Source organism: Budorcas taxicolor, chromosome 15 (assembly GCF_023091745.1).
Source record: "Budorcas taxicolor isolate Tak-1 chromosome 15, Takin1.1, whole genome shotgun sequence".
NCBI classification, from domain to species: Eukaryota; Metazoa; Chordata; class Mammalia; order Artiodactyla; family Bovidae; genus Budorcas; species Budorcas taxicolor.
Window position 1 is genome coordinate 67,884,385 of NC_068924.1, and position 72,089 is coordinate 67,956,473.

The following is a 72,089-nucleotide window of genomic DNA, read 5'->3' on the forward strand; positions in this document are numbered from 1 at the left end:
CTCAAGAAGACATTTCTTAAAGTTTTTATTCAATTTTATTTTTTTCTTTTTTCCTCAACAGATTCAAACATTTACTTTTCTATTTAACTTATTAAGAACATTCTAAAAACTTATATGCAGAGTACATCATGAGAAACGCTGGACTGAAAGAAGAACACCCTGGAATCAAGATTGCTGGGAGAAATATCCATAACCTCAGATATGCAGATGACACCACCCTTAGGGCAGAAAGTGAAGAGGAACTAAAAAGCCTCTTGATGAAAGGGAAAGAGGAGAGTGAAAAAGCTGACTTAAAGCTCAACATTCAAAAAACTAACATCATGGCATCTAATCCCAATTCTTCATTGGAAATAGATGGGGAGACAGTGGAAACAGTGTCAGACTTTATTTTGGGGGGCTCCAAAATCACTGCAGATAGTGACTGCAGCCATGAAATTAAAAGACGCTTACTCCTTGGAACGAAAGTTATGACCAACATAGATAGTATATTCAGAAGCAGAGACATTACTTTGCCGACTAAGGTCCATCTAGTCAAGGCTATGGCTTTTCCAGTGGTCATGTATGGATGTGAGAGTTGGACTGTGAAGAAAGCTGAGCAAAGAAGAATTGATGCTTTTGAACTGTGGTGCTGGAGTAGGCTCTTGTGAGTCCCTTGGACTGCACTGAGATCCAACCAGTCCATCCTAAAGGAGACCAGTCCTGGGTGTTCATTGGAAGGACTGATGTTGAAGAAGAAACTCCAATGCTTTGGCCACCTCATGCGAAGAGTTGACTCATTGGAAAAGACCCTGATGCTGGGAGAGATTGTGGTCAGGAAGAGATGGGAATGACAGAGGATGAGATGGCTGGATGGCATCACCAACTTGATGCACATGAGTTTGGGTGAACTCTGGGAGTTGGTGATGGACAGAGAGGCCTGGCGTGCTGCAATTCATGGGGCTGCAAAGAGTCGGACACGACTGAGCAACTGAATTGAATTGAACATAAATTATGCCCCTGGATAATTATTCTCAGCTAAATTATTTGCCAGTTTCATAGCTACACAACCTCTACTGAATTTCAAAATCACCATCATTTTGTTCTATTGATGCTACAAGAGCAAAAGTACAGGAGAGAGAAGGAATATTAACAACAATTCTAAACTAAATGTTAGCTCCACTCTTATCAATACAAATGACTTTTGACATGTCCCACAATTATGACATTATTCAACAGTTTTCATGGATTTCCATTATGCTGTAATCTAGAATATGATTTAGAAAATTACTAATAGAAGATTTTAGGACACATATAACTAATGAGTGAAAAAATAAGCATATAAAAGAGTAATCTTTAAACAGAACATATTTTCAACATTTTATTTTCAGATTAGAATAAAATAAAGATTTCCAGTGAAAGTTTTTTGAGATTTAACCTGAAGTTTTTCAGTTAGATATCTGATAAAAAAAAAGTCTCTGAACATCTTACTATATACTACCCCCCATTGTAGCAATTTTTTAAAATGCTAATATATTATTGTTGAAAGGACTACTTCTTTAAGAATTCTTTAGAGAAAGTTTGCAAGTTTCTTGCCTGCCATATTTGTAAACTGAATTAAATTAACTTTACAACTTTTCGGCACTGGATGACATTTATTCCTACTTGAGATTTGAAATGAGCTCAAGGAATGCCTTCAGATCAAGCTCTGACCATATAAATATAAGCTCTGAGACAAACAAGCAGATTTCCTTCCTGTGTCACAGGATTATATATTTTACCATTGTCAAGCAAAAAGACTTTGTGTATGCCAATAGAATCTCTTTTTGTAATGGTGACCTTATATGCTTTTGACATTCCTTTTCCATTTGATGAAGGGAGGCACTTGAGTCAGCTGTGGGAGAAAAAAACCTCATGAATAAGTAGTTTGACAGAAGAACTTCAGATTTAGCATATTATTCTGTGATAATCAAATTTCCCTGGATCTGCATCATTCTTTGATTTAAAGTAGAGCCTATACACCAGAGAGACTGAACTCTATCATTTTTTCCATATATTCCTTGAATAAAGTGACTATTCACTATCAAATTTAAAATTCTCTCCATTTGTCCATTAATCGATACAGACTCGAGCATCTTATACATCATACTCTGCACTTGGTGTGTTTTCTTTCACCATTATTGGTAATGCTCTTAGCTAACCTGATTTTATAGATGATGACACTCAATCCCATGATGCATTCTTCCTGGGATGCATTCTCTCATTTCCCTTTTGGGAAACTCCCATTTTCCATAACCTCGGTGGAAAACTGAAATTCTTTCCTCTCCTGCTGTATGTAGGCAAACCGTATGAAATCTCTAGGAAATTTCGTGCAAGAACATGGGGAGAATTGACCATCAATTACTGCAATTGTATGCCAGTGTGCAGATTAGATTATCTGACTTTGTTATGATACATGCTACACGAGACTCCCCCATCTCCCTTTTCAGTTCAGTTCAGTTGCTCAGTCGTGCCCGACTCTTTGTGAAGCCATGGACTGCACCATCTCCCTTTTACCTTTCTCCTATTTATACTGTAACTTCTTGGTCTCTTGATTGCTAAAAGAAATTTAATTTCTTAACTTGGAACCAAGTTCCATGGATGAAGCTAAGACTCTGAGAGAGGTATAATTGTTCCTGACATGCACGGCTGGTAAGGGCGGAACAAAACTATGCCGTTAGATTTGTTCTAATACCAAGTCTACTTCTCTTTCCTCTGTACCAAAATTTATTCCTGAGATACCTAGATTTTGTGTAAACATGTTTTCTAATTCAATGACTGCTTAACAGAGAAGAGTATATCTCCTTACAAGAATAGTGAAGCCATAACTTTTTATTCTGATGTTTTCAGAAAGAAAACAAATGAAATTGATTAATATGTCAAGTTTTATTAGTTACTGATTTTTATTTATTAGTCTGAGGACCACAATGGATGATCTTAAGGTCATTAATATATATAAAGCTGAAAGAATGTTTATCACAAAATTAAGTAAAATTTTGGTAATGAATAAATAAATTTTAACCATGTAGAGACCAGCTAGTTGATAACACAGATTAAATTAGATAGTTCTTCTTAACTTGGAGCATTTAACACATACAAAGTGGAACAGTATTTTTATTATTTTATGAAAGAAAATCGGAACACATTTTTTTGTATCCTTGAATTTTGCTTATATCTTTAAAAGACATAAACCAAAATTCCTGAAGGAAATAGTTTGACTTGAACACTTTTACCTTAGAAAACAGAAAGTTTTAGTTTGTTTAAATAGATACATAAATAGAAAAACTTGCAAAGTATACAATTTTAATGGTATAAAATTATATGCAAAATGGCTTTTATTTAGAGTCTTTTTTTTTTTTCTTTCTAGCTGAGGTCAACTTAGTTTGAAATACTTAACTGGCAAACTTCAATAGTTCTAATACTTTAAGTACATACAAATTTTAGCATTATAAATGTATTCTGTTTCCTTTCCACTTAGTATTAATTTGATCTTATCACAAACTCATGCTTCATTAAAGAACTTTGAACTCATTCAAATTCAGCTACATTGTTCATCCACACCGTATTTTTTGATTTAAGTAAATTCCTTTAAGGTAGGGATTTTCAAGTCTTTGATCTTTCACAAAAAGAAACACGGAGGCTTAATCTAGTACACACTTTCTAAGATTTTTGAATGAATAAATGAATTAAAAAAAAGTATATATCAGAGGCTCAAAGATCTGTGAGAATAAATCAGAATTAATCTTTTTAAATGACAATATTCATGATTCCAACTTCTTTTGGAAGTCTAGGCTATATGACTGCAAAGGAAACTCTGCCCTAAATATAGAAGATTTAGAAGTGAATTAAATCTAAGCTGAACACTTAATCTATACACTGAGACAAAGGGTAGGTACTGCTGAATTATTGTAAAAAAAAAAAAAATCCTAAGAGCAAAGTTTATAAATAACTGAATAAAACAAATAAATTGAATAAATAAATCAACTTTTCATTATAAGGTTACATATTTTTCAACCAACATAGTAACTAGTTCGAGTTTTCAGAAACTACTTATATAGTGCTATTATCAGTGAATGTTAGTGACTCATTGAGTCCAACTCTTTGAGATCCCATGGACTGCAGCCCACCAGGCTCCTCTGACTATGGGATTCTCTAGGCAAGAATAGTGGAGTGGGTAGCCATTCTCATCTCCAGGGTATCTTTTCAACCCAGGGGCTGAACCTGGGTCTCCCTCATTACAGGCAGATTCTTTACTATCTGAGCCACTAGCAAAGCCCATTACCAGTAAATATCTTACTTTAATTCCAACAACTTCCAAAAAATTACTTACAGGTTTTATTTATGTCTGAAGTCTACCTTTCTCTGAAGTTCTAATGCCATAAAAAATGACACACTTTCTCAAACATAAATCCATAAATATTTATTGGAACCAATCTGTGCAGAGGATGACTCAGATCATATATCAGTCTAGTCCCTGACCTTGTGGTCAAGAGTAGTTCAATGGGACTTTTTGTGAAGAATATAAGAATTCTAAACAATTATGAATCTCTTCAGAATTTATATTTAATATGTCAAAGTTGGTTTTCACCCCAAGTTAAAGACTATAAAAAAATTATAACTTGTTAGTCAATGACACATTTTAAATAATCTTTGTTTTATAGTGTGATATTCACTTAGTCATGTCAGACTCTTTGCAACCCCATGGACTACAATGCTCCAGACTCCTCTGTCTATGGGATTCTACAGGCAAGAATACTGGAGTAAGTCACCATTTCCTTCTCCAGGGGGGTCTTCTTGACCCAAGGACTGAACCCAAGTCTCCTGCATTGCAGGCAGATTCCTTACTACCTGAGCCACCAGGAAAGCCTACAGGTTCAGATTAAAGTTCAACTGTGCTTCTCTGTGCTAAGTCACTTCACTAGTGTCTAATTCCTCATATTTATCTAAATCATCTGAATTTCTCTAAAGTTGACTTGCCTTTAACATGTAACTCACTTTATCACCATTGAATAGGTCAATGCAGAATAAAATACCAGATCTTCATAAGTTTCACAAAGTTTTCCAAGTCAGTACAAATTATTAGTGCCCATTAATTGTTCTAAAACGTGTTGCTTTTCCCAGGAGGGTGTTTATTTGTAGGTTCAAGAAGTGGCATAGAATGATGTAAGCTGTGAAGCAAAATAGTTCAAAGATGAATATTTGTATTAAGATGGCAACTTCTTCTGGAGGAGTGAACCAGCAATAACCTCTAGTTTGTAAACTGAATCAAGAAACTTCCTTGAATGACAAGGGGCAAAAATTTGCAAACCATTCTAAAATGTTTAATCAAAACATTTGATTCAAGTTGCTCATGCTTATCCTTACATATCTAAACTTCTTCAATGTAGTACAATTCATATGAATGATATGTCCTGTACCCAAACAAGTGCAAATACTTCTGTCTCCTTCCAAAGACCTAGCTAAGACCTCGGGATTAACTATGTGTTGGCTATGCACCACCCATCAACATGTGCCCATCCATGCAACTGATTTTTTCCTTTTAAATCCGAAGAAACACATTCCTCCACAAGATTGAAATTTCTTACTGAACAGACAAGGCAAGGTCCACAATCTGCATCCATTCTTCAATAAATAAGCAATCAGTCATAATGCTTATCACTTCATGATAAAAAGGGAAAAAAATGGAAACAGTAACAGACTTTATTTTCTTGGGTTCCAAAATCACTGCAGATGGTGATTGCAGCCAAGAAATTAAAAGATGCTTGGTCCTTGGAAGAAAAGCTAAGACAAAGCTAGACAGCATATTAAAAAACAGAGACATCACTTTGCTGATAAAGGTACTTATAGTCAAGGCTATGGTTTTTCCAGTAGTCATGTACAGTTATGAGAGATGGACCATAAGGAAGGCAGAGTGCCTAAGAATTGGTGTTTTTAAATTGTGGTGCTGGATGAGACTCTTGAGAGTCCTTTGGAGAGCAAGGAGATCAAACCAGTCCTAAAGGAAATCCTAAAGGAAATCAACACTGAATATTCACGGGAAAGAATGATGCTGAAGCTCAAGCTGGAATACTTTGGCCACCTGATACAAAGGGCTGACTCACTGGAAAAGACCCTGATTCTGGAAAGATTGAGAGCAGAAGAAGAGGGCAACAGATGGTGGGATGATTGGATGGCATCATCAACTCAACGGACATGAGTTTGAGCAATCTCCAGGAGATAGTGAAGGAAAGAGAAGCCCTGGCGTGTTGCAGTCCATGGAGTTGCAAAGAGTCAGACACAACTGAGTAACTGAACAACAACATAATGCTTATATAATCACTGGTTTTAAATTCCAGTTTCAAGTATTAGCTGAAAATTAAATCCCCAAAATTGAAATGAATAGAGATGTGCTCAGTAGCACACAGGAAAGAGAGAGAACAAACATGAACTCTTAAACAGGCATTTTAGCTTATGGAGTTTGGAGCAATGATAATCAGTTTAAATGTTCTTCCCTTTTCTTTCTTTTTCTTTTCTATTACTTGTCTTCCAAGTATTCTAGATTCTTTGTGAAATTTGTCATAGCCACATAACCTTTTGTAACATATTTTGAAGAAATGAGCATGGAAGATATATTGCTGCTTCAGAGCAAAGCATATGGAAATCACTGAAGGAATATGTGGCAAGATGTTGGGGAGGAGAGAGAGAATTAGAGAAAAGACCTATAAAAGCTATTCAGAATAAAATAGGTAATGGCAAATAAAATATATTAACACTTTTCATGAAGGGTTTGAAAATTTTGAGAGAGACTAGATTTAAGTTGCATGAGTATTTAAGCACACAGAGTTCTTAGAATAACATTTGACTCATAAGCAATACCAATGTATGTGTTGACAGTTATTATTAATATTATTATTGCTATTATTATTTTTATTCCTGTATTCACCTAGAATGGTGAATGTGAGCTTTTGCTTTTTTTTTTTTTTGATATTTAGAAAGAGGTATCCCACAAAATCAGAAAACTTAAAAACACATAGATTGCACATATTGTACAGTATCACAGCTTCCCCCTAGCAAGCTGCCAAATTCTCCATTTAAACATACTAAAAATATGTATCTCAATTGGAAATATAACTATTTAAGAAAAATCATCAAGGTTAGAGTTGTAATCATAGCTTTAACCATCATGAGGTCTGTGATCTGTTGAAATAAATTCATAAATAAATAAGTTCTCAGAACCTTTGTTTCTGTCTCATAGGCCTATTATGAAAATTAATTAGATTAAATTCATAAAATCATGTCTATCTTTTTATTCATTAAAAAGTAATTATTTTATGGAGGTGTTATTCTAGGTACAGGAGATAAAGTTATGAAAAAGATAGACATTGTCTGCCCCTGTGGAGTTTCCATTCTTATGTTTAGAAGATAGAGAATAAATAACTAAGCATAAAATAAATAATGCAATTACAAACTGTAGCAATACTAAGAAGAAAATAAACAAATTTAGCTAATAAAGACTGTCACAGAAGGCGTCTCTGAGGAGGTGTCATTTGAGCTGGGAATTAAATCAGGAGTAAATGCTATTCAGGGAGGAAAATAGAAAGTGCAAAGTCTCTGAATGTGGGACACATTTGACATATTGAAAATCAACAGAGAAATAAATATGGCTGAAGGGAAGTGAGTAGCAAAAGAGATTAGATGGGAGATGTAGGCAGAAGTTAGAGCATATATGAGTCTTGTATAGAGTTTGGCATTTATTCTAAGTTTAAAGGGAGCCATTGAGGACTTTCTGTGACAGTGGTGAGTGACATATTTTATTTTCTTTTTAAAAATCACTGGCTACTATGAGGAGAATGCATTGTCAAGAAGCACAGAAGCAAGAAAGTTTCTGCTTAGGAGCCTAGTACTAACCTATGATGGGCTAGCACTAGAGACAGAGAAATGTAAAGGGATATGCTGGAAGTAAACCCAGCAGGGATATATGGGTTGTCCATGAAAGATGAGAAAAAGGAAATAAAGGGGCTCTATATTTTTTTTAATGTAACAGTCTCAGTGGGTAACAGTGTCATTTACAAAGGTGGATAAACCTATAGAAGGAACATGCTTTACTTTATGTATTTCCTTTTAATGGGGATTTGTGGTTTTGAAGACATAGATTATATTTGTGATGCTATACTTCAGAGAGAAGATGCCCATGACACTTTGGACGATCTCCATAAATAATCCACCTGCCAATGCAGGAGACACAAGTTGGATCCCTGGGTCTGGAAGATCCTCTGGAGGAGGAAATGGCCACCTACTCTAGAGTTCTTGATGAAAAATCCCATGGATGGAGGACACTACTGAACACATACAGTAAACTGCTAATATTCTAAACTTACAACTAGATGAGATTGACTGAGGGAACTAAATAGAGGGGAGTGATTCAAACTGAGCTCCAGAACATTCCAAAATTTAGACAAGAACCACAGAAAGGGAGAGGAACAAAGAAATAGAGAAGGAATATCTGGTGAAATAAATAAATAAATCATAAAGTTGTCTCATATCAAAAACCAGAAGACAAAAGTGTATTTAGAAAGTTAGTACAAGATAAATAAAAAGAAAATGCAATGTAGAGATTAAAAGGATAGACTGAAAACCAAATTACTGGACTCTAATCCAATCTCCACCAATCAAATTGATGGTCATGAGAAAGCTACCCATTCTCTTTGTGACACTCAATTTCTTCTTTACTAAAAGGTGATTACAATCTCATTATCCTCAATGTGTTTTGTATTAAATTAACTAATATATTTAGAGCTGTTAGAATATGTTTGGTACATAGGAAATTCTATATAAGAGTATGCTCCTAAGGGGGAGGGGGTGGGAAACTATTTTAAATATTCCTGAAAAGTTGAGTAAAAGGAAAATCTATTAAATTGATTATTGGTTTGTCAATAAAGTAGCTGTTGTTGCATAAATGAGGTGATATTCATTGAATAGTAAGGATGCACATCAAATCGGAGTGGGCTAAAGAGTGATTAAGAGATTATCAATTGAAGAAGCTACACACAGACAATTCTGTTGAGAAGGTGTGTGAGTATGTATATGTAGAAATAAACAACTGGAGAATGGCTGGAAAAGGGTTTAGAGATAGGATTAAAGGAGAATTTTTGTTAGGTGGTAGACATGAAAACAAATTATGAATTCTGGAGAAAGTCTTGAAGAAGAAAACAAAATGCCCATTATAAATAGCAGACCACTGGTAAAGGAGCTAGTTTTCTCATCATTATATTTTATTATCATTAATCACCAAAACATCATTGACAAAGTCAGTATACTTATCAGTGTGAACAGAAGAACTGAATGCATGCCATCTCAAGTTGAATTGGAAGCAATAAATCTGCACCTATAACTGAATTCTTTGAGTAGGTCTAGCTGGTATACACCCACTCCAGTACTCGCTGATAAGTCGCTTCAGTCGTGTCTGACTCTTTGCAAGCCTATGGACTGTAGCCCATCAGGCTCCTCTGTCCATGGGGATTCTCCAGGCAAGAATACTGGAGTGGGTTGCCATGTCCTCCTCCAGGGGTCTTCCTGACCAGGGCACAGAACCTGCATGTCTGCATGTCCTGCATTGACAGGAAGGTAATTTACCACTAGGTCTAGTTTAGGCCTAATAGATCAAAAATAATGGTGCCTGACCTCTGTCTTGTTTTCCACTGATGATTTACATAGTTTCCAATGGCTAATGTTAGGTTGACCAGTAGTCTACCATGCTCCTACCATAGAGAACCTGGAGAGAAAAAAATATAAAACAATAGTTGCTTTGCTAATAGTTTAGGAAAAGACCTTTGCACACTTCCGACTTCCCATGTATGACCTAAATCAAATCACTTATGATTATACAGTGGAGGTGAGAGATAAATTTAAGTGACTAGATCTGATAGACAGAGTGCCTGAAGAACTATGGACTGAGGTTCATGACATTGCACAGGAGACAGGGACTAAGACTATCCCCAAGTAAAAGAAATGCAAGAAAAGCAAAATGGCTGTCTGAGGAGTTACAAATAGCTGTGAAAAGAAGACTCTTGAGATTCTCTTGGACTGCAAGGAGATCCAACCAGTCCATCCTAAAGGAAATCAGTCCTCAATAGTCATTGGAAGGACTGATGCTGAAGCTGAAACTCCAATACTTTGGCCACCTGATGCAAAGAGCTGACTCATTTGAAAAGACCCTGATGCTGGGAAAGATTGAAGGCAGGAGGAGAAGGGGACAAGAAAGGGTGAGATGATTAGATGACATCACCGACTCAATGGGCATGAATTTGGGTAAACTCTGGGAGTTGGTGATGGCCAGGGAGGCCTGGCGTGCTGTGGTCCATGGGGTAGCAAAGAGTCAGACACAACTGAGCCACTGAACTGAACTGAATTCCCTGGCTTCAGTCCTGCATCAATCTTTGAATGCAGCCTAGGATGTAAAAGGTTTAAACTGGACAGGACTGAATCCATTTGGGGGACTTAGAAGAGATACTAAGTCAAAGGGGTTTACATGAAAGTGAAAGTTGCTCGTCATGTCCAACTCTTTGGAACCCCTTGGATTACACAGTTCATGGAATTTTCCTGTCCAGAATACTGGAGTGGGTAGCCTTTCTCTTCTTCAAGGGATCTTTCCAGCTCAGGGATTGTACCCAGGTCTCCCACATGGCAGGCAGATTCTTTACCAGCTGAACCCCAAGGAAAGCCCAGGTTAGGCACGACTGCTGCTGCTGCTGCTAAGTCACTTTAGTCGTGTCCGACTCTGGGCAACCCCATAGATGGCAGCCCAGCAGGCTCCTCCATCCCTGGGATTCTCCAGGCAAGAACACTGGAGTGGGTTGCCATTTCCTTCTCCAATGCATGAAAGTGAAAAGTGAAAGTGAAGTTGCTCAGTCGTGTCCTACCCTCAGCAACCCCATGTAGTCTACCAGGCTCCTCTGTCCATGGGATTTTCCAGGCAAGAGTACTGGAGTGGGGTGCCATTGCCTTCTCCGTTAGGCATGACTAATAGATCACAAATAATGGTGCCAGATCCCTGTCTTGTTTTCCATTGCTCATATACATAGTCTCCAATAATTAATATTATTCTTACTGATAGTAACATGCTTCTACCTTAGAGAACCTGGAGAGAAAAAAAAAAAACAACACAAAACAATAGTTGTCTTTGTTAATATTTCAGGGAAAGACCTTTGTACACGTCTGAGTTCCCTGGCTTGAGTCATGCATCAATCATTAAATGCAGCCTAGGATGTAGACCTAGATAGCATATTCAAAAGCAGAGACATTACTTTGCCAATTAAGGTCCGTCTAGTCAAGGCTATAGTTCTTCCTGTGGTCTTGTATGGATGTGAGAGTTGGATTGTGAAGAAGGCTGAGCACCGAAGAATTGATGCTTTTGAACTGTGGTGTTGGAGAAGACTCTTGAGAGTCCCTTGGACTGCAAGGAGATCCAACCAGTCCATCCTAAAGGAGATCAGTCTGGGTGTTCATTGGAAGGACTGATGCTGAAGCTGAAACTCCAATGCTTTGGCCACCTGATGCAAAGAGCTGACTCATTTGAAAAGACCCTGATGCTGGGAAAGATTGAAGGCAGGAGGAGAAGGGGACAACAGGGGATGAGATGGTTGGAGGGCATCACTGACCCAATGGACATGAGTTTGAGTAAGCTCCGGGAGTTGGTGATGGACAGGGAAGTCTGGTGTGCAGCAGTCCATGGAGTCACAAAGAGTCGGACACAACTGTGTAACTGAACTGAACTGAACTGACTGCTAACCTTTTCAGCCCTTTCTTACAGCGGTTATAGGCCATATCAGCATACTCTGCATTTACTCTATTCCAGTTATAGTTTACTAGGAATTTTGTCCCTTAACTGCAAATCGTCACACATTTGAATTTTGTTTGTTTTTCTTAAACAGTATTTTTTAAAATTTCCTTTATCATTCTCTTTAATTTTGTTACACTATCTTGCTTGTTGCTTCAGTGTCCACTCAGTAATTACTTTCTTTTGCACTCCATCCTAATGAGGTTATATTTATTATGCTCTCCTTGAGCATACTTTTTCTATGGACTTCCAAGAAGAGGTACCAAATCATATCTTATGGTTTTGTGGTCAGTAAACTTCCTGTATCAGAGAAGATGTCTCTCTCCTCAAGATTATGTTTGCATTTGTGCTCCCAAAGGAATTATGCATTGACTATGAAGATCCTGGCTTCTCTGTCAAATGGAAGAAAAACTGCACATCCAGTTTTAAGGAAATCTCTTACAGTAGGAAAACAATTGTCCTTTAATAACGCTTCCTATTTTTCTCATTTTCATATGTTCTGCTGGAACTATAAGTCTTCCCAGGTGGTGCTAGTGGTAAAGAACTTGCCCGCCAATGCAGGTGATTTAAGAGACATGAGTTTGATCCCTGGGTTGGTAGATCCCCTGGAAAGGGCATGGCGACTCACTTCGGTAATTTTGCCTGGAAAATCCCATGGACAGAGAAGCCTGGTGGGTTATGGTCTATAGGATTGCACAGAGTTGGACATTTCTGAAGTGACTTTGCATGCATGCATAGATATAGATATACATTAGATATAGATATAGATATGGATATCGATGACATATATATATAAGGGAATCTGGTGTGCTTTCAAGGCCCAGCCAGAAAATGCTTATCATCTTTTTACTGCATATGCAATGGATTGTTTTATCTCCTGTTTCTTCTGCCATGTTCTGGTTTATCCTTCTTGTAAAAGGAATAATGGTGACTGGAGATGGACATAGGCTTAACATTAAACTTTCAAATTCAAGTCTCTGCCTAGTGATTCAGATGTGTTCCATTGAAAGGTCAAAGCACAATCACTGTAAAATGAAATGCTCAAAAATATATTAAATACATATTTCAAAAAGTACACAAATTGTGTGAAAGATACTCAACCTATTTCTGGGTCATGTTTATACTCTTTCAAAGGCAACTGAAGTCTTATGTTTTTTATATTTATATATTGTGATAATTTCTAACTTGTAATGCAATGATCTTCCCAGGGAACACCTGTCAGAATTATTGAACAGGTCTTTACTGGTTTCTCAATGGAGGGCTTTTTTAAATACGTAAGGCTGGCTGTGATACAATCCCAAGACCAGAAGTTTATTCAAGTAATGAAATACTATACCTCAAAAAGCTCTTTAGACACTTAATGAAAGGAAAGGAAAATAGTATTTTAAATCATTTCTCTGGAAAGGAGGGGAGAGAGAAAGATGAAAAATCACCTGATGATTCCATTTTTCTATGGATCCTGCCAAAGGTACTTCATCTTATCTTCTAAATGTTCCTGCAAAGTTTCTTCTTATTATCACAAGACAATGATTTACATGAAAAAAAAAAAATCATTCAAGCACACTTATTCATTACTTCTCCTTCCTGCCCTCTCTTAGTTCTTGTTAAAGGAACTGTGAGGTTAGAGGATAGCACAGTTTTATTTTAGCTCTCAGGAATTAACAGAATAAGGGCAGGATGATGGGGTAGATCAGCCTCCCAATTCTGAGAACTCAACAACTCAATTCTTCCTTGAAAGACTTTAGACAACATGAGCCCCTCATCAGGAATTCTTCAGACAAGACCTCCCTGTCCCAGACCCAAAGCTCTGTCCATGTGACGGAGTCCTTTTGATTGAAGCGAAGCAGTTCTCTTTAGGGGGCTTTTATAATGAATGTCTTAACACTAACATACAGATTGGCAGCTGGGAGATTCGGGGAGACTTTTCTTCAAATCTAGGAGGCAATTATTTATATTTTTCCATATGTAAAAATCCAATGTACCAATATAAAGGGATTTAAGAATACACTAATCTATTTACCTCAGTTACCTTTGCTACATTATGTGTAAGCTTGATAAATCTATATCTAGGTAAATCTGAAATAGCTGATTTTATAGCAATAAAATAGAAATTCTAAGTGATAAAAATTTCTTCTATAGTGTACTTATAGTGTACTTATTGTACAATTTCTCATTATCATTTATAATCAAAATAATAATGTCAGGTGTTTTGAATTGTCAAATGTTGACTTTATGGAACAACCACAAAACAAAATGTTGATAAAGCAAAGCTGTGAGCCTACTGGCAATCTTAGTATTGTCTTGAACTAAGAGGGGAGAAGCAGAGACATTACTTTGTCAACAAAGCTCCATCTAGTCAAGGCTATGGTTTTTCTAGTAGTCACGTATGGATGTGAGAGTTGGACTATAAAGAAAGTTGAACACTGAAGAATTGACGCTTTTGAACTGTGGTGTTGGAGAACACTCTTGAGAGTCCTTTGGACTGCAAGGAAACCACGCAGTCCATCCTAAAAGAGATCAGTCCTGGGTGTTCATTGGAAGGACTGATGTTGAAGCTGAAACTCCAATACTTTGGCCACCTCATGCAAAGACCTGACTCATTTGAAAAGACCCTGATGCTGGGAAAGATTGAGGGCAGGAGGAGAAGGGGATGACAGAGGATGAGATGGTTGGATGGCATCACCAACTCAATGCACATGAGTTTGGGTAGACTCCAGCAGTTGATGATGGACAGGAAGGCCTGGCGTGCTGCGGTTTATGGGGTTGCAAAGAGTCGGACATGATTGAGCAACTGAACTGAACTGAACTGAACTGAAGAGGGGAGAGGGAGCACGCAATATAGGTTTTAGGGTCTGGTTTTAGGTTGAGGTTAGATCAGAATTGAGAAGCTTAGTGAATAAGAGTAAAGCTTAGTGGACAGGATAAGGCAGGATTTGTAAGTGGGTCTTGAAGAATAAATGAATTTTAGTACTAGTTACTGTTCTGGGAAGGGGATATTTACTGTAATAAGAGTAAATTGATTTGTGTGGTGTTCAAATAAATGGATTTTTGAAAAGTTCCTGAAACAAGCAATGCATTTTATTCCCATTAGTAGAACTATCCCATAATTTCTATACAGATCAGTATTATAATGTTCTGAGTGGTGTCTTCTCAAATTCTACATATGTGTATAGGTAGAATAATTCTACATAACTGTATAAGTATACTGTTAAAAAAATACAAATAAGCACAAAAATAAATAAATGTGATCAACACTGATAATATATATTTTATATTTTAGAGCCTAACTAAACAATCTTGCTAATGAACAGTCAAAAGTAGAAGGAAAGTGCAATTTTTTATTACAATTTAGGCTTAGCTAATATTGAGGGAAATAATTAAAAAAGTGTATTATATTATTTCCCACACCTCTACAAATGCAAATTTATCATTAGAAAAATGTAGATAATATATTTGTTAATGGTTCAATCTTTTGAGGTCATATATATTCCAATTACACTTATTTGGTGATAAAGGACAGAAATGGTATGGACCTAACAGAAGCAGAAGATACTAAGAAGAGGTGGCAAGAATACACGGAAGAAATGTACAAAAAAGAGCTTCATGACCCGGATAATCATGATGGTGTGATCACTCACCTAGAGCCAGACATCCTGGAATGGGAAGTCAAGTGGGGATTAGGAAGCATCACTACAAACAAAGCTAGTGGAGGTAATGGAATCCCAGTTGAGCTATTTCAAACCCTAAAAGATGATGATCTGAAAGGGCTGCACTCAATATGCCAGCGAATTTGGAAAACTCAGCAGTGGCCACAGGACTGGAAAAGGTCAGTTTTCATTCCAATCCCAAAGAAAAGCAATGCCAAAGAATGCTCAAACTATCACACAATTGCACTGATCTCACACGCTAGTAAAGTAATGCTCAAAATTCTCCAAGCCAGGCTTCAACAATACATGAACCGTGAACTTCCAGATGTTCAAGCTGGTTTTAGCAAAGACAGAAGAACCAGAGATCAAATTGCCAACATCCACTGGATCATCGAAAAAGGAAGAGAGTTCCAGAAAAACATCTATTTCTGCTTTATTGACTATGCCAAAGCCTTGGACTGTGTGGTTCACAATAAACTGTGGGAAATTCTGAAAGAGATAGGAATACCAGACCATCTGACCTGCCTCTTGAGAAACCTATATGCAGGTCAGGAAGCAACACTTAGAACTGGACATGGAACAACAGACTGGTTCCAAATAGGAAAAGGAGTGCATGAAGGCTGTATATTGTCACCCTGCTTATTTAACTTATATGCAGAGTACATTATGAAAAACACTGGGCTGGAAGAAGTGCAAGCTGGAATCAAGACTGCGGGAGAAATATCAGCAACCTCAGATATACAGGTGACACCACCCTTATGGCAGAAACTGAAGAGGAACTAAAAATCCTCTTGATGAAAGTGAAAGAGGAGAGTTAAAAAATTGGCTTAAAGCTCAACATTCAGAAAATGAAGATCATGGCATCTGTTCCCATCACTTCATGGGGAACAGATGGGAACACAGTGGAAACAGTGTCAGACTTTATTTGGGGGGGCTCCAAAATCACTGCGGATGGTGATTGCAGCCATGAAATTAAAAGATGCTTACTCCTTGGAAGGAAAGTTATGACCAACCTAGATAGCATATTCAAAAGCAGAGACATTACTTTGCCAACAAAGGTCCATCTAGTCAAGGCTATGGTTTTTCCAGTAGTCGTGTATGGATGTGAGAGTTCGACTGTGAAGAAAGCTGAGCGCCAAAGAATTGATGCTTTTGAACTGTGGTGTTGGAGAAGACTCTTGAGAATCCCTTGGACTGCAAGGAGATCCAACCAGTCCATCCTAAAGGAGACCAGTCCTGGGTATTCATTGGAAGGACTGATACTGAGGCTGAAAATCCAATACTTTGGCCACCTCATGCAAATACTTGCCTCACTGGGAAAGACCCTGATTCTGGGAGGGATTGGGGGCAGGAGGAGAAGTGGATGACAGAGGATGAGATGGCTGGATGACATCACTGACTCGATGCACATGAATTTGGGTGAACTCTGGGAGTTGGCGAAGGACAGGGAGGCCTGGCATGCTGCAATTAATGGAATCGCCGAGTCGGACATGATTGAGTGACTGAACTGAACTGAACTGAACTGAGTGATGTTTTGTCTTACTATACTAAAAATAGTAAGCAAGACTCTGATAATTTCAGAAAATATTTTAATGGCATTGGAAGTTGTATAATTCTTTCCCATTATTGCACTCTAAGTGCTGAAGCAAGGTAGATTCTGCTATCCCAAATTTGCCTCTTTGGCATAAGGTTTATCTTGATCTATTTATTTATAAGAAACAGCAGACACAGGAGAAACTTTGAAAATCAAGTAGAAGTTACTGTTTTGTAAGAGAAAATTACATTGATGATGGAAATTTTCCTTTGCTAGGATTTCTCCCTGGTACCAGGAAGAGGAGGATGACTAAGTCTCTAGAAACTCTTATTAATGGAGTCAGCAAAAACCTAAATCTGCACAACAACCTTATCCTTTTTACTAAGATTTTCCTGAAAGCCTTTCATAATTGTATAACCTATCATCCAGGATTTTCTTTTGCTTTTACCTGGTAATGACCTTTAAGCGGATGACTTGGGCCATTGTTGGAGGCCATACTCAATTTTCCTGGGTATCACACATGTTATTAAACTTTTGTTTGTTTTTCTCTTGTTAATCTGTCTTTTTTATTACAGGGAGCTTCTCACCAAGAACTTAGAAAGGTAGAGGGTATTTGTTTGTTTTAATTACACAGTATCATAAAATATTAACAAGTGTTTACTCTTGGAAAGTTATTAAAATTCTCAAACTGGGGCTAAGGATTTAGATATTGAAAAAGTAGCAAAGGGGGTAGAGCACAACTTTTGAAAGAATGACATGGGCATGTGACATGACAAAAAAATGGTTAGAAACAATTTGGTCCAAGATGATGGAAGATTCAACTTTTAGTAGAGTTGAGCCTCATTATACACTAATTGTAATATATTAGAATGAGTCAAGTGACACACCGATCAGTGCCATAATACCTCTGAGGCTGTTCATCATGGACAAAAAGTGGGTTGTGGCCCAATTCCTAGAAATCTCCACCCCTTCCTTGAAATAATTGGAATAATCCTCTTACTCATTACCCTATGAAAATACCAGTGCATTAATCTAACCATGCCCTATCTGGGGGCTCTATCACATTCTGTCTGTGGAGTGTGTTTCTCTTAAAAATAAATCTACTTCTTACCTATCACTTTGTCTCTCATTGAATTCTTCCTGCAATGAGACATCACGGACCACAAATTCACTAGGAAAAATATTCCTTTGATTTCCCCTTCTAAGACGTAGTTGAAGACGGGGCACCCATGGAAATCATGTGATCCTCAGAACAAGCATGTCAATATCTTTAATTTAAAATATTAGTTCAGTTCAGTTCAATCGCTCAGCCGTGTCTGACTCTGTGACCCCGTGAATCGCAGCACGCCAGGCCTCCCTGTCCATCACCAACTCCCAGAGTTCACCCAAATTCATGTGCATCCAGTCGGTGATGCCATCCAGCCATCTCATCCTCTGTCGTCCCCTTTTCCTCCTGCCTCCAATCCCTCCCAGCATCAGGGTCTTTCCCAATGAGTCAACGTTTTGCATGAGGTGGGCAAAGTATTGGAATCTCAGTCTAGGTATCAGTCCTTTCAATGAACACCTACGACTGATCTCCATTAGGATGAACAGGTTGGATCTCTTTGCAGTCTAAGGGATTCGCAACAGTCCTCTCCAACACCACAGTTCAAAAGCATCAATTTTTTGGTGCTCAGCTTTCTTCACAGTCGAACTCTCACATCCATACATGACTACTGGAAAAACCATAGCCTTGACTAGATGGAACTTTGCTGGCAAAGTAATGTCTCTGCTTTTGAATATGCTATCTAGGTTGGTCATAACTGTCCTTCCAAGGAGTAAGCATCTTTTAATTTCATGGCTGCAATCACCATCCGCAGTGATTTTGGAGCCCCCCCAAATAAAGTCTGACACTGTTTCCACTGTTTTCCCATCTATTTCCCAAAAGTGATGGGACCAGATGCCATGATCTTAGTTTTCTGAATGTTGAGTTTTCAGCCAGCTTTTAAACTCTCCTCTTTCACTTGCATCAAGAGGCTTTTCAGTTCCTCTTCACTTTCTGCCATAAGGGTGGTGTCACCTGCATATCTGAGGTTATTGATATTTCTCCCAGTAATCTTGAATCCAGCTTGTGCTTCTTCCAGCCCAATATTTCTCATGATGTACTCTGCATAGGACTTAAATAAGCAAGGTGACAATATACAGCCTTGACATACTCCTTTTCCTATTTGGAACCAGTCTTTTGTTCCATATCCAGTTCTAAGTGTTGCTTCCTGACCTGCATATAGGTTTTTCAAGAGGCAGGTTAGATAGTCTGGTATTCCCATCTCCTTCAGAATTTTGCACAGTTTATCGTGATCTACACAGTCTAAAGCTTTGGCATAGTCAATAAAGCAGAAACAAATGCCTTTCTGGAACTCTCTTGCTTTTTACATGATCCAGTGGATGTTGGCAATTTGATCTCTGGTTCCTCTGCCTTTTCTAAAACCAGCTTGAACATCTGGAAGTTCATGGTTCATGTATTGCTGAAGCCTGGCTTGGAGAATTTTGAGCATTACTTTAGTAGCATGTGAGATGAGCACAATTGTGCAGTAGTTTGAGCATTCTTTGGCATTGCCTTTCTTTGGGATTGGAATGAAAACTGACCTTTTCCAGTCCTGTGGCCACTGCTGAGTTTTCCAAATTTGCTGGCATATTGAGTGCAGCACTTTCACAGCATCATCTTTCAGAATTTGAAATAGCTCAACTGGAATTCCATCACCTCCACTAGCTTTGTTCCTAGTGATGCTTTCTAAGGCCCACTTGACTTCACATTCCAGGATATCTGGCTCTAGGTGAGTGATCACACCATCATGATTATCCGGGTCATGAAGCTCTTTTTTGTACATTTCTTCTGTGTATTCTTGCCACCTCTTCTTAATGTCTTCTGCTTCTGTTAGGTCCCTTCCATTTCTGTCTTTTATCGAGCCCATCTTTGCATGAAATATTCCCTTGGTATCTCTGATTTTCTTGAAGAGCTCTCTAGTCTTTCCCATTCTGTTGTTTCCCTCTATTTTTGTGTATTGATCACTGAGGAAGGCTTTCTTATTTCTCCTTGCTATTCTTTGGAACTCTGCATTCAGATGCTTATATCTTTCCTTTTCTCCTTTGATTTTCATTCTCTTCTTTTCACAGCTATTTGTAATACCTCCCCAGACCGCCATGTTGCCTTCTTGCATTTCTTTTCCATGGGAATGGTCTTCATCCCTGTCTCCTATAGAATGTCATGAACCTCAGTCCATAGTTCATCAGGCAGTCTATATATCAGATCTAGTCCCTTAAATCTATTTCTCACTTCCACTGTATAATTATAAGGGATTTGATTTAGGTCATACCAACTGAATGGTCTTGTGGTTTTCACTACTTTCTTCAATTTCAGTCTGAATTTTGCAATAAGGAGTTCATGATCTGAGCCACAGTCAGCTCCCAGTCTTCTTTTTGCTGACTGTATAGAGCTTCTCCATCTTTGGCTGCAAAGAGTACAATCAATGTGATTTTGGTTTTGACCATCTGGTGATGTCTATGTGTAGAGTCTTCTGTTGTGTTGTTGGAAGAGGGTGTTTGCTATGACCAGTGTGTTCCCTTGGCAAAACTCTATTAGCCTTTGCCCTTCTTCATTCCATATTCCAAGGCCAAATTTCCCTGTTACTCCAGGTGTTTCTTGACTTCCTACTTTTGCATTCCAGTCCCCTACAATGAAAAGGACATCTCTTTGTGGTGTTAGTTCTAATATATATGGAGTCTATTAAATATTAAGTATAGCAGCATGCAATCTCAAGACTTAAAGGCAAAGCCAAATGTCAACTTCATAATAATAGGAATTAACCTGGTCAACTTCATAATAGGATTGTCGATTTTCTAGGATGAAGGTGGGATAATTTAAAAGCAGAAAGGAGATGGAGATTGTCTTTTTTTCAGCAGATATACACTATTATGCAAAATTGAAAAATTCTTTCATTTAACAGATATTTATTGAGCATCTATTATATGATAAACATCATTTTATGTGATGACTTACAGTAGGCTGCAAAATAAGCTAATTCTCTGTCCCTGGTACTTACATCATGATTGAGTCATAGAAAAAAAATCAGATTAATACATAAAATCACAGATGACAATTAATGCTATCAAGCAAATAAAAATGAAAGCAAGATTGAAGGCAAGAAGAGGAATAGAATGAAACCAAAGGAAATTTCTTTTATTGTTCTGTATGTGTTATATCTGTATTTCTTCTCCTATAAGTTATAATTAGATGGATTATTCCTCCTGAATTAACTCACTAGTTTTCTAAGTCTGTGGATCTTGTTTTCCTTAGTTGTGTCAGTTTACTTTATGATTTGGGAAATTTCTTAACCTGTTTTTCCAATTTTCCTTTTATCATTGTCAGATTTTTAATTATTAATGGCATCATTTCAATTTGTGATCACTTCTTTTTCTTTTCAGTCTTCTACTCTTTTAAGTCTGTAATATCTTCTCAAATATTTTCTGAGAATGTAAATTATATGCATTAATGATAACATATTTTAAGTTGTGCTTTCTGAATTGTTACTGTTTCGTTTGGCACCAAAAGCTTCATTTGTTTATTTTAGTCTTGATATTTTTTTCTCTTTTGTCCAAAAGACTCATGATTGTTAATTCATATTTATGGACAACATAATCAGTTGATTTAAACATTTGGATTTTGAATTAGGTAGAATAATCTTTTCTGAAAAATGTACAGGTACTAGTCCATGGAACCTTGAATAAGTGATATCACATAGCAAAGGGAAACTAAAATAAATAGAATTAAGATTGCAAATCAACTGAGTTTCTAACAGAGTTAATCCTGGATTATCTGATTGGTCAAATGTAATTATAAGGATCCTTTTAAGTAGAAAGGGAGTCTGAAAAGTGTATTAGAGTGTTGCAGTGTGAGAAGAACTCCATTGACCACTGATGACTTTAAAAATGGAAGGCATTCATAAGCCCTGGAATGCAGGTGACCTCTAAAAGCCAGATAAATAACAATAAAATAAGAATCAAATTCTCCCCTAGAGCCTCCAGAAGAAATGCAGCCTGTTAACATCTTGATTTTGGATCATCAAGATTCACTTTGGACTTCTGACCTCTAGAATTGTGGTGTGGTTTAGTCGCTAAGTCGTGTCTGACTCTTGTGATTCCATGGACTGCAACCTGCCAGGCGCCTCCGTCCATGGGATTCTCTGGGCAAGAATACTGGAGTGGGTTGCCATTTCCTTCTCCAGGGGATATTCCCAACCCAGGGATCCAGGGATTCCTGACCCAGGGACCCAGAATTATATGATAATAATAAAGTTGCGTTATTTTAATCCACCAAGCAATACAACACTCCACTGGATTTTCTTTCTGTGTTTTCTTTACTGATCTGTACATCTTTTATTTAAAGAGTATTATATAAATTGTCAGTATTAATTTTCAGATCTATGTAGGAAGAAGGTAGACCAAAATGTGAGTGATTTTATTCTCAGAAGCTTAAATCTTTACTAGAAATTGCTGCCTGATCAAGATAAATCACTAAATTTTTAGAGTATATTGCTCATTTTAAACTGATGGTGAATGCTGCTATTGCAATTACAAAAGTGAAAATAGGGTAGTCAAAGGCCATTTGGTATGAATATTCTGTAGATGCTGGCTCACAGAAACTTTTGTTTAATCTTTGATATAGTTTATCTGTTTGTTGTTTTCAGGAGTTACCAAAATTTCCAATATTCTGATCTCCCAACATCCAATTTATATCTTTAAGGTTTTGTTCCTGTGTTTGCATTTTTACTATTATCCAATGGGATTTACAAGTGGAGAGGTCACATCTAAACTCGTATGCCTAACCATACAACTTGAAGCAAAAACGAAATTTATTTCTTATATGCTTTCCCTAGAAGTCATCATCGCTAGAATGAAAACTAATAGTTGGTTGCAAGAGCTCAAAAGTTGTTAGAGCCTTTTGGATCAGATATTATTCAATGCTCAGAAAAGAAGATGAAATGGTTCTCTAGGTTATTCAATCTAAAGAAATTTCATTTATTACAGAATGCTAGCGTCAGAGAAACAGTTGTGTCAAAGTAGCTGACCACAAAATGCAGGGCTGACAAAGCTGGTTTTGCTTCTCTTTCTCTAGAAACCCAGAATGACACAATGTCTCTACCATTATGATCTCTGTACATGTGCAGTACCCAGGGACCATGGATTTCTCTGGGTTGACAACTTTGCAGTCCTGATTCCTTCCATATTCTTGTAGATTTTATAGCATTTATCTCACAACAGGATCTACACATCTTTAAATTACAAATGCCACACCATCAGACTTCCCAATGACTGAACTAGTTTGTCTTCTATTATTCTGTTTTTTGTTATGATACTTAACCCTTCACAAAGAGAAGTTTAATTCTTTTAAAGCATTACTAGTTAGCTGACTTCATCATACCACCAATAACTAACCAACAGGTTTGGGGTACATATATATAAACATTCTTAAAAGTCGCCAATAAAATCTTGGCTTCTCCTGATAGAGGAGACTAATCCTCATGTTTATGAATAATATATTTCAATTTTAATAATGACAGAAAAAGGATATTTCTCTTGAAAGGAGGCCCACTCTTGGAGGACTGATCCAGATTTTGTGTAGGCAAGCAAAATCTTATTTGGATTTGGTTAATCATTGCACTAACTGACATTCAGATTTAAAACTTTATTTTTCTTGTTTCCACCATTTTTGTGGACTCATTAATATATACACTTGCCTTATGAAAGTATTTTCCAAAGGCAAGTTTATCTCCCTGAAGTCCATAAAATCAAATTATAGAATGAATTCATCTAATTGCCTTGGGACTTCTAAAATCAATCATTCCCATGAACACATCTACTTGACCTGATCAGACTTTAAAAAAAAAAAAAAAATCTCATCTACTCAAATGAGTACAAATAATTATAAGCAGCTAAGATTTACCCTCAAAATTAACCATCAGCTTTGGCCAATTCAAGGATTCAAGAAGCCCAATTCTAGATTTTTAACCATGTAAAAACCTGACATTATGTCTGTCTGCCTGTCAGAGATGAACCTGAAATGTCAGAACAATACTTAAGAGATATGCCTTACATGGTGGGAAGGGAGTGCATTGCTATTCAAATCAGTTGATATTAATAAAATAACAGATATGCTAATTTCTACAAAAGGTGACATTACTAATTAGTCTTTTAAATCAGAAGACTTTAAATGTGAAAATGTATGTGCATATTTCCTACAAAAGTTTTGCTGAATGGAATATCATTATTTAATGACTCTAACATCTGCTGAAAGTACAAACAATATGTTGGAAGCTAACTTTTGAATGGTGAAGAGTGAGAGATCATTGTATACAAAATAAGTCTAATCTCTAAAGGAATACTAATTGGTTAAGAAGCTAATGAAGGGTACCTGACAGGCAGCAGCAAGGAAGGGGGTCCCTGCTGATCAGACTTAAAGTCTAGTAACAGAGTTATCTCTTCCATCAAGAACCTCTAAAAAGAAAAAAAAGAAAGAAAGAAAGAAAGAAAATCCTCTGACAAGACAGGCCAATGCCATTTGCTTATTTAGGTGGTTCTACTAGGTCCCTTAGGCTCAGACTGAGAGCACAGATGCTAGGTGACAGGCAAGAATCTTTGCATGTTGGTGTCTGTTAGTTAGTTGATCAGTGGTATCTGACTCTTTATGGCCCCATGAGCTGTAGCCTGCCAGGCTCCTCTGTCCATGGATTCTCTCGACAAGAATACTGGAGTGGGTAGTCATTCTCTTCTCCACAGGATCTTCCTGACCCAGGGATTGAACCTGGGTCTCCTGGATTGGAGGCAGATTCTTTACTATCTGAGCCATGAGGGAAGCCTAAAGAACTACAAATAGTTGGTGTTTTAATGTATCCAGCAATAATGTTATTGGGACCATTGTTTCTGATTTGGAGTAGGTAATTCTAAGAAGTTGGAGATAGAAAATAGAGTGTATGTGTGATACATAAATAGGATGGACATGTATGTTGAAACCAATACAGTATTGTAAAGTAAAATAAAGTAAAAATAAAAATTAAAAAAAAATAATAAAATACCTGGTACATAAAAAAATAAATAAATAAACAAATGACTGAGGAAAAAAAAAAAGATTAAATACAAAAAAAATAAATAAATAGGATGGAGAGAGAGAGAGAGAATGTTGAATAAAAGAAGATCCTGAAAAATGGAAGGCCAAGAGAACTTTGAAATATATTCAAGGATATAAAGATTTCCAAGACATGCTGTTTCTTGAAGACAAATCAATCAACTCCATGACATAGGCAAAACACTCTCTGATGTAAATCATAGCAAGATCCTCTATGACCCACCTCCCAGAGTAATGGAAATAAAAGCAAAAACAAATAAATGGGACCTAATTAAATTTAAAAGCTTTTGCACAAGGAAGGAAACTACAAGCGAGGTGAAAAGATACCCTGCAGAATGGGAGAAAATAATAGCAAATGAAGCAACTGACAAAAAATTAATCTCAAAAATATATAAACAACCCCTGCAGCTCAATTCCAGAAAAAAAAAGCGACCCAATCAAAAAATGGGCTAAAGAACTAAACAGACCTTTCTCCAAAGAAGACATACAGACGGCTAACAAACACAAGAAAAGATGCTCAACATCACTCATCAGAGAAATGCAAATAAAAACCACAATGAGGTTCTATCTCATGCCCGTCACAATGGCTGCTATCAAAAAGTATAAACTATAAATGCTGGAGAGGGAGCAGAGAAAAAGGAACCCTCCTACACTGTTGGTGGAATGCAAACTAGTGCAGTCACTATGGAGACTGGTGTGGAGATTCCTTAAAAACTGGAAATAGAACTGCCATAGGACCCAGCAATCCTACTGCTGGGCATACACACCAAGGAAACCAGAATTGAAAGAGACACGTGTACCCCAAGGTTCATCGTAGCACTGTTTATCATAGCCAGGACATGGAAGCAACCTAGTTGTCCATCGGCAGACGATTGGATAAGAAAGCTGTGGTACATATACACATGGAATATTACTCAGCCATTAAAAAGAATGCATTTCAATCAGTTCTAATGAGTTGGATGAAACTGGAGCCTATTATACAGAGTGAAGTAAGTCAGAAAGAAAAACACCAATACAGTATATTAATGCATATATATGCAATTTAGAAAGATGGTAACAATGACCCTATGTGCAAGACAGAAAAAGAGACACAGATGCAAATAACAGACTTTTGGACTCTGTGGGAGAAGGCAAGGGTGGGATGATTTGAGAGAATAGCATTGAGACATGTATATTCTCATATGTGAAATAGATCACCAGTCCAGGTTCAATGCATGAGACAGGGTGCTCAGGGCTGGTGCACTGGGATGACCCTGAGGGATGGAATGGGGAGGGAGGTGGGAGTGGGGTTCAGGATGGGGAACACATGTACACTCATGGCTGAGTCATGTGAATGTATGGCAAAACCCACCACAAAATTGTAAAGTAATTAGCCTCCAATTAAAATAAATAAAAATAAATTTGTTTTTTATTAAATATCTGCAGAAAAACAATTGTCTTCAGACACAAATGTTGGAATCTTACAATAACAAAGGAGATTACTCTCCTGAAGACAAGAAGCCATTTTCCATCAATAGTGTACAGAAAGAAAAGAATAGCATTTCTCTGCAATAAGAAGCTGATTTCACTAGTACATAAAGACTTAACAGTTGCACCATTCATGCTTGCAAAATACTGACCAGTAATGTGTGAGCAAGCATGTGACATTTGTGTGATGGTAACATCTGAATAGGCACTTATTGTTATGTGGAGTCAATGAACTTTTAAATGAGTAGTCCCAAGTGGCACTAGTGGTAAAGAATCTGCTTGCCTCTGTAGGAGATGCAGTTGACATGGTTTAGATACCTGAGTCAGGAAAATCCCTGGAGTAGGAAATGACAACTTGCTCCTATGTTCTTGCCTGGAAAATTCCATGGACAGAGGAGCTCCAGAGAGTTGGACATGACTGAGCTCCAAAAGCTAACTTAACTGTGCAACAATAGTTTAAACCAACTCTTCTTTTCATTGCAGATTAGTTAGTTTCAAGTAACAGTATTCTTTCTCTTGGAACTGATTTCCTGAAGGAAAATCAGGATTACTGTGATCTCCTTAAGTGAATACACTTAACATCGAAGATGTTTCTAGAAATGTGGTCAACTTCAGGAAACTCTATTTAAGAATTAGTGTTCACTTTCAGTGATGATTAGGTAGTAATGATTGACTTCATTTTGAAGGCAAACTCGATTTGATTAAATTGACAAGAAGAACTACTGCGAGAGTAGCTTTGGTTACTGTATCATTTTAACAACTTTTATTCCCCTTTTCTACTTTTCTAAGAAAATGAGTTCTTTCTTTACCAATAAAGACTTGTTCTCATCCATAATATTACCTTTGTCTCCAAAATGGTCTGTGACTTTTAGAGCATGACAGCTTCATCAAAGTTTCTCATATTGTATTTTTTTTTCCGCTTGATTTCAAGAGCAGGAGATTCTTACTAACTTCTAATTGGAATTGAAGCTCTATGCTACCAAACTCTTATCTGACAAAATGGACACTGGGATCCCACTGGCATTAGAAACCTGTCCTGAATTTTTTTTCTTTCCTTGCTAGATTCAGATACTAGAATTAGATGCCTTATTTTTTTGAAAATAAAGAAAAAATACTAAAATATGAATTCAGGAACAGATGTGAGAGGGAATGAGGAACTTCATAACATGATTGATCTATTGCAAAGCTTTTTAAATTTGAGTGTAAATGTTCAAGTCTTTTCCCAACAGAACAAAGCTGGACCCTGTGGGGACTCAAACACAGTAAGCCAGTCTAGCTTTTCTTTTCTTCTGTGCCTCCTGAGATCTTTGCTCTAAGCACCTTCTTGTCAGGGTCCAGATTCCCTTTTTCTTCATGGCAACTTTCAAAAGGATAATTCAGTAAAGAGTTAATCAATAGATCTGAATTGCCCCAAATTCTGCAGATTCTAAAAGTCTTCAGGACTAGACATTGACTAACTCCTGGGAGATAACTTCTGAGCTCTTGAGATATCCTGACTGTTAAGAGGATCTTTGGATACTCAAGTGTTTGAGTCATGGCAGAAAAATTGTACTAATAATGTGATCGATGGTTAATGCCTGTTTTTGTTCACTTGGAGTTCTAACCCAGTTATCTTAGTTTGACTCTGGTGACCTGGAAGTTAAATATCAAATATAAAATACACAGACATTCCATGTAATTCCATTTGGAAAGGGCAATTTAAGACTTATGCCTGCTTTGTCTTGGTTTTCCTTAACTCATCTTTTTTTCTATTGCTGATTTTAATCAGTATTGATTTGTTGTTATAAACCATAGCCTTAAGCATAACAGCTTTTGTGAGTTCTTTGAGTCTTTCAGAAAATCATCAAGCCTGAAGGTGGTCTTGAGGACCCCCAACATGATGATATTATTTCTAAAGGAAAGATCTTGGTCATGGACCCCACAGTTCACTCCTGAGGGTTTCCCTAATCTCTGAAGCTCACAGAAGAACAGAGTTGGATTTCAACCTTCTTTTCAATGCTTGAAGTCCTTAATTGGGCTACCTCCTTCTCTAGATGGCTACATACCAAGGGTAAGGATACAGAGGAAACAAACCAAAAGATACAGAAATGCCATTTTATGCCCTCTTCTAAAGGTGAGGTTTGCCTATGGGTTTTATGTTAATATATATAACGAAAGATTCTCAAAGAAGTTTTCCTATAATAAAAACATGTGCCCTAACATGACTTCCTTTTCCAATCTATAAAAGGGGTTAGTATTCTTTTTTCAAATCATGAAATGCTATTCTATGTTCAAATTGCATCAAGAACATTAAAGTGGAGTCAATATAACCTATCATAATCTCTTTCTTTGCTCCCAAATTTGCTCTAAATAGGTAACTACATACATAATAAAAATTAAGCAGGTAATAACTTACAAAGTTTTGTAACATGGGTTCCCAGCTTGGTGACCTGTCTTCCTTCTGAACTGATGTGCTAAGTCACTTTAGTTTTGTCCAACTTTTTGCAACCCTATGAACCATAGCCCATCAGGCTTCTTTGTCCATGGGATCCTCCAGACAAGAATCCTGAGGTGGGTTGCCATGCCCTCCTCCAAGGGATCTTCCCCACCCAGGATTCAAACCCAAATCTCTTAAGTCTCCTGCACTGGCAGTCAAGTTCTTTACCACTATTGCCACCTGGTAAGCCCTCTGGATTGATATTTGTTCCCTAATATAGGGCTCCAATCAGTCAATTAATGATAATACAAAGGATTTTTTAAATTACTGAACATATACGGAAATAGCAATAAAATTATGGTTAATAGTTCTTGCTACAATTTCCTTACCATTAACACTAAAGTTTTATTTTTGAGTAGAGAGTGGGTTACACTTATCATCCTTTTAAAGCCATACCCAAGGACATAGCAGTGCCATTCACTATGGCCAAAAAAGTGAAAACAATCCAAATGTCAATCAACAAATAACAAATAAATGGAAAAAAATAATTGTGGTATATATACACAATAGAATATTATTTCACAGTAGTGAAGAATGGAGTATTGTTGTATGCTACAGTGTGAATGAACCTCAATAATATAATTCTTATTAAAAAGAGTCAGACAGAGAAGGTCATATATTGTATGACTTCTTTGTATTGAGTTGTCCAAAAAGATCATTCATTTCCATAAGATGCTATGGAAAGCTAACCCAATACATGAACTATCCAGAACAGGTAAATCCATAGACACAGAAAAGAGATCAATAGTTGCAACGGGCTGGAGAAATGGGAGAATGTGGAGTAACTACTTCATAACTGTGGGGTTTCATTTTGCAGGGATTAAAACATTTTTGAATTAAACATAGGTTTTATTTGCATGACATTGTGAATGTACTAAATGTCACTGAATTGTGTACATTAAAACGCTTAACTTTTGTTATGTGCATTTTGCATCAATTTTTAAAATGAAGACCAAGAAGAAGAAAAAGAAAACACACTCACATAAGATATTTCTTTTTCAAGGTGCCTGATTCTCAAAAAACAGATAACTTAAAACAGCAAGAAAAACTGAGTGTTTTACGTTTCCTTTTCTTCAACTGGGAGAATTACAAATCTGAGTCTTTGACCTAGGAAGACTGAGCATATCTTGATCCTCACAATGGATCACATAAATTTACAAAAACAAAAAAAACAAAAAAAACAAAAAAAAACTCTATTCTAACAAATTCAGGTGTTTTAAAATTATTTATCAAATGTTCTTCAGTTTCATGTCGTATGGACCATGACCTCCTTTCTCTAATTCTATTTCACCTATTATTTTCTGGAAAACTCAAATTGTTACTTTATTTTTTTATTTTTTTAATTTTTATTTTTACTCTATTTTACTTTACAATACTGTATTGGTTTTGCCATACATTGACATGAATCCACCATGGGTGTACATGCTTTCCCAAACATGAACCCCCCTTCCACCTCCCTTCCCATAACATCTCTCTGGGTCATCCCCGTGCACCAGTCCCAAGCATGCTGTATCCTGCATCGGACATAGACTGGCGATTCGTTTCTTACATGATAGTATACATGTTTCAGTGCCATTCTCCCAAATCATCCCACCCTCTCCCTCTCCCTCTGAGTCCAAAATTAATAATCATTTTATATCAATGAAATTATTTACTAGATTTTAAATAAATGTCCTATGAGCTGGTTCTGAAATAGTTAACAAAACAGAGGTCATGCTCTCCCAGTTTTCATATTACAATAGAGGAACCAGAAAATAAACAACATAGAAGTAAATCAGTTATTTTCAGAAAATGATCTGTGTTATGAACGTATTAAAACTTGATAATAGGAGAGAGAATGTGTGGCAGGAAACATTAACTAGGGGGTGTAGCCAAGTTTCTCTGTGGGGATCATATCTGAACAGTGATTCAGATAGCTCAAAGAATCATATATCCAGGCTCAAAGATCCAGGGGAAGAGCATTTCTAAGTGTTCTGATTCAAGAATGAACTTTGATGCCATTCTCCCAAATCAGGATGACCCAGAGAGGTGGTATGGGGAGGGAGGTGGGAGGGGGGTTCAGGATTGGGAACACGTGTACACGCATGGCAGATTCATGTTGATGTATGGCAAAACCAATACAGTATTGTAAAGTAAAATAAAAAATAAAACAATAACCACAATAAAAAAAAAAAAAAAGAATGAACTTTGAAAGTCTCAGGAATAAAAACGGGGCCAGAATCACTTGAAGTTAATGAAAGAAAAAATACTATAGAAGACAAGAAGAGAGAGTAAAAGAAGCCCAATCTTACAGGTCAGGGTTAGAAGAGTTGAACTAAAGCTGAAGTGGCGATTGGAAATTCTTTTCATGGAAATTGGGGATAGGGCTGGGAAATAATCACTAAACCTCACTCTCGAGAGTCCCTTGGACTGCGAAGAGATCAAACTAGTCAAGTCATTTTAAAGGAAATCAACCCTGAATACTCATTGGAAGGACTGATGCTGAAGCTGAAGCTCCAATACTTTGGCCACCTGATGTGAACAGCCAATTCACTGGAAAAGATCCTGATACTGGGAAAGATTGAAGGGAGAAAAAAAAAGAGGGTGACAGAGGATGAGATGGTTGGATGGCATCACTGATTCAATGGACAAAAACTTGGGCAATCTATGGGATATGGTGAGGGACAGAGAAGCCTGGCAGGCTACAGTCCATGGCACCACAAAGATTTGGACATGACTTGGTGACTAACAACAACAAATGCATAGAAATTAGCAACAAGCTGCTACCATTTGTTTCATACCAACTGTGTAAAAAGGAATATGATTATCTACAAATGAATACAAATATTTTTATGTGAAAACAGAAAAAAATGTTCTTGAAGAATACAATCAAACTCATACTAATACCTCTGTCTGAAAATGTGAAGAGGTAAGCTTTGGCAAAAAGATATTAGTTTTATTGCACACCATTTTATTTTTTAGTAAAAAAATAGGTGAGAAAATAATCTACTAAAATATTATTAATATTGCTTCTTGAGGATAAAATTTGAATAACTTTTCTTGTTTGCAATTTTCCAAATTTTAATAAAAATGACATCTTATTCAACTTATCAGTTTAGATTTTGTAAGGAAAATGGAAAACTAAATTTCAGACAGGAAGAAGTTTAAGTCAGGGTTTCGTGGCTTACACTTTCACAGTTTCTATGGAGATGCTGGGGAGCATACGTCTGGTAAACCCATTGATCTATGGAAATCTGGCAGTTGTAGAAATCACATGAAATCATTTCTCACATCACTAAAGTAAGTGAATCATGGGAGAATTTTCCAGATCCTCTGGAAAACCAGGCATCAGCTATTTACAGCGTCACCTGCCAGACAATGACAGAGTAGCTACAGTGGTTTCTATTTCATCACTATTGTCCAGATCTCACAGGAGATTGTCTCCCTGACAGATTCTACAACTGACCTCTATTAGCAAGAGATTTTGGGAAACGTAGTTTCCAGACTTCTATTCCCCACAAAACAGGAAGAAAAACAGAGGAGGAATTTTCATGTCCAAACACAAGCCACCGAGTACAAAGAAATGAAAACAAACCAAAACAAACGAATGAAACAGTAACCATCATGAGATACCATCCTTCTGATTTTTACAGAGAGAAAAGAGTAAAAGCACATATACCATGCCTTCAGAAGAGTTTGAGGCCACTTTGAAGCATGTGTTTCAGCTGGAATGAACAAAATTCTGATATTATATATTCTGATTATGATTCATAAAAACCAAAATCCTGGAGAAATGTATACATGGATGCTAAGAATAATAACATCTGAATTTATTGACTATTTATCATGTTGTAGGCACCGGAATGTCATTTTCACTAATCCTCAGGCAACCCTATAAGAGGGATGTTATTACGCTCGTTTCTTAGATGAGAAATGAGTTAGAAAATGAATATAATACTTGCTCCAAAAACCTGTCTAGCCAAAGGAAATATTGAAATGACACTTCCATTCAGTCTGATTCCTAATCAAACTCTCACATCCACTCCACTAAACCAAAATGCTACTTGGCTTAAAAGTCTTAGTTTGCAGTATACCATTACAATTGAGAACTAAACTGAAAAACCATCTGATGGTCAACAGATGGTAAACACCAAAATCAGATTGATTATATTCTTTGCAGCCAAAGGTGGAGAAGCTCTATAGAGTCAGCAAAAACAAGACCAGGAGCTGACTGTGGTTCAGATCATGAATTCCTTATTGCAAAATTCAGACTTAAATGGAAGAAAGTGGAGAAAACCACTAGATCATTCAGGTATGACCTAAATCAAATCCCTTATGATTATACAGTGGAAGTGGCAAATAGATTTAAGGGACTAGATCTGATAGACAGAGAGCCTGATGAACTATAACGGAGGTTTGTGACATTGTACAGGAGACAGGGAAAATCTCCAAGAGAAATAAATGTAAAAAAAGCAAAATGACTGTCTGAGGAGGGCATACAAATAGCTTTGAAAAGAAGAGAAGTGAAAAATAAAGGAGAAAAGGAAATATAGACTCATCTGAATGCAGAGTTCCAAAAAAGACCAAGGAGAGATAAGAAAGCCTGCCTCAGAGATCAGTGCAAAGAAATATAGGAAAACAATAGAATGGGAAAGACTAGAGATGTCTTCAAGAAAATTAGAGATACCAAGGGAATATTTCATGCAAAGACAGGTTCAATAAATGACCAAAATGGTATAGACCTAACAGAAGCAGAAGATACTTAGAAGAGGTGGCAAGAATATACAGAAGAACTGTACAAAAAAGATCTTCACGACCTGGATAATCATGATGATGTGATCAGTCACCTAGAGCTAGACGTCCTGAAATGTGAAGCTAAGTGGGCCTTAGGAAGCATCGCTATGAACAAAGCTGGTGGAGGTGATGGACTTCCAGTTGAGCTATTTCAAATCCTGGAAATGATGCTGTGAAAGTGCTGCACTCAATATGCCAGCAAATTTGGAAAACTCAGCAATGGCCACAGGACTGGAAAAGGTCAGTTTTCATTCCAATCCCAAAGAAAGGCAATGCCAAAGAATGCTCAATCTACTGTACAATTGCACTCATCTCACACACTAGCAACGTAATACTCAATATTCTCCCAGCTAGGCTTCAACAATACATGAACTATCGACTTCCAGATGTTCAAGCTGGTTTTAGAAAAGGCAGAGGAACCAGAGATGAAATTCCCAACATCTGTTGGATCATCGAAAAAGCAACCGAGTTCCAGAAAAATATCTACTTCTGCTTTATTGACTATGCTAAAGCCTTTGACTGTGTAGTATAGAAAGTGAAGTTGCTCAGTCATGTCCAACTCTTTGTGACCCCATGGACTGTAGCATACCAGGCTCCTTTGTCCTTGGAATTCTCCAGGCAAGAATACTGGAGTGGGTTGCCATTTCCTTCTCCAGGAGATCTTCCCAACCCAGGGATTGAATCTGGGTCTCCTGCATTGTAGGCAGATGCTTTACTGTCTGGGCCACCAGGGAAGTCTGAAGTCTGTGTTGACTGTGTAGATCACTATAAACTGTGGAAAATTCTGAAAGGGATGAGATTACCAGACTGCCTGACTTGCCTCTTGAGAAATCTTGATGCAGGTCAGAATTCAACAGTTAGAACTGGACATGGAACAACAGACTGGTTCCAAATAGGAAAAGGAGTATGTCAAGGCTGTGTATTGTCACCCTGCTTATTTAACTTATATGCAGAGTACATCATGAGAAATGCAGGGCTGGAAGAAGCACAAGCTGGAATGAAGATTGCTGGGAGAAATATCAGCAACCTTAGATGTGCAGATGACACCAGCCTTATGGCAGAAAGTAAAGAGGAACTAAAAAGCCTCTTGATGAAAGTGAAAAAGAAGAGTGAAAAAGTTGGCTTAAAGATCAACATTCAGAAAACGAAGATCATGGCATCACTTCATGGTCCCATCACTTCATGGCAAATAGATGGGGAAACAGTGGAAACTGTCAGACTTTATTTTTCTGGGCTCCAAAATCACTGCAGATTGTGACTGCAGCCATAAAATTAAAAGATTCTTACTCCTTGGAAGGAAAGTTATGATCAACCTAGATAGCATATTGAAAAGCAGAGACAGTACTTTGCCAACAATGGTCCATCTAGTCAAGGCTATGGTTTCTCAAGTAGTCAGGTATGGATGTGAGAGTTGGACTGTGAAGAAAGCTGAGAGCCAAAAAATTGATGCTTCTGAATTGTGGTGTTGGAGAAGACTCTTGTGAATCCTTTGGACTGAAAGGAGATCCATCAATCCATTCTAAAGGAGATCAGTCCTGGGTGTTCTTTGGAAGGACTGATGCTAAAGCTGAAACTCCAGTACTTTGGCCACCTCATGTGAAGAGTCGACTCATTGGAAAAGACTCTGATTCTGGGAGGGATTGGGGGCAGGAGGAGAAGGGGACGACAGAGGATGAGATGGCTGGATAGCATCACCAACTCAATGGACGTGAGTTTGAGTGAACTCCTGGAGTTGGTGATGGCAGGGAGGCCTGGCGTGCTGTAATTCATGGGGTCACAAAGAGTCGAACACGACTGAGCAACTGAACTGAACTGAAAAACAAAAACAGCAGAAAATCAAATAAACAAAAGAAAACAAATTTCCATCAGTAGATGAATGGATAGAGAAGAAGTAATACATATATACAATGAAATATCACCCAGCCATAAAAAGAATGAATTTGAGTCAGTTATATTGAGGTGGATGAATCTAGAGCCTCTCATATAGAGTGAAGTAAGTCAAAAAGAGAAAAACAATCATCATATATTAATACATATTTATATATAAATATAGATATGGAATCTAGGTGCTTCTTTGGCATCTTAGACTGAGAAGAATCTGCAATGCAGGAGACCTGGGTTCAATCCCTGGATCAGGAATATCCCCTGAGAAGGGAATTGCTGTACACTCCAGGATTCTTGGCTGGAGAATTCCATGGACAGAGGAGGAGCCTGTTGGGCTACAGTCACAGAGTCAGACATGACTGAGTAACTAACACTTTCAGTTTCATGGAATCTACAAAGTCGTGCTGATAAACCTAGTAGAGAATGGGCTTATGGACACAGCAGGGGAAGGTTATGGTGGGATGAACTGAGAAAGCAGTCCTGACATATTTACAATATCATGTGTAAAATTGACAGCTAGTAGGAAGTTGCTATGCAACACAGGGACCCCAGCCTGGTACTCTGTGATGACCTGAGTGGTGGGATTGTGGGAGAGAAGGGAGGCTCAAAAGGAATGGGATAAATAGATAGAATTATGACATACATGATATACATACAAGACACATATATAATTCATATTGTTATAGGCAGAAACCAACACAAGTTGGAAAGCAATTTTCCACCAATTAAATTTTTTTAAAAAGCTGCAAAGCAAGCAGTAGCAGACTGATAGATGAAAATAAACTGGGTGAAACATAGAAATAAACCTTTTAGTCATGGTAGTGTAAATAAAACCAATGAAAAACTGTGGGAATTGTTTTTGTATGTATGTGCCTGCTCAGTTAAGCAGTTGTGTCTACTCCTTGTGGCCCACGAGTCTCCTCTGTCCCTGGTATTTCCCAGGCAAGAATACTGGAGCAGGTTGCCATTTCCCACTCCATGGGATCTTCCCAGGCCAGGGACTAAACCTGTGTCTTTTTCATCTCCTGCATTGGCAGGTGGGTTCTTTACCACTGCACCACCAGGGGAGCCCTTTGTATCTATGTGTATGTGTGTATATGTTAGTCACTCAGTCGTGTCCTACTCTTTGTGATGGCATGGACTATAGCCCACCATTCTCTGTCCTTGGAATTCTCCAGGCAAGAATACTGGAGAGGTTGCCATTTCCTTCTCCAGAGGATCTTCCCGACCCAAGGATTGAATCAGGGTCTCCTGAATGGCAGAAAGTCTCTAGCCTTGCAGGCAGGTTCTTTAGCAATTGAGGCATCAGGGAATTATATATGTGTCTTGTATGTATATCATTGCTAAGACTTGCTTTTCCAAGCACTCTCCATTGTCTCATTCAATCCTCACAGCAACTCTGTGTATTAGTTTCATAGGGCTGCTATAACAGAGTACTACAAACTGAGTGGCTTAAAGCAGCAGAATTTTACTTTCACACTTCTATAGACTACCCTTATGGCAGAAAGTGAAGAGGAACTAAAAAGCCTCTTGATGAAAGTGAAAGAGGAGAGTGAAAAAGTTGGCTTAAAGCTCAACATTCAGGAAACAAAGATCATGGCATCTGGTCCCATCACTTTGTGGCAAATAGATGGGGAAACAGTGAAAACAGTGTCAGAGTTTATATTTTTTTTGTGGGCTCCAAAATCACTGCAGATGGTGATTGCAGCCATGAAATTAAAAGATGCTTACTCCTTGAAAGGAAAGTTATGATCAACCTAGATAGCATATTCAAAAGCAAAGACATTACTTTGCCAACAAAGGTCCATCTAGTCAAGGCTATGGTTTTTCCAGTGGTCATGCATGGATGTGAAAGTTGGACTGTGAAGAAAGCTGAGTGCCAAAGAATTGATGCTTTTGAACTGTGGTGCTGGAGAAGACTCTTGAGAGTCCCTTGGACTGCAAGGAGATCCAACCAGTCCATTCTAAAGGAGATCAGTCCTGGGTGTTCTTTGGAAGGACTGATGCTAAAGCTGAAACTCCAATACTTTGGCCACCTCATGTGAAGAATCGACTCATTGGAAAAGACTCTCATGCTGGGAGGGATTGGGAGCAGGAGGAGAAGGGGATGACAGAGGATGAGGTGGCTAGATGGCACCAGCGACTCGATGGACATGAGTTTGGGTGAACTCCGGGAGTTGGTGATGGACAGGGAGGCCTGGTGTGTTGCAATTCATGGGGTCGCAAAGAGTTGGACATGACTGAGCGACTGAACTGAACTGATAGACTAAGTCTCAAGTTTTCAGCAGGGTCTTACACTCTTTTTAGGCTATAGAGAAGAATACACTCTTTTCCTCTTAAGCTCTCGTAGTTGCCCTCATTCCTTGGTGCGTGGTCCCATCACTCCAATCTCTGCTTCTGTAGTCATACTGCCACTTCCTCTTTTATGTTGTTATGCCCAGTGTCTGAGTCCCCAAAACTGAGAGAATAAGATGTCCACAGCAATGCTAAAGCATAAAGGGGTTTATTGCTAGCTCGAGTTAGGGCCCAAGTCTCATCCAGCACAGTGGAATCTTGACGAGGGCCCTGAGCTCTGAATCACAGCTGCTTATATACAGGCGGTCTTTTGTCTCAGCAATAGTGTAATTGGCATGTGGTGATTGACTCAACCTTGGGTCATCGTGGTGATTGACTTAACCTTGGTGTCATCGGGGGGGACCTTGGTGTCACTGGGGACCTTGGTGTTATTGGGGACCTTGGTGTCATCGGGGACCTTGGTGTCATTGGGGACCTTGGTGGGGCTTCCCAGAATTATGACTTATGCTTACAAGAACCTGAGGCTTAGGCCTGGTGTGGCCTGTCGAGCTTATCATGGCTCAGGTCAGGTCCCAACAATGTGTATCAAATCTCTCTTTTCCACGCTCTTATATAGACACTAGAAATTAGATCGTGGACATATATATTGAAAGACATCCATTTGAGTTTCTGGAAGGTGGGTATCATTTTCACTGTTTTATCAAGGATGAAACTGAAGCATTTTGTGGTTGACTTAATAAAACATTTCACAACTCTTCTGTGTCAAAATAAGTTTTAAAGTATACCTTTGTCAAATGTCATGAAATACTTATTATATTGGTTGTTTCTCCAGTATCTTTATTTCAAAGTAATCAATATTCCAAAGTAGCATATTTTGGGATGATACATTATAAACCCCTAAGCCACAATACAAAATTATTATTTTACTAAACAGAAGAAAGCTTAGAAGGTATTGTTTACCTTATTCACTTGAGTAAATAAGAATTTTAGTATTATTTTGTATGTTTCTTATTTGACTATGTATCCTCTGAAATTTTACAATCCTGAGTGATTCTTTTCTGGTGTAATCCACCTTTAAGTCTAAGTGCTTATTTCCAAAACACTGATATTCAAAGGAGCCATTCTGGAAGAATGATTCTGTCTTTGTTTAGAAGTCTTTCATTAACAATTTTGGTTTAATGGATAGACAAATATATGAACTGGAAAAAAAGCAAAAAGGAAGCAGGGAAAAAAACCCAGGGTTAAGAGTGGTCAGAAAATTAATGCTTGCCATGTGATGAGTACATGAAATGCAATCAGCAAAGCCAAACTGAATGATGGGCACAAAAATATTATGCTGCATAATGAACAAAGCAAAGCATTTCTCTTGCCACTTTTAAAATATTCTACCTTTCCCCCAGGACTTTAGGATATAAAAACGCTTCCCAGAGTTGAGAGAAACCTACCCTATTCTTGCTCTTACCCTCTCCTTTCCTAGAAACATGTTTCCATTTACAAATAATATATCAGGTATAATAAATCTCATGCCTCAAACCATGTGTACAAATACAATTATTTCCCCCTATAATATAACTTTGGAGAAAGAAATGCCAACCCACCCCAGTAATCTTGCCTGGAGAATTCCATGGATAGAAGAGCCTGGCAGGCATTGCAGAGTCAGGCATGACTGAGCAACTATCACTCACTCATAATAAAACCTAATTTCTATTTTAAGGCCTAATTCCAACTGGATTTGAAAATTTAGGTTTGACCAATTCAAGGACACAATGATTTGGGAGTTGTTCCTCTTGACTCATCCTGTCTTTCATTCTAAAGCTTGTTTGGGAGCTATTTGATTGCTAGAGCATTAGATAGGAAGATATCTACCTGGCCCTCAGTCACTGCCACCTCTCCATGCTGAAATAAGTACTGTCTTTTTAATATGCATTTGTCCATCCTCTGAGACAACCTAAGTTCCATCTGCCTTTTAATCACTGATAAACAACTACATTTTTGAGCACAAGCCTCTCAGCTCTGGCTCTCTCTCAAGTACAGGTTTTCTTGACCATTCAGATAACACTTCAATGGTTTTACACTCCATTGGAGTTCAGGGAATGCTGACATGTCACAGACCCATTGCCTGTGTATCTAATGTGGCCATCTCTCTTTTCCTGCTCCTATACCATGCTGTGAATGCAGGCACTCTTCGAGGCTGGCTATCTTCCTGGTTCTCCCTGGTGCCCCCTGCTCTTACATCCTCCAAACCCACACAGAGTTTTTACCATCTCTCTCTTTTTTTAAGTAATTAATTTATTTTAATTGGAGGCTAATTACTTTACAATATTGTAGTGGTGTGTGCCAGACATTGACATGAATCAGCCACGGGCACACATGTGTTACCATCTCTCTTAATGTCTCACTCGTATCTTGGTTGTAAGGCAGGGCCCAGGGTGCATCCTCCAATTCTTCTTACTCCTCCAGTTAGCCTAGAAAATGCTTATCTAACATGGATCAGACAGTTTTTGATACCTGTTATGAAGGGCAAAAATAAAATATTCCAAATCCTGTAAGATTTGAGAAAGTGAATTCCAGTGGTTCAAATTTGTGCATCTCAAGTTATTTTTCTGCTAAAAATGATTGTCCTGCCATTACTTTCAAAATTTTACTTAAAAACTCCCACATCAATGGTGATGGTTCCAAAGATACATACATTTGTCAAATTTGTGCATTTGTGCAACATCATCAAATGATGCATTTACACCTCAATAAAATTAATTTTAAAGTACAATAAAAACTAAAAATTTAGTTAAAATTAATCTCTATTTGTTTGTTATCTTCTCCCAATTAGTAGAGAATACCTTTACCACTGCCTTATTTGTGGAATGCACTATTTGAGATAAGAGGATGTAAGAGAAGGGAAAATATTCAAATAATATTCTATGTAATCATATTAATAACAATAATAATAATGAGATGAAAAATAACACTGTTAGGTTCCCACTGTGTGTAAGAAAATAGTTAGTTAGTTAAGTCGCTCAGTCGTGTCCGACTCTTTGCGACCCCATGGACTATAGCCCACCAGGCTCCTCCGTCCATGGGATTCTCCAGGCAAGAATACTGGAGTGGGTTGCCATTTCCTTCTCCAAGGGATCTTCCTGACCCAGGGATCGAACCCAGGTCTCCCGTATTAGAGGCAGACACTTTAACCTCTGAGCCACCAGGGAAGAAAATAGTTTCTATCAAACTTTACAATAAGTCTACCAAATGGGTATATGATTAGTTAGGTTTAGAAGATTAAGAGAAGTATATAAGGTCATTGAGCTTTTTGGTGCTGAGGAGTGATTTAAAAGTCGACAGTCTAGGGACTTCTCAGGCGATCCACTGGTTAATATTTTGACCTCCAGTGTAGCGGGTGCTGGTTAAATTCCTGATTGGGGAAATAAGATCCTACATGGCTTGTGGCCAAAAAGCCAACATATAAAACAAGCAATATTGTAACAAATTCAATAAAGACTTTAAAATAATTCATGTCAAAAATATTTAAGAGAAAATTAAAGCAGTCTAACTTATGAGTCCTCACTCTCAACCACTACCCAGTGCAATATTTGAAGCCAATTTTTCTGGCCAAAGCTACAATGATAATGCAAATAATAATAACAATGATAAAAAATATGATGATACTGTCAATTTTTAATGTTGATGCCCTCATTTTTGGTGTCTAAAGTGTATTTTATCCTTATACTGCTCACAGAAGTCTTCTGATAATCTGATTGTTATTATTTAAATATTAAAAATGAGAAAAGTGAGGCTCAGAGAAGATAAAATAAGATGCCAGAAGTCATAAAGCTGAAAAGTATTATGAGTTAGACAGGAATCTAACTTGTAATCTAAACTCTGATGTTAAGGTTCGATTGACATCAGAGTTCACTCAACCACTTTGATTTAATTCTCTCAATAGCTTGTTTTTCTCTATCTTTTTAAAATAAGCACATTATATCTATTGTCACCTTGCTTGAGTCCCCATACTGAGTAATTTAACAATATTCCATTATTGTTATTCATTTGCCATCATTAACTAAATAATAAATGTCACTGCTTTTTCCAGAAAAGTACATGCTGTCATCTTGTACAAAGATGGGAACTGAGAAAATAGGGGAAAAAAATAGAACTCACCTCTTTTTGAACTTTGGTTTGTATCAATGTATTCAACTCTATGTGCATGTTCAGCTATCCATCTCTTTTATTCGTATCTCTATCAATAGAGCTGTTCAACGTGTGTATTACTGAGTGTGTTGTATTAAGATGATACGCGAAGATGGAAGAAGTAAGTAGAGAAAAATGATCACTTTTATAGCTCCCTTTTGTTCCTTCTTACTACCAGTTGAAGAGTAATGTTTTATAACTACTCCCTGAATCCACAAATGCACATAAACTCACAAGCATTTGTTTACCATTTGTAGTACTTAGTGTGACAATACATTGCTCTATAAATTCATGAGTCTTAGGGAAAAGGGAAATGTGAAGCTTATGAAAAAACTGCAATCATGCTGTTCAGACCCTTGCAGGGAATCCATACTGATAGTAAAAAAGTGTTGGTCAGTAATTGAGGGTCATAAAGATGTTAGGTGAACAGGAATCAACAACTGGATCTTTAGGTTGGCGTATATATTTGGGACTAAAATTATGAAGCCCTTGAAGGTAGAATAAAGAAAAAAAAGGAAAGCTTGAGAAACCCAAGTTCAGCCCAAATGATCTTCAGGCAGGCATGAAGCTAGAGGCAGTGGCAAAGCTTCATTTAAAGGTTTTATTTTCAGAGTTATTTTCTTCAATACTGCTTAACACTGTCATTTTAGTAGCCACTGGACTGAGACAAAGATGATTTCAGCAGCTCAGTGTAAACTGAACATGTTTTAGCAACTCCCATGAAAAGTCACTGCTTTCTAAATGACATGTAGCCACATACGGCATCAGAGAAGAAAATAATTGTTCTTTAGGAAGAGAAACATGCTCACCCAAGAATTTAGTATTTACATATTATTGGAAAGATCTCTATAGCCTCAAGATTAAGCTCATTTTATCCCTCCAATTGTTTTCTAAAAATTTATAACCCTGAAAATGTTTGAACAATTTAACTTTGCTTCAAAATGTGAAAGCCTATAGGGATAAGTGGTTTTTCCAAGTGTTGCTATTAGTATAAAAATATGTCAAGTATGTGAAGGACATATGTTCACATGTTTAAATTATTTATTTTGTGAAAGTTTAATATACGGAAAGCAAATTCTATTCCAGAACCCAAGTGAAGCAGTGATTTGAAAAGGTGAATTTATTGATAAATATATAAAATAATTATCTAAAGTAAAGCCTTATTAGAGTTGATATCCTTTTTTTGTTTACTTTAACAGGCTGTAGCATTTGTAATGAAACTATTAGGACACAGTAGATGTAAAAGTAATCAGGAGAAGTGGTTGGAGGAGTCTGAGAAATAGTGAGAAATGGTAACTTCCTATTTCCATTACTAAGTCAACCTTTGACTATCCGGTAGGTCCATGGAGCAGCTAGGATATATGGTTGGAAATTTAGGTGAAACAGTATAAGTTCAGTATTTTTGCAACTACCATCCAAACCATCAGATTCAACAAGGCATACTATATGCCATTGCACAGGTGTATGTCAGTGATTAAAAAATACAGGTAACGTGACTCACCTAGGATATGGAACATTAAACTTATGGATCCCTAGAGGCCATGGAGACAACTTTATTGCTGTCTTTCAAGGTTTTCCTTACTTATACTTTTTTTTTCAGAATGCGAAAAAATAGTGAAAGTTGACAGTCAATCACAATGGTCTCAGGTCTATGGAAATCCCATATCTCCTTTAATTCTTTATAAATAACAAAATAATATGGATAGTTCTCAAATAAAAACAGCATTTCCATAATATGCAGGTGATGGAATAGAAATATATGGCCCCATCAAATTACTATCTGAAATTTAAGTGGTATTGTCTTCTCCATGGAATCATCTTGAGTCATCTAATGAAGAAACTATAGCAAATGGCATCTGGTTACCACAGCAACATGTTTTATCTTACATACAGTTAGACAACTGTTTTTCCCTTTCTTTTTCATCTCCTTTGCTTTGCTTTAATAGGATAAGAGCCTCTCTAATAAGTGCAGTTTTGCAATTTCACTATCCCGGTTTATCATTTCGCTTCTTTATAATGAATACATTTGAAATAGGATATACGTACCAATAATGGAATATGTTCATATTTAATTACTTGGTGGCATTATGTTTGAAGACATAATGCTGCTGAGAAATACAGTGGTTTCCTGTTTCATGAGGTAATTAATAATGTTGTTTATTTTTCTATAAGTTTTCTCTTTTCTCAGACATAATTCGTTAAGTAAATTAGATGTTAAAATGCATTTGGACTTAACAGATACCAAATAATAAAACATTATCAAGGATTTAATGATACAGAAATAGCTCTAGGAGAAAATAGTACTCTGATGCAAATAGTTGCTATGGTGATAGCTTGAAATCACTGTGTGATTTTTCAAAAAATATATTTGAAGAACATGTGACTTTACTAAGATTAAAAAATCTAGACTACACTAGATTAAAAAAAAATATTTTTCCAAATTTTCATATTTGTGTTTCATATCAACCATTTGGATATTGACTTGTGGAAATGTTTACTTACAAATACGAATACCATATCAAAGATACAAATGATTCATATATTGATTAGGGGACTGGACTAAATTAACTTCATATTATTACTGAAACCAAGGCTCTATGATATATAAAAATATAATTATATTGATGTAATTACATAATTTAATAAATCAAAAGCAGGAAAGTTAGCAGTGTCAAAATCAAGATTAATCATTAGAGAAATTATAAAACATAGTTAAAAGCTTAACAAAAGATTTAGTGTCAAAAATACAGTAGACACTCAAATTAGTTACATGAGAAATGCTCTAATCACACCATTTACTAATCATCATTCCATAATATATTTTGAATCCTTGCAATATGTAAGTTTTTAGTAATATTTCTCTTCACTATATAACATTTAAAGCAGTAGAAGATTTATTATCTAAACCTAATGGATTAGTTATACCTGAGTGGATACAAATCCTAGTGTTAAGAAGCAAGCATTACTTGTAAAGAATAATAATAGACAACGGGTGGATTTCGAATTGCAAGGCACTGCTTCCTAAATCAAACAGAACCTGTTGGAAAAGGTCATCTAAGAATACTGCTTTAAATAAAGGAATGATTTATTGACTATGTCAAATGGGTTAATTAAAATAAGGCCATGGATGTGTTCTCATATTCTGGCACTTAGAAGGTTCTGTTTATTAGTAATTTTAAAGAATCAACAGATGAAAGAAGACTCTACCGCCACACGCTTTGACATTTATTTATAAACTAGTCTGTTTTTTTGTTTTCACTAACAGATTGCTCTCAAATAATCTTGAATTACTGGTGATTGGTTCATGTACAGACACACAGTTTAGCTAATTTTTTAACTAATAATTTTATTTGGTTAACATTTTCTTACTCTTTAAAATTTACATATCACATTCTTGTTGACTAATCATTTGATATTTATTGCAATTCTATAAAGTATCCTAATTTCAATTTTACAGAATGAGATGAAGAAGCAAAACAGTTAAATGTCTGAACCAAGGTAACCAAGGACTCAAATTCAACTCTTTTGATTAGAGATTCCACATGCTTTTTTTTTTTCTTTTTCTTCACATCATATAGGTTCACATACTGTATTTTACAACTTGAACTCTAAAATGGGGAGGAGGTTTGCTTTAAATTTACATATAAAATCCAGTGACCACACAAATTGATCTGAAAGAATTGGTGAACAGGTCTTGCAGGAACCTGGGAAGATACATTTTCTAAGTAAAAGAACTAGCAAATGCAAAATCCCTGGGAAACCAAGAAAAATAAAGCACTATGAAATAAAATACTCTGGAGTATTTGGAGAATTAAATAGACAGGTAATTGTGGGGGAGGCAGGTTTTGGAGAAGCCCAGAGGCCATGTATTCAAGTTTAATCTAAGTGAGGTGAAAAAACAATAGGGTGTTTTGAGCAGAAATACGTCATCTGACACATTTTAAAGGACTCACTCTGGCTGCTATGTTCAAGAAATTAAACAAATGATTCAATTGAGTGATGGTAGAGGTTTGAACCTTGATGCTACTGGTGGAGGTTGTGATAAGGGTCTGAAATCTAAATATGTCATAAATGTAGAGATGGCAACATTTGTTGATCCATAAAATGTAAGATACATGAGTAAAAGAAGCATCAAGCAAAAGTCCAAGATATCTGGCCTGAGAAAATATAAACATATATTGGCTATTTACCTAGACAAAAAAGAGGCCAGGAGAAGCAGATTGTGATGGAATTGAGGGCAGATTGAGGGCTTAGTTTTGAACATGTTAAGTGTGAAACACAGATTATATATCAAAGTGGACAGTTGAGCGGGCAGCCAGATATATGGATCTGAAGTTCAAGGAACAAGTCAGAATTGGAAAAATAAATTTGGATTTGTCAGCATATTGATGGCATGTTAAACTATGAGACTAGATGTAATTGCCAAGGAAATAAATTTTATTAAAAAATGAGAAAAAGTTCAAGAATTCAGCCTTATAGACATTTGGGAGATGATAATGTACAAGCAGAGGATGGAGGAGTCTGAAGTGTTACAATCCATGGGGTCGCAAAGAGTCAGACATGATTTAGCAACTGAACAATAACAGCAGAGAACAAGCAAAGGTTAGTGACAAGGAGATGTCATTAAGAGAGAATCTTGGGTAATGTATTGCCTTGGAAATATAGTGAAAACTGTTTCATGTGGGGAATGACTGACTACATCAAAAACTAGTGAGAGATCAAGGAGGGAAAAAGCTGACAACTGACCATTGGACTGATCTTCACAGCCATGACTGGAGACCTAGAAAATAGCAGTTTGGTTGGAGAGTGGGGATTAAAATCTGACTGAGTGGCTTCAAAAGAGTGAGAGGACAGAAATTTTGAGACAACATATGTAGACAATGTTTCTGAGTTTTTCTCTAAAAGGAAGGAGATAAATGGAATCGATGGTGATGATAGAAGTAAAAAAAATATTGAGGATATATAGATATGATAATACAGTTTACTGTATTTGTATGGCCATCAGAAAGTACATTGAGTGAGAAAATTGATGATGGAGAACAGAGGGAGGAATTAGTAATGCAACATTTTCTCCCGTAAGGGTTTCACTATGATCCAACTTTACCAAATTACTACTCATAGTTTCCAAATATACAGCTTTTTTCACATTTTCACATTTCTTTTTCACAAGGCATTTTTCCCATTTATTTTTGCTCACCTGGTAAACCCATATCCATCTTTCAAGACTGAAGAAAATGGCAACCCACTCCAGCACTCTTGCCTGGAAAATCCCATGGACTGAGGAGCCTGGTAGGCTATAGTCCAAAGGGTCGCAGAGTCAGACACGACTGAGCGACTTCACTTCACTTCACTAATAAACATACTCTTGTTTCTGTGAGTCAAGGGTATCTTCAATATGTTCAATAATTCTCTCTTGTGTATACCTTCCAAAAGTACTTAAAACACTTTATTGCATTAAGTATTTGTCTCCCTCTCTCAGACATATAAGCTCTTGAGAGAGAATCTTAGCCCTCTGAGTTTACTCCCCGATCCAGCAACTAACATTTAAGCATAATATTTATAGAATAAATATACTTTGATTAGATGAATTGAGATATGAAACTATGCATTGATTATAGATAAAATTCTCAAACCTCTTAAACCTATAATCATGATAAATAAATATTTAGCCACTAAATTGTTACAAGATAGAGACATCTTTTGGTATAATAGAGGTAAGTTTTTAGTTACATATATTTAAACAAGACATACAAATTTAATGTCTGTGTGATTTTATCAGTACACAGATACCAAATAAATTTGTACTATTTACTGGTATTTCAAGTCCAAGTTTACCTTAGCTTCCTATTTATGCTTTTCTAATCCATCCTTAGACTACAGTGATCTTTTTCTCCTCTAAACTTGGCAAGTACTTATTGTCTGTATTACTCACTTGACAATTAGTCATGTACTGCCCTGTGATCTTTCTTATAATGTTATATTAAATAAATTGAATTAGCTGTTTCATTTAGCATTTTGCATGGTTGTTCTATGTACCCTAAACCAATTATGGTATCATAGAGAATTTAAATTTGCAAATCCTGTTAGCATATACTTATTGAATGCCTAGGCTGTGCCAAGAACCCCTCCAGGTATTGAGAGAAATGTTATTAAAACAAACAAACAAACAAGCTTTTCTAAGAGTTACATCCAACAGGGGAAATGAATGCAATAATTCATTAATATATATATAGCAAATACTAAGAAAATCGAGGGAGCTCATCCAAGGAAACCTCACAGAAAAGGTGGGATATGATTTTTGTCTTAAAGGGCAAAATTTTTTTTTCCAGTTGAAGAATGGAAAAAGAACCATTCTTGGCCAATATGCAGAATATACATTTGTGGATATTTGAGTAACTAGAAATATATTAATATGACTACAGCAATGTAACATTAAGCTGATTTTGTTTTAACTCTTCATTTAAATTAGGTTCAATTTATCAGTCCTCTACCACCACCACTCCCCTACCTTCACTGTGACACACACACAAAACAGAAAAATGCAGAGTTAGTTGAACTAGTTTGAGAGAAATACTTTACCTGTTATGTAATTCCTGGAAGACTTTCTCTCAATCAGCTAAAATCATCTTACTAGCATATTAAAAATCTGATATTAAAGGATTTAACTAATATATGTCTTCTTAGTCTTGAGAAGAGAGCACCTATTCTTAGCTGGAGTAAAGAAAAAATAATATATGAAATAGAGGAAGAGAATCAGAAAACCCCACTCCATTTTCCTACCTAGGCAATTGATTGAAAATAAACAGAATAGATGGAAGTTGTCAAAATTTAATTGTTGGTTTCTTCTCTCTGAGCATCTATTTGGAGGATACGGATAATTACACTGACTAGTTAAGCACTTTCAGGCAAGACATGGTAGAAGTTAATTATAAGGGTTTGAGGATAGAGGTGGTTAGCTTATGTGACTTAGGAATGAATTATGAGACCACTAGACTGCACAGCTAACTCGGCCAGGATCTGGAAGCCTGGAGACACTCAATGGTCCAGATGACATAGGCAGAGTGAGCTAGTGAGACCTAACTAGCCAAGAGAAATTAGATGACAAGTCAGCCAGCCAACAGGACAGGGAACACAGAGGTGGACATGGGATCAAGCTTCAGAGAGCCCCAAGATATGAAGGCACTATGCCAAGAGTGCTGACTCTTCAATGATTGAGAGAAAATACAAGCCTTTTCCTCCATGCACTTCACAGACATACCCTCTAACTGGTGAAGGGAATGGATGTGTGACTCTGATTGAGGCTGAAAATGTGTATCACAAAGACTGAAGACTCTTGAGTTCAGACAAAGGTTTAAATAGGATTAGGTGTGAGGCTGGATTCTGTAGCTGGTTTTCTTGCTAATCAAACTGTTGAAACTTGGCGGAAAGATAAAATTAATATTTATATATGTATACACAAACACACACATATCTGTTTAACTTATAGTGGAAATTAATGTATCCTCTTACTCTAATTGGAATCTGCACTCTTAGATCATTTAAATTCAAGGGTTGAATAGAGCCTGAGAAAGTAAAGTAGTGACTACAGAGCAACACTTTATTAAATGATGAAAAGGAAGAAATAGGATAACTTACAGGGGAAAAAAGACAAAGGACAATATTAATTGTCTGCTCATTTGACTGTTTATTTGGGAGGCTGAGAATATTTGTAGATTGAAAGGAAAAGAGAGAAGAGAGACTGGTAATATAAGAGAATCACTTGAAAATTTTACCAGGACATAGTAGCTAATACCTAACATTTGTTGAGTGGTTACTAAATGCCAGGAAGTGAAGAGTTTACATATAGTAACTCATGTAACTGCAGCCATGAAATTAAAAGACACTTACTCCTTGGAAGAAAAGTTATGACCAACCTAGATAGTATATTCAAAAGCAGAGACATTACTTTGCTGACTAAGGTCCGTCTAGTCAAGGCTATGGTTTTTCTGCGGTCATGTATGGATGTGAGAGTTGGACTGTGAAGAAGACTGAGCGCCGAAGAATTGATGCTTTTGAACTGTGGTGGTGGAGAAAACTCTTGAGAGTCCTTTGGACTGCAAGGAGATCCAACCAGTCCATTCTGAAGGAGATCAGCCCTGGGATTTCTTTGGAAGGAATGATGCTGAAGCTGAAACTTCAGTATTTTGGCCCCCTCATGCTAAGAGTTGACTCATTGGAAAAGACTCTGATGCTGGGAGGGATTGGGGGCAGGAGGAGAAGGGGATGACAGAGGATCAGATGGCTGGATGGCATCACAGACCAATGGACGTGAGTCTGAGTGAACTCCGGGAGATGGTGATGGACAGGGAGGCCTGGTGTGCTGAGATTCATGGGGTCGCAAAGAGTTGGACACAACTGAGTGACTGAATTGAACTGAACTGAACTCATGTAACCATTACATCATCACAATCAGAGATTGAGGTGGCACCCACAATACCTACATTTTACAGAATAGAAAACTACTGAGGTACAAAGAGAAAAAGGATGGAAAGATTGGACATTTCTGACATAATTTCTATTATCACTACTAAAACACAGCCAGTTCTGGCACAATATATATATCCCTACTATATGACCAATTGATAGTTTCATGTGTCATGGGCACGTGGGAACAACACTGACCAGCAGAGGTTGATCCCTGATGGCAATTTTCCAGCTGTTCTATGACATCATTACTGTGGATATAATACTGGGCTTTGATGTATTAAGGAATTTTATGTTATTACATTAAGCGGGATTGTTGTGGGTTGAGTTCTCTTGGAGATAAGAATGTCAGATGTTTATTAGATTGTGTCCTTAGGATCTTGTAGAAGAGAGGAAAAGGAAGAGATAAAAGTCAAGCTGTGGTGTAAATCTGATGACAGCATTGACTCAATTGCCAGGAAGTTCCACATTTAGGATGACCTGTGAGTTGCCCCAATTGGGTCAAGAGGGGAAAGATGTTATACGCCTGCATCATTCAGTCACTGGATCCAGGTGATGTGTCAACTTGTATAAGAGGCTAACAGTCAAGTGCTTACAGTATGCGTTGCAACAGGGGAAACAAATCCTTCATGCAAGGGACAACTGGGCAGCATTTTACAGTGTCCACCACAGGCATTAGGGGCTTCCCTGGTGGATCAAACAGTAAAGAATCTGCCTGTGATACAGGAGACTCAGGTTCAATCCTGGGTCAGGAAGATCCCCAGAAAAGGGAATGGCTACCCACTCCAGTATTCTTGCCTGGAGAATTCCATGAACAGAGGAGCTGGGCAAGCAACAGTCCATGGGGTCACAAACATTTGGATATGACCAAGCAACTAACACACAGGCATTTATGGGATTGAACCATATGAATTTCCCTTTTCTGTATTTCAAAAGATATCAGAATATTGGCAACTTCATATGGCTCAGGTTAACATATTTCATTTCTGTCAACTTTATGTTATGGTAAAAATAGAAAGGTACTCTGTAGTTATTTGTAGTATGGAAAGTGCATTTGAGTAGATCAAGTGTATTTTTAAATGGCCACATAAGGATTCTCAGTGAGAGGCTAACTGCCTATTAAAAATATCAAACTAGTACAGACTTTACAGAAAGAATTTTATATTATTATATTAAATGCTATTACTGCAGGTAGGATTGTTAATATTTATTAATATGTTAATATGTTCCATTTTCATATTTGTTCTTGTCCAGCACCTAGTCCTAGAAATTCACAGGGCAAGGGCTCCATACATACTAATTAACAAACCCATCACCTCAAGATAATATTTTTTATGCTTTATTCTCTTAGCAAATTTCATGTATACAATACAACAGTATCAGCTGTAGCTACCATGTTTTTCATTAGATTCGCAGACATTATTCATCTTAAAGTTGAAAGTTTGTACCATTTAATCAACTGGTCCCTGTTTCTCCCACCCTCAGTCCCTGAAAGCTCTTTTCTACTTTGTTTTTATGAGATTTTCTTTTGTTCTTTCTTTTTTAAGATTTCACATATATCATGCAATATTTGCCTTACTCTGACTTCTTTCACTTAGCATAATTCCCTCAAGGTCCATCCATGTTGTTGAAAATGGCAGAATTTCCTCCTATCTCTTGGCTGGAAATATTTTATAATATACCAGTGACCTGAACTATTGAGGAACACATGTCTGGAAGCAAGCAAAAAACCTTATCACTTTTCATGGAAGTGCTTTTCTATCTGTGAGTTTGCTAACAGGAGCAGAACTACTAGTTGTTGCTGTTTTAATATGTTTGTTTTTATTAACTGTTCTTTGTCATTCTCGTGGTCATTTCATCTTCCACACAGTTTGTTCCACAAAGATGGTTCTTGAAGGTGAATTGTACCTGGTATTTTTTTGTATGGAGCATAATGTTAATTTTCCCTTCAAATGGAAAAGAGGAAAAAAAAAGAAAGAAAAACTCCCCTTTGACTGGGAAAAAAAAAAAAAAATTTGTACCTGAAAAAGGAGTGAAACATTTTCATTCATGTCTTACTCAGTTTAGAGTGCTATACCAAAACATACCATAGGCTGGGGGGCTTAAACAACAAAAATTAATTCTCACAGCTCTAGAGATCAGAAAGTCCAAAATCAAGGCTCTGGCAAATTTGTGTCTGTGACGACCAGATTCCTGACCCACTGACGGCCATCTCACTGTGCCCCCACATGAAGGAAACAGTGAGACAATTCTTTAAGGTCTTTTTTATAAAAAGCGTTAACCTCTTTAGTGAGGGCTGCCCTCTTGACCTGATCCTGTCCCAAGAGTTTCACCTCTGAATACCATCGCACTGAGGAACAGGTTTAAGGTGCACAAAATTTGATATATGGTAATTTTAAAATCCAGATATCCTGAAAAAACAACATCTTATTAGCATGGCCCAAACACTCACCTATTCCCCTGCTGTACTCCAATGCTGTAGTATATGGGCTTTTCCAGAAATAAGAAGTGCATTTTTGACTTGTTGACCAAGAAATTAAAAATGTCTTAACAAAAGCATTCATTTTTTGAAATACTGTCCACAGCCTACTCCTTGCCACTCGTTATTCTTACCAACCAATTTTTTTGTTGTTGTTTTTCCTTTGGGTTAACAGAAATCACCTCATAGCATTTGTTTTAAAACAGAATTACAGTAAGCCAACACATATACGTGCCATATTCAGGTACAAAATACGAAATATGCTATATTGTCTGTAATATAATGTATTAGGTAAAAACTAATAACTATAAATGTATTCATGATTGTAATGGTAGCTGTCATTTTCTGTTGTCAGATGCAATGGAGTTCTGCAATGGTATAATGCCCTACTCCAACATCCCAGCATAAGATGTATACTACACCAAGAAACTGACGCTCACTGGAATGAGGGAGAAATAAATATAATAGCAAGATTCAAGCTGGATGATGAATATGCTTAAACAATTTTGCTTTGTTTGAATTTAATTGGTTTAAATTATACTCTGCTTTATTGATCAGTGGTTATTTGAAGTCATACTTGAAAAGAGAATTCTGAATTATTCTTTCAAGAGTATCCTGATGCATATATCAAGCTCAGTGAATTTGGACTCTTCTCTTTCTTAGAATAATAGATGTCCCACTACATTGGAAATTCCATTAAATTACATATTAAATGTATACTATAACTAACTGAATTCATCATGGTGTCTGAGTTTTGTGAGTATCAAATAGCAAAATGAATCAAAGGTTATTGAACAAAAGTGACATTTTTCAAAGTCTTTCCAGATAGTTTCTGATTTCTTTTTGTGCCCAATTTTCACTTCAAGTTCTGATATAAGTGCTTTGTAGTTAGTCGCCTTGTTGAAAGTTTCTTGTCTTGGGACCTATTGTTCTTAAGTTCGTACTTTGTTTTTAAAGATACACAATTTAATACTGTCAGTAGCCAGAGAGTTACAGCCTATGTGATGACTTTGAACTAAGACATTGTCAGCCTTGCAATCTCTAACAAGGTATCTCCATTGTCTAAGCCTCCACAGTGAAGGAAGCCATCTCTTACTTATTAGTTCCAAGAGCTATTACATGACAGTCCATTTAATGAAAGATCACATTCCCTTCTACAACCTAATTAGGTCACAGGTATTAAAGCTCTACCGAATAAAATAGGAAAACTAAATTATCCTTTTAGTTAGTCCATTGATAGTGTCTTTTTTTAAAATTTTTATTATTTTTTATTTTTTTACTTTATTTTATTTTTTTTTGATAGTGTCTTAATCATTGTTATATAACATACTTTTTGTAAGTTTGGGAAGGATACAAAAAACATGTTCATGACAGAATATTTAGGAAATACAGAAAACTAAAATTGAAATTTTTTCTTTATAAAATATAAATTCTTTTAGTGATAGCATCTATAAAATATTTGCATGTCTTACTTATTAATAAGCAAAATTTTAAACAAAATATCACATTATAATAATATATTTTGATTCTTTTATTTTTACCTAGTACATAAAGAATATTTTCCTATGTCATTGAACAGTCTCATACAACATAATATTTAATAGCTACATAGTATTAAATGGCATGGTTTTATGATAACTTTTTAAATCTTCTATAGGCATACATTGCTTTGTTCCAAATTTTTCAATATATTAAAAACTCTGTAGTCAACATTCCTATGGAGAAATCTTTCTGTCTAATTGTTTCTTTAGAATGAATTCCAAAAAGATGGTTTCCTGAGACAATGTATAGTGAATCCTTTTAAGAACTCCAATGCATTTTACTAAACTGTCTCAAAAAGTGTATTTCTCCAAGATTTAAAGCGTCTGCCTGCGACGCGGGAGACCTGGGTTCGATCCCTGGGTCGGGAAGATCCCCTGGAGAAGGAAATGGCAACCCACTCCAGTATTCTTGCCTGGAGAATCCCATGGATGGAGGAGCCTGGTGGGCTATAGTCCACGGGGTTGCAACGAGTCAGACACGACTGAGCGAATTCACTTTCACTTTCATACTCCCATTAGAAAAAACTGAGGGTACCAAGTACTCAAAACCCTCACAGTGCTATATGAAATTTTAAAATTCACAGATTCTTAATGGAAAATGTTACCTAGATTTTTAAGGGCTGTTTCTGAGAGAGGAAGTACTGGAAACTCCTATATCATCGCCTTGCTGATGTCACTGCAGAGAATTCTTAAGTGTTTCAACCGTTTAAGGTTCAGGAAACTTATAGTTAGACTCCAGATTGTAGCAGTTCAAGTAACACTGCATAAGAAAAAATGACTTAGCTGCTTAATTTTCAGATTCTATGTATTTGGTTATTATTATTATTATTGTTATCATTATCACTTTACTTCTCTAAAATGACATGCTTGCCACAGGGTGATTTAGGTGTTTCCTTAATATGTACTTGTTGATATCACACGCTGCACATAGCAGAATGCCTAGGGAAACATTGTATTTTATTGATTGACTTAGCTACATCAGTGCAGAAAATAAATCTTTCACAATAAGGGATGTTTATTTGTCCCATCCACAGAGAGTAGAACCAAAAGGATAAACATTAGAATCACTTTCATGGACATCCTAGGAAAGTGGGCAATACATTGAATAAGTCCTTATAAAAGCTTTTTGAAATTCATTTCTTTATGATAAATATGTTTTCAAACTGTGTACTATATCTGATAGATATACAGTACTGTATCTGATGATAGACAATCCTACAGGAAATCAGGCCTGAATATTCATTGGAAGGACTGATGCTGAAGCTGAAGCTCCAATACCTCGGCCACCTGAGGCGAAGAACTGATTCATTGGAAAAAACCCTGATGCTGGGAAAGATTAAAGGCAGGAGGAGAAGGGGATGACAGAGGATGAGACGGTTTTATGGCATCACAAATTCGTAGGACATGAGTTTGAGTAAGCTCCGGGAGCTGGTCATGGACAGGGAAGCCTGGCATGCTGCAGTTCATGGGTCACAAAGAGTCAGACATGACTGAGTGACTGATCTGAACTGATACCAATAGAACTATATCCTCATAAAGGATAGTATTAGATTAGAAGAATACCAGATTTATTTACTAGATGAGGTATGTTTTATTAAAAATATCTAGAATGAATAAATGTATAATTCACTTTGTCAAAGCACATAGATCTCTATGAATTTCTGAATAGTAAACTCCCTAAATCAAATATGTAGATAAATAATATATATTGATACAAATAATTTCTATTATTAATTTCTTTATTTATATTAATGGAATTGCATTGGTCAAAAGTACACAGAAAAGATAGGATATTATTAGGACAATAAAAATGAATAAAATATGTTCTTCTTTTATGTAGAGCCATAATGTGGTCATATGAAGAATGCTGAAAGCATCTTCAGCATGGTAATTCGTAAAATCATTATGATGTATGCACAGATTTATGAGGACAAAAAACAATGATGAAAAGGATATAAAGATGACTTGTGACTTTCAAAGAGAAAACACCAAGAAACAACAACAACAAAACCTTAAAAAGTAATCAAATAGAGTCATGGAGAGCAGCAAGAACTAGAGAAAAGAGACAAAAAAATTTTAAAAAGAGAGAAAGAAAAAAGCTGGATCTTCCTCTGTTTAGAATGATAATGACAGATAAATGATGACAGAGATTTCAAAGACCATGAAAATCTTATCATGGGTAAAAATGACATTGCACCTAATCTTAAAACCAGAGCCCATGACATGTTTAAGTCCAATAAAATATTTCCTGACAGTGTTAATAAAATATTCATAAAGATATTTATTCTAAAAGAAACCCAGACATTGAAATGAGAATGCTAGATACCTCTTCAATATATCAGCAAAGTTCAGATTAAAACCATTGCATGGGTTGCTATGAGAAATGAATAGGTTTTGGTAACATTCTAATCCATGATATTGTTGGATATGTATTTTTCCATGTGTCACTTTGTGTTTTTGTCAGAGAAGAACACATAAGTAAATTTCGTGCCCAACCCAGAACTCAGGATGTTCTCACAGAAGCAAATCATTCATTTGTTGTCACTTGATTGTTATTTTGACCAATATTATGAATGAAAAATAGATAAGGCCAAGTATTTTTTTCTGTGCAAATTAAATTATCTCTTTATCATGACTGTGAAAAGAAATAAGGTTTTATTAAATCTTAATTAAAAAGTCTAACCCAGGTATTTTCAAATCCTGTATGTGTGTTTGTGAGAGAGAGAGAGCGAGAATTAGGATTATACAGAACAGAAAATTATACTCTTGCTCTTAGACTTGTTCATTCATTCCAGACTTTGCATTACAAAAATAAACATTTATCAGTCAGGGTTCAATCAAAGAAAGAGAACTACTATAATTATTATGGAATGAGAGATTTATTGTAGGACTAAGAAGATCCATAATTATTGAAGTGGGTTAGAAGCTGGAGGCAGCAGAGAAAAGTCTTTAAATATCCTTCCTTGAGCACCGCTGCAAGCAAACAAGAGTGTCTCAGCAACAGTTTGTAATCAGTGGCCATAGTGGGCCTCAGGAGAGAGCTGGTAGGGATGTCTGTGGACCATTTTCCCTCTTTGCCTGATAGTGGTCCTGGGGTTGCAAATGTCCAGCAGAATACTAGTTGTCCATACTCTGGACACAGACTAAAGGGGAGTGAGAATACGCTGGAATTAGCCTAACTTCTTCATCAATCTCCCATTCATTGTAGTAATCTGATATGCCTGATGGCTCTGCTGCTCTTCTACTTTAGACAAATATCCCAACAATTTCTCATTTGGACAACTCTATCTGAAACCATTCAGAACAGATGGTTCTAGAAAACTTATTTCCAGCTCATCCAAGTGGACACAATGCAAACTGTCATAGAACATCATATGACAATTTGCATCCTCATCTGCTCTCTAGTTTTATCTTTTTCTTTTCACTTTTCCTTAAAAATTTAAAAAAAAAAAACCTATTTATTCATAAATTTCTAAATATGTCCCTCTGCTGGGTTCTTGAGCTTCTCTGGTGGCTCAGACAGTAAAGAATCTGCCTATAATGCAGGAGACCTGGGTTCATTCCCTGGGTTGGGAAGATCCTGTGAAGAAGGGAACGGCTACCCACTCCAGTATTCTTGCCAGGAGAATTCCATGGACAGAGAGGACCCTGGCAGGCTACAGTCCATGCAGTCACAAAGAGTCGGACACGACTTGGCAACTTTCATTTTCATGCTGGGTGCTAAGGTACAATGAATTGTAAGTCTTATGTAAAGATAGTCTCTGACATTGTGTAACAATGTATGATTTCATAGTTTGCTTATTTGTGTCAAATCACCAGAATGGTTTGCACTGCATGTAACAAACATACTAAGAGAATGGAATCAAGATTCAGCTGTTTAAATACCTTCAGGGGCCAAGAGTGTAACAAAAACTCAGTCTTGGCATAATGTACAAAGGAGTAGAAGGGTTGGTACAAACTCAAGTCTCCTAAGCCTTCCAAGTATAAAACATCACTTCTAAAATCTGCAAAGGTATAGAATGAATTGTTTGTGTGTGTGTGTGTGTATGCTAAAGAAAAAGAGGCAAAAATCAGCAAAATCAGCAAATAAAACATGGCTTCTTTGGACAGTATGGCTAAAATTGTCCATGAAGGGAATTAAAAAGTGCTGCAAAGTACACGTTGTCTTGCTAGAACCATGATGGCTACAAACCCATCATGAGAGTATTTCTACAGTGCTGTAGGAAACCTTCCTTATGTACTTCAAAAATATCTGATCATAAGTTAAATCAAATTAGCAAACAGGGTGGGAAAGTACAACACAATTAATTTTTTCGCTTGACTGAAAAAAATCATTAACTTTGCCCATTACCAAAAGAGATTGTTTCCTCTGTCATATGTTGACACATCAAACTGGAATACAGATCTCTCTGTTTTTTTCTTGTACATTTACTTTCTTTCTGCCAAGTGACCAGGCCCTCCCCAGTCTAAACAAAGAGCTATACCATAGCTTTTAAATCTGAAGAACAGTTGATGGAAACAAAAATAATTTCAAAATCTGCAACCCTCAGAATAATAACCAAGGAGGAAAAAAAAAAATGATTCTAGTTTTTCTGTTTACTATGAAAGGTTACTGAGTTAGGAAAAACTATTGGGATCCAAATAGGGAAGCCTGGTGCCTCTTACTTATTCCATGGGACCTTGACAAGATCTGATTCACATTCTATTGGATTGGCCTTTTGAGGCCTGCTGAAAAACCATGAAACCTTTGACAGCAAGAATGACTGCATCACAAATGGTCTTTCTCTCATTCCCATCTCTGTTCTCCTCTGAGACTGTCTTCATTATGAGAATGTCAAATGCACCAGCCTCGGGTTTTTGCTTCTTCTTGATTTCACGGTACTTACTTTGACTACTTCATCCCCTCTACCTGGAGCCTCAAAGAGCATTTTCTAGAGAACAGTCTGTTCCTTTTCTCACATTGATATGACTTAAGAAATTTATTGGTTTCATCAAGTGCTGGTGAAGAAAATCTTGATACTGATGTCATTTGTCCATCAGAATCCAAAACAATCTTCAAACAACTAAAATAGACACATACAACATATACATATACATATATATATATAGGAGGGTTTCTGAAGTGCTAGAGTCAATTAATATTTACAAATGAAATTAAGTTTGGACTCCTAACTGGACTATCTCCCCTGTTTTGAAAAAAAAATCCTTAAAAATTAACTTGATTTGAGATAAACGCTATTTTTATAATTTTAGAGGGTAATGAATTTTGTTACCGTTAAAAACTATGTATATCCATTAAAAAATCAAATTATGCATAAACACAAAAATGAAAATTTACAAAATCCCATCATGAACCATTATTGACATTTGCTTAAAAATGTCCCAAACACTTGTTTATGCCTGTGTGCTGCTGCTACTGCTGCTGCTAAGGCGCTTCAGTCGTGTCCGACTCTGTGCGACCCCAGAGATGGCAGCCCACCAGGCTCCCCCGTCCGTGGGATTCTCCAGGCAAGAACACTGGAGTGGGTTGCCATTTCCTTCTCCAATGCATGAAAGTGAAAAGTGAAAGAGAAGTCCCTCAGTTGTGTCCGACTCCTAGCGTCCCCATGGACTGCAGCCTACCAGGCTCCTCCATCCATGGGATTTTCCAGGCAAGACTACTAGAGTGGGTTGCCATCACTTTCTCTGCTATGCCTGTGTATATGCACACAAGCAGTATAGTGAGGTATCTATATTTTTTAAAAATTAGCACTCAGAATTTAGTTTTACTTAAATTTAACCAAATGCAAAGAAATCACATTAGCTTTTCTGGAATAGAAGATATATGCTTTACTGAATCCAGAAAAATATCTTTCTTCACAAGGCACATAGGTTTTTTAGAAAGCTCTCCAAAAGATAAGGAAAAATATCTTGACTTCTGCATGAGGTTAGACACCTTACAGTAGAACTTTACAGTGTGTATCGACTATGTACTATTGAAAGATGACACCCATATTGTTCCTATTGGCTTATTATACTTTATTATGTCATTTTGTATTGAGTATATCATTATTACAGCTCATCAGACCAACACTGTTTGAGAATTTAACTTGTTACATAAATCACTTGTGTCTTTCTCTGGCTTTTTACCACAATTTCCATTTTCTAATCTCATCATGTTTAATATATTTTCATCATTGGCTATATTTCACCACCAGGTAATTTTCCAGAAGAAAAACACATGGGTGTGTTAATCCCCAAGAGCTTACAAACTTTAAAGTATTTTCTATTGCACTTAAAGTTTAAGGCCAAATTGGCTGTACACAAGCCCTTTGAATCACACTTTCTTTAGAAATTCCATCTTTTATTTTATCTTCTGACCTCAGAGAAACATGAAGAACATCCAAATCCATGCTATCCATCCAAAACAATTTACAATTATTTTTTCTGCATGCACAGTTAAATAATATTTTCCTTCAAATTTAATTAATTTTACCAGTATATATCTTGATATGATTGTTTTCACAAATTTCCTAGAATACAATTGCTGCTTTTAAGTTAACATGTAAGTTTTTATGTTAGAAAAGTCTTATTTTACATTTAACAGTTTCTCTCTCATTTTGATATTATTTTCTCTTTCCTAGCCACAATGTTTATGTGGATGGAAAATCTCCTTTGTCCCCATGTAGCATCCTCCCGATCTTATCAGTTGTATATTACTGTTCTTTTCAATTTTATGTAATATATTGTCTTTAGGCTGCATATATCATACACATATCTATACATATTCAATTGTTTCTGAGTTTGCTTTTTCACTTCCCATCTCCTTTCACTGGCTTCTAGTCTCTTCCCAAACTTTTATAAATGTTTAGCTCTTTTGGAATACAGCTCATGCTGTGTATAATTTTTGAGACTATGGATAGCATTAGGGGATGTGTGCTTCTCACACATTTCTTGCTTGTGCTTCTTCTCACTTAACTGATGCTCCAGATTTTATTTGTACAGATTTATATTTCACTCATGGGATTCACATTGGTTCCTTTATATTTGTTAATATTCTTATAAAGGACCAGCTGCCTCCTAAGGAATAATACAGGGAGTGGCAAGCCTGAGTGCAAAGTCTTTACTACTTGGATTCATTGTCTCAAACACCCTCTCATTCAATATATTACTTTCTTCACCCCAGGGAAAAGAGCTTATTTCTCTTAGTTTTTCCTGTTCAAGAGTTCAGTTCCATTATTGCAAAGCCTTTCATGTTTCCAAATCTATGGATTTTGATGTGGTACAGCCTCCTCTTCCTTTGCACTTCACTTCAGCTCCTATAGTCACCCTCAGCTAAGACAGTTGGCCATCTATAACAAAAATATCTTGTTTATATATCTTCTCTCTCATCTTACTCCTTACCTGACATTCTGCGGTATTGAACAGTGTCTCTACGGGGACAATTTCCTACTGTCATAGTGGCTTCTCCACACCTTTAGATCACCTGCTTTAAATCAAAGCATTATTGACTATGCCTTTCAGGGTGGTGACACTTACTTTGCAGGAAATCCGTATGCTGCCGGCCATCCGAGGTGCCGGGTGTAAGCGCTCAGCATGCCCCCTTGTTACAGGCATCACAGTATTTGGCAGACGCACTTCAAGGTTACTGGCTTAGGGCTATGGCATTTCCATTGCTTTGTCAATTTCTTTCGGTCTTTCAATCTTTTCCTTATTTATTATTTATTGTGATATTCAAAGACAACAGGGGAGTTAAAAAGTCCCTCCTTGATCATTAATAAAATTACCCTAAATATTTTCAAATGGAAGACTGTAACTTAATACATATAAACTTATGAAACAAAAACTTCTAATTCAATTTAATTCAGTCGGTCTTTACTGGAACCCACTGTGTTTCAGCCACCAGAGAGAGAAAGCTACATTAAGGAATGAAATAAAAGGAAGGGCAGGTTTTACAAGTGACAGGGACAGTGGCCCTGGAAAAAACAGAAAAGTTTCAGAAAAGATATTAACATTATAGCACATACTGGCAAAACCAGTAGTGTCTACTTTTTGTTATATTAAAGGATTTATTGCCATGTATATCTCCAGGGAACACTTTGCTTGATAGGACCCAGCTAACATAAGGCATTTTTATGAGGTAAGAGGGAAACAGCCTGGGAAATGTGAAAAGGAGAGATGATAACCTTCTGAGACTGCCATATAGGATAATTACCAGCTATTTCCAAACTTGGAGGCTCATTATGAACAATTCCTTCTCATAAGTATGAAGCCATATATACATCAGCACAGAATGGAGTAAGTCATCAAGGGTTGCAAATAATAAAAAATAATCAATGCTGATCAAGTACTTTTAATATATAAGGCTCCGTTCAAAGAACTTAACTTATGTAATTCTCACACCAGCCTTGTGAGAGGGCAACACTTCTGCAGTCATGAGTTTACAAATGAGGGAATTGAGACAGAGAATACAATCAACTGCAAAAGGACACTGAGTGAGAAAACAGCAAAGCAGAAATTTAAACCCAACGCTAACTAACCCCAAAGCCTTTCAATTCAGTAACCACGTTAAGCAATTTCATCACAGTTTTCCATGGTTGAGAGAAACTATCCCTTAAGTTCAGCAAGCTCCCTTTATAGTGGGCACATTTACTTTGCAGGAATGTAAAGTAATATGTAAATAACTTTCATTCTTAACTGGACCCTAAAATATAGTCATGTCTGATTCTTTGTGACCCTCTGGACAGTAGCTCTTCTGTCCATGGGATTCTTCAGGCAAGAATACTGGAGTGGGTTGCCATGCTCTCCTCCAGGGGATCTTCCCAACTCAGGGATCAAACCAGCATCTCTTATGTCTCCTGCATTGGCAGGTGGGTTCTTAACCACTAATGCCATATGGGAAGCCCAAAATGTCAATGCAAAGAGTTAAAAAAAAAAAAAAAAAAAAGTAGACGTTCAAACACTTCGTGAAGAGTAAGTGAACATTCAATTAGTTAGCAGAACTATATGTGCACCAGACCAGTAGGGATGGTAGTGTTTGAGTTTTATATGTAGGAGAATCACAAGAATAACAAGAGGTGGAAGCTCTGTTTTCTAAATTGAGGACAGTTGGCAGGTTCATATCCCCTCTGTGTTTCCCTGAATGTTATTCTTGTCTTTCCAATAAGACTTTGAACACACTTCAGTATTACTTTTTTAGATCAGCTTCTAGGTTGGAGATTGTGTCTTCTTCTAGAATCTAACACAATGTCCTGAATATAATAGAAATTCAATAAATATTGTTGAAAAATAGTGAGTGAATAAATGAATGAACGAAATAAATGCTTCCTGATAGAAACATTTAAAAAAATAAAACTTCTACGGCAGATTGTGTTTATCAATAAAGCAACTGAAGTCCAGTCTCACAAGTTCTTCTATAACCATGCCATGCCTTTCACAAGACACAGGGTTTGGGTAATTTCCCCTTGGACAAGGGCGGGTCTTTATGACTGCCTTGACAAAGAGATTATGGTGAACATAATGAATGTGACTTCCGAAGTTATTTCAAAAAGGAGTTACAGTATCTACCTTTCTCAATGCACTCTCATCTTTGAAATCTAGCCACCATACTGTGAGGAACTTTAGGCTACTTGAAAAGATTATATGTAAATGTTCAACACCTGCTTAGGTCCCAAAGAACAATGACCATTAGCTGCCAGGTATTAGAATAAGAAAGCCTTCAAGAGAACACCAACAATAGATGTTTTTTGACAGACACTGCATAAGAGGTCCTGAGAGAAAACTACTTAATCGAACACAAATCGCCCAGTTCTTGAGAAATAATGAATTAAGACAGCTGATATAATCACATCACCTGATGGATTTTTTCCCTTTTTAGCATACACTTACCTCTACATTAGGGATTTGAAGAATTCTTGCTATTATTCTATTTTATGAGTATCTAGGTTGTGCCTTATTCTTCTATGAAGCTAACATAACATCTGTATCATAGCAGAAGTTAATAAGTATTGATGCATATAAATAAGGAATGAATATATGAATTAATAAAAATGAAAGTTTCTTTACATTAAGATAAAAAAAGTCTTCTGCAGGTTGTGTTTTATAAAAATTTACTGTAGTAATTTTGGGGTTCAGTTCAGTTTCAGTTCAGCCGCTCAGTCATGTACAACTCTTTGCAACCCCATGAATTGCAGCATGCCAGGCCACCCTGTCCATCACTAACTCCCGGAGTTCACCCAAACTCTAGTCCTTCGAGTCGGTGATGCCATCCAGCCATCTCATCCTCTGTCGTCCCCTTCTCCTCCTGCCCCCAATCCCTCCCAGCATCAGGGTCTTTTCCAATGAGTCAACTTTTCACATGAGGTGGCCAAAGTATTGGAGTTTCAGCCTCAGCATCAGTCCTTCCAATGAACACCCAGGACTGGTCTCCTTTAGGATAGACTGGTTGGATCTCCTTGCAGTCCAAGGGACTCACAAGAGTCTTCTCCAGCAACACAGTTCAAAAACACAAATTCATCGGCACTCAGCTTTCTTCACAGTTCAACTCTCACATTCATACATGACCCCTGGAAAAACTATAGCCTTGACTAGATGGAATTTTGTTGCTAAAGTAATGTCTCTGCTTTTTAATATGCTATCTAGGTTGGTCATAACTTTCTTTCCAAGGAGTAAGCATCTTTTAATTTCATGGCTGCAGTTACCATCTGCAGTGATTTTGGAGCGCCCCCCCCCCCCAAATAAAGTCTGACACCGTTTCCACTGTTTCCCCATCTATTTCCCATGAAGTGATGGGACCGGATGCCATGATCTTAGTTTTCAGTTTTCTGAATGCTGAGCTTTAAGCCAACTTTTTCACTCTCCTCTTTCACTTTCATCAAGAGGCTTTTTAGTAGCTAGGCAGAAATAAGTAACTGGTACCTCCTCTTATTAGTCCCAATTTGTAGTAGACCTTGAATCCTTTTGTAAGAATCTTTTTTTTTTTTTTTTCTGGTTTTATCAAAAGGATTCTTAAGAAAAAGCAAACAGAAATCAACCTCAAAGTAATGGAGTTTACTTCTCAACTTGTCACTTCTTAGTTATGAAAATTTGGAATTTACTTTACCTCTGAAAACAATAATTTCATGACTTATAAAACCTAAAAAATTACCTGAACTTCTGTTTACCCGCAAATATTACTGTGTACCCCAAGTCAAGTTTATTAGATAAATAGATAAATGATACAAGGATATATAATTACTTGCCAAGGGGCAGGAGGTAAAGGGGATGACAGAGGATGAGATGGCTGGATGGCATCACCGACTCAATGGACGTGAGTCTGAGTGAACTCCGGGAGTTCGTGATGGACAGGGAGGCCTGGAATGCTGCAATTCATGGGGTCACAAAGAGTTGGACACAACTGAGCAACTGAACTGAACTGAACATTTAAATTTAGATTTCACATAGATATCTAGTTGTCTGGTTTCATTTTTAGTAAATGAGAAGAATTTTTTCCTTTGGCACACACTTGCTATTTCTTAAAAGTTGTTATATCCAGCCCCTTAAATTTATACTTACCTGTCTATGTGGGCATTTGAATTTATGACCACAGTTCAACATCATTAAAGCCATATTAGACATTATTTTTATTCCACTGGGAAAGTTTTCCTCCACAGCTGCTATAAGAAAAAGTTACTTTTCTTTAGGTTGGTTTCCTCAGATTTGATTAAAATTACCAAATGTGGCTTTCAGTTAATTAATCCATTTAGTAAAAACTTTTTAAAATATTGTGTTAGGTACTCTACAGAGTATTAGGACATCACCCTGCAAATATTAGTTGCTCCCCAAATGCAAAGTCACTCTTTGGTAATTCAAACAGGACAAAACTCTCATACCCAACACTGTTGTTCCTTTTTGCTTAGGACTGAGAAAGGTAGAAATGAGAATAGAACGATGTTCAATAGAATGCTCAGTAATGATGGAAATAATCTTTATTTGTGTAATTCAATATGGCAGCTTTCAGCCACATGTGGCTACTGCAATTAAGGACATACATTTTAACTTAAGTTCAATTAAGTTCAATTTAATTTCTTACAGTCACATGTGGCCAGAGGCTGTAGCGTTGCACAGCCCATCTACACTTTACTGACTTTTCTATGAACTTACATAAAAAAAGTAAATCCACAACGATGCCGTTGCCAGTCTCAGGGTTCTTTTAGGATCTGAACAAAATATCAGGGACAGAACATTGATTAAAACAGATAATACAGTCATAGACAAAAAAGTATCGGGCACTGGATGATCACCCAGTGGAAAATAGGACAACAAAATCAACAATTCATTGAGTAAAACAGTCTTGCCCGCCTCACACAGAGAATGCAAGAGTGCTAAAGGACATTCATAAAGAAAGGGCTCACTGCCTGGTGTATACAGAAGCCAGTAGTAAAGCATAGGCTTTTGGAAAAGAAAGAGCTTGTTAGCAATGTCCACCACCAAGGAGACAGGGGCCAGGGCTCAAATCTGTCTCTTTGATTTAGGATTCGGTCAAATTTGTCCGAATTAGAGGAATACAAGTTGGTATGTGGAAGTCCTGGCAGGACAGACTTGTATTGGAAGGACTTAAAACCAGGCCACTCATGGTAAAGTATAAAACTGGGTTTTAACACTGGATCTTTCTGGATAACATACCCCTCACTTTGGCAGAAGTTTTGAATTCCAATCATGTCTTTAGTTTCCCTGTGGGACAGACAATTTGATTCTGGAATTACTTCAAGTCAAAATGTCCTCTTCTGTGGATGCTCTAGTCAACCGCTTTGCAGTTCTTGCTCATTGCCCCTGCAAGGTAACTCGGACATTCTGTTGTTGATAAGATAGGACCAGTTTGAGCTAGTCTATGATGGAACTAGTCTAAGCCTGTTTTGACCTCATCTCCTCTAGTCTTATTTCCTAGGTGAGAAAACTTAGCCCTGGCAGACATGACTTGACCAAGATTACAACACTAAGGCTAAAATTTATCTATCTATTAAAGTATTCAAAGTGTGTACATAGCACTTTTAAGTAGCATAATGATATTTTGGGTATCATAATCATTTGGGCTACTTCACAAACATTTTAAAAAATATGGGTGTCTGATCATTAATAAGCAAATGCTATCCTATACGTCTTTTTTTTTAATTAGAAAAATAATCTAAGAGATCGAGAGATATGGACAACTCTGTCAAAGGCTAGCTTCTCAGGTAAAGGCAGCTTTCAAAACACACTTCAACAGAATCCCAGTGATGCCGTTACCATGGAGACAGCAAGCACTGGGAGAAGGCTTTAAGAGGAGGGTGCAGAAGAGACTCTCAGAGCCCTGCTTTACATGCAGAACCATCATTTGGCTCTATTTTATGCAGCACTGCTGCAATTTCTGATCATACAAGTGCAAAATGGTAACAGTCTCGACAACAGCTCTGTACAAAAAGGTCAGGCAGCTTTTGACTATGCTTCTTGTCTTTTTCTTTTTCTCAATCAGAGGCTACAGAAGAGTAGGAGAGGTTTCCCCTTGGGTAGCCACAGAAAATACTTTCGGCACAAAGGTGTGTTGATTTTAATCAGTTCTGATACAGGTAGTTCCAGTGTCAACCCCAAGACCCTATTATAATTGTGAATGGCATAATAAAACCATGGACATGTTTTTGTATTTGTTAATTTCCTCAAATCAAAGAAATTGGGAAAGAAGGAATACAGATAACAGACCCTTTGGTGTTTGTTTGTAACAAACATTATCTGTAAACACAATTCACTCAATAAATATTTGTTAAGAATTTTTTTTAAATAGAGGCAGAACACCATTAGAGGAACTATGGAAGATATAAAGACATTTCCCACTTTGCTCTGAATTTTATTCTGAAAATACCAATTTATGCATCTGACTACTCCAGACTATGAGTCCTATTTGGAAATGATGACACTGATGACTTCATCTTTGTAAGTGAGGGCCTGACACAACATCTGACACAGGGGAGTCACTCAGCAAGCCTTTCTCAAATGGAATATCACTGAGATACAGATCACTGAGATACCTATTTTCAAGGTATTTACTATCTTGGTAAGTAATCTCTAACTGTGACTTTATCCCACTTGATTATTTTTAAGTGAGCTGCCTTTGAAAAACTTATGAGTGAATGAATGAGTAAAATCATCATTCAACTTATTCATGGATCCATTCATTTATTTACTGCCTAAACTTGAAAGCTATGTGTTCAAAAAACTCATTTTGGTTTCCTTGATGTTCAACCAAAGTTGGCAACATAAAACCTCTCTTGTAAAGAAAATGCAAATAAATGGTAGCTCTAACAGAAGAAGTGAGACAAAGCCTAGGTTTTGAAATGCACAGCACCAAGAAAATGGCACTTGACTCATTTTTTTATTTCTTGCCCTGGGAAAGAATAGGCAGCTTAAATTTAGGTCTCCCGGGGCAACCAGGATATGAATTAACTCAGTACCACCTACTCAAGCTAATCTCTGCCTTCAGAATCACGATGGCTTCTATGTAAGGATAGTGCAATAAAAAGAAGATGGCTCTGAGGCATGGTTATAATCTGCTTTATAATTTGAAAACCTCATTTTAAAAAGTAAATTTAACTCCTGACTTGACTAGTGCAGAAACTGACATCTTCTGGGGATAAGGGGGGTGGGGGTGGGGGGGAACACCCTCATCCTTAGATAGTAGTATTTCTTCATCTTGATTCTAAAAGAAACACACCTGCAAAGGAGACACTAGTATTATGTTTTGGTTACAAAAGATCTTTAAAATTCTAATCTGACTTGTTGGTGCACATCAAGCATTTGGAAACAACTGCATTTTGAGACCCTGTAGATAATCTCCTTTCAAACTCTTTCAAAAGTTCCTGTCAGGCAGTGTGAATTTTGGTTACGGAAGATGCTGTGTTGAATCAAACAAAATACATTTCCATATAATTGTAGCTCATTATGGTACTTCAATGAAAATGCCAATGCTGGAAATATTATTGATTTATGTGTGTGTGTTTGTAATAAATTTTATTTATTTTTATTTATAACTCTTTGAAGAATTTCATAGACACTGGTGTTTAAATTTATCTTTTAGATAGACCAAGAGACATATTCTTCAAGTGATTCTAGTATAAACTCTGACTGTTTTTTTTTTTTTTTTCTGTTTTCTCTTTTTGTAAAGCAAGTGCCTGACTTCAGCTTTGATTGCAGAGGTATCCTTTTCAAAGAGGTATCCCCTTCAAAGACTGTTATCTAGGATAAACAGGTAGCAGCTTCTCTTGGTGGCTCAGTTGGTAAAGAACCTGCCTGCTAATGCTGGAGACACAAGAGATGCAGGATTGATCCTGCTAGTGCAGGAGATGGAAAAGAGGCAGGTTTGATCCTTGGGTAGAGAAGATCCCCTGGAAGAGGAAATAGCAACTCACTCAATATTCTTTCCTGAAAAATTCCATGCACAGATGAGCCTTGTGGCACACAGTAGCAACAAAGACAAATAAGGAACCAGGCCACCTTCCCCTAATGAGGCTGCTTTGTTTTAGAGATCTAGTTTGATTGGTTGATTTCAATAAGTGATCATTTGGGCTACTTGTTTACTTTTTTTCCCCCTCTTGCTCTGCTTAAATTCCTGGTCTTCTGTTTTAAATTCACCAATAAAGAGTGAGCCCCCAAAACCCTGGCCACCCAATAAAAGCAAGAACTCCAGGTCCTGGTTCTCTTGCTCCCTCTACCTGTTACCTTGCTGTGTGGCCTCAGGTGTGCTGTGTAATTTCCAGGCCTGTTAAGCAATATAACATTTTTTTTTTCAGTTTCCTGATGTTTATTGTGACAGAGTGTCCTGCAATCATAATAACATAATAAAACCACAATAAAATCAGCCACAAGGGCTGATTCAACCACAACATTGGTTATGGAGATTCTGAGACCAGCATGAAAAAGTGAAACATGAAGGAAGCTAGAGTTTCAATTTCCTATTATCCACTTTTATTTTCTCCTCTACCTCCCTGCTTCCACTTGGATTTGAAATGATATAGATAGATATGTATTTAAGTAAAAATGAAGGGCACATGTTGTTATTGTTTAGTCGCTAAGTTGGGTCCAACTTTTTGCAGCCCCAGGGACTGTAGCCCACCAGGCTCCTCTGTCCATGGCATTTTCCAGGCAAGAATACTGGAGTGGGTTGCCATTTCCTTCTCCAGGGGATCTTCCTGACCCACGGATGGAACCCAGGTCTCCTGCACTGCAGGCAGACTCTTTACTGTATGACACTAGGAAGCCCTTTTGCCAATAGTGATGAAAAAAACCAGTTATTATTATTATTTTTCTAATTTTAGTTAAAATGTGAGGCATTATTTTGTATATTTACAAGGCAATTATGTATCTTTTTCTTGGATATTCCTGCCTATAGTTTTTACCCATTTTTTAAATAATAGTTTTCATTTGTTTTGTACTTAATGGCAAGTATTTTTTATATAGTCTGGATATAATTTTGTTATCAGTTATATATGTTGTAATCAGTTTCTCATGTGATATTGTCTGATTTAACTTTGTTTATAATGGCTTTTGTTATACATAAAAGCCTGGTGTTAAATTTATGAGCTCTTTAATAACTTTAATTTTTGTGATTTTTTTTAAATGTCTTATTTAATCAAAATGATACAATGATTCTGATATTTTTATCTAATAATTTTAAAAAATTGTTCTGGTTTACATATTTGTGTTTTATTCAACTGGAATTAATGTTCTTATTAATGTGAAGTAAGAAAATGAATTTAATTTTTCCATGTGATTAACCATTTGTCCTAACATAATATCATTAAACGATTCATCTTTTCCTAGCTGATTGGAAATGTCCACACTTACTCCTTTTTATTTTTCTCTTAGATTTTCCTGAAATTCACTAGAGGGTCCTTCCATCTTTTTCTATTGCCCAGTTTAGCAATCCCTCAGGTTTCAACATGAACTGTACCTCTTTCAGAAAAAATCCTTAAATATCCAGCAAACTGCTCTTTTCCACCTTTAAACTGTTTTAGTTTGACCCAATATTGATTACTTCAATATTACAATCAATATTGATTATTGATTTTGTATCCTATGGGAATATAAACACAAAGCATTTAACATAGAAGAGGATGCGTAGTAAGTCTTCTTGGAGAAGATATCTTTGAGGTGAAAATACAAGGGCATGTAAAACACGCTTCAGACAAAAGGAACAGCATCTTCTGACACTATGTTTATATATTTAATGATATGCAAAAGTGCTTGAGTGAAAGGGAAAAAATTTAAAATTTCATATACCCTCATCACATTATCCTTAACGACTATTTAATGGATGCTTGCTAACTGATGTTCTAATTAAAGCCATCATTTCACATAACATTGTTAAGGTCACA